We start from the raw sequence: 65,830 nt of genomic DNA, 5'->3' as shown, positions 1-65,830 counted from the left end.
AAATAAATAAATAAATAAATAAATAAATATTTCTAGGGGTGCAACAGATTTTGGGAGGAGTAGCTTTATAGAAGGTCTGCTTTTAGATATATTCAATATTCATTTATAAAAGCATTTATTATATTTTCAAATATCTCATAATCATCAGATAAAGAACAGTTACATGTTGTAGGAAATACAAGGATAGGAGAAGGCCCTCCTGTCCCATTGACTTATAGCTCTGGAAACATTTCACTGTTGGTACCTAGCCATGGTGTAGCAGTCAGATTCATGAGCTATGTACTGAGGATTCCAAGGTGCAAATCTAATGTTACAAGAAGTCTCCAATGAGTTAAAGCAGTTTGGGTTGAAGAAAGAGAAGGAAAAATATCAGGTTGGAATAAGGTTAAGCTTTCCTTACTGCATTGCTTTGGGCTCTAAATTATTCCCCTCCCCCATGTTGCTTAAAGCAGTAGACTATTTATAAGAGGGTGTGTGCAGTGGTGGGATTCAGCAGGTTCACACCACTTCAGCAGAACTGGTTGTTAAAATGGTGCTTGTAAACAAGCAGTTTATTTGAATCCCAGCACCGGAACCGGTTATTAAATTATTTGAATCCCACCACTGGTGTGTGTGTGTGTGTGTGTGTGTGTGTGTGTGTGTGTGTGTGTGTGTGTGTGTGTGTACACACACTAACACACACACATACATGTAACAGGAGAGAGAAGGAGACAGAGACAGAACATAAATACTGTTAACTGTAGTTTGTGGATAGAGATACGTGAATAAAACACACACACTCACCATTACAGTATCGCTTCTGCATCTCTCATGCATTTCTGTCTCCTTCTCCAATCATGGTACTTTGCTAGAGTCAAATAGAAACCAATGTCAATTGAAGTCAAATGAGCAGCAATGTCTACTAGTTGTGTCTACTAAGACTGAAGCTGTGTAATCCAAATGATACTTACTTGGGACTAAGCTGCATTAAATAGAATGGGCCACTTCTGAGTAAACCTGTTTAAGAGGTCTCTCTTTAGGCCATGTGTGTCATATTTGACTTTCTTCAGTTCTAGGACCTTCTTCTTGGTCAGTTACATTTGGTATGTTCCAAAGTATACCAAGATCACTGAGGATGAGTTCCTGAGCAGTGCAAATATAGCTAGAAATTTCATTGACAAGGAATCACTGGAGATTTTAAAACTCACATACTGAAAAAAACCCCTCTTTAGAAAGAAAGGATGCTAGTACAAGTTGATCAATAGTATATTTCAGTGTTTCTTTAAAACTGTTTGTCTTTAGAAACATTGAAGTTTGAATAAAATTATTTTTTTCTTAAAGAACATAGATGTAGACAGCTGGAAAAATGAATTTGTGCTTAGTATTTTGGCTTGATATAGAATAAATATTTTAAATCTGCATTTGCATCCCTTAGCAAAAAATATTTGTAATAATAAACTGACCAGCATCATTTCCATTTTGTAAAATATTTTGTCTAGTTACAGTACCAGAGGTCTTTGTTGGAGAATTTGGCTCAATGGCAAGACACTGTTGCATAGCCCAATTCATAAAACTGTAACTAATCTAGCCAGACATACAATATTGACAAAGTTAAAGGTGTCTCCTTTGGTCCTTGCCAATTTTCCCCAAATTGAATGCAGATGTGTTTAGGAGAAAACTGTTGACAATAGGTTAGATATTAAAATAAATGGGGGAAAATACTACCAACTTCTTAGTGAAAGCATTTTGAATCCAGGTGATACAAATAGCAGAATCTCTCTTGAAAGAAACCATCCAGGAAGAACTGTAATAAAGCAAAAATTAACTGCAGCCATTACCAAATGCATCTCCTATGAGTTTATTCTTAGGATGACTATTTGCTGTCCACTATTTTAACTAAAAAAACCCCCAAAATATCTTATATATTTTCATGTATCCTTTATATCGTATGCAATGTTCTAGATTCACACCATCCTGGATAAATGAGTACATCTCACATATTGTTTCCTCAAAAGAAATTGCTGGTCATATTAGCTGCTTTGGATCAGATCTACAAAATTGAGAATGACTCATTAGCCTTGTAAGGCCCATTTGCTTTGTCACCATGTGAAATATTTTCTGCAAATCCCTCTTCAATACATGTGTGTTACCTTGGACATGATTTGGGAATTGCTTTTGGATATGCAGGATGGGATCCTATAACTCTCTTCCAGTGTGGTGTAGTGGTTAGGAGCAGTGGATTCTAACCTGAAGAATTGGATTTGATTCCTTATTCCTACACATTAGTGGCATTCGCTAATCTGGTGAACTGGATTTGATTCTTCATTTCTCCACATGAAGCCTTTTAGGTGACCTTTGGCTAGTCACCATTCTTCCCAACTCTCAGCCTCACCTACCTCACAAGGTGTCTGTTGTGGTGAGAGTAAAGAAAAAGTGTTTGTAAGCCGCTTTGAGACTACTTATGGTTGAGAAATAATTGAGAAATCCAAACTCCTCTTCCTCCTTCTCCTCAGCTGGATCTTATTACTCCCTTCCACTAAGTTTTCTCCAGTAGAGAAATACTTCCTTCAACAAAGAAAATATTTTCTCCATCAGAGGAAGCCCTTCTCCAGCAGGAAAATCCATTCTCCAGTTGTCTTTGTCCTTTATTCCTAAAGAAATCTGAGCAGAAAGAGTTACATGATCCAACCCATATAATCTTGTTCTGCTCAAGGCTGAGGTCCAAGAATCAAGGCTGGAGTGAGGCTATTAGAACTAGAACCAATAGTACTGTAGCATAGTTGTTATTTCAGCTTAGGCTGAGCTTAAACTGAAGCCTTAAATATTCATAAACGTCAAAGGGGTTCCTGGAGGTGTTTTAACTGCTGCCTTCTGTGGTGGTGTCAGGTGATCAGTCCTCTCCTGGTCTGAAACTTTGGTCTCTTTGCCTGATGGGGGGGGGGGGGGGGGGTGGGTCAGAATTCTTATGTATGACAGAACCTTCTTTTTTCCAGCTGCATCTTTTTCTGTCTCTTAATAGATGACCAGGCATTCAGCTAAACCTCACAGAACTGAATAAGATTTTGGCAACCTATGGGTAGATATAAAATAAATACCAATGCTTTAGGACAAGAGCAGTTAAGTTGAAATCAAAGAAGTCCTGTGTAAAGTAGCTGCCATGAGGTTATGAAAAATATTCAACAATAATCATTGATTAATAAGCTCTGTTCCCATAACAGTTTTGTATGCAGAGATTTTCTATTTGTGTGCATCTATAATCATGTATTTGTGCACTTACCAAAAAACCCAATTCATATTTTTTATGAGTTCCAGTAATCACAGGCCTTTTATGCACTTGCGGTCTACTGCCCAGTGAGTGTATACTCCTTTCAGGTCAGATTCTCAGTTGCATATACATTTCCTCCCTCCCAAACTCACCATGCCACAGATCAGATAATTCTCACAGTTTCAAAAGTCTGCTTAGAAAAAGCAAAGTATACCAAGTGTTTTGCTTGCTTCACTTCTCCCTGACCTCCCCCCCCCCACCCCCACAGAAGCAGTTCCACTCACTCCTTCTGGTATTTCCAGATGATTGGTGGGATTTCTTTTTTCATTTTAACACTTTAGGAATATTGCAGGAGCATTGAACATTGAAATGCCCCCACCCCCCAGGTGGTATGCAAGCTCCTGAAATGGAGGTTGCAGCTATGACATGGATGCAGGGGGCAGGCAAAATGCCAGTTAGGCTCGGAGGAATCAGCAGGGCACTGCCTCATGTGTAAACTAAGAAACCTCAATGCAGTGACCCACTGTGGAGCAAACAGGCCCAAGGTAGGTGCTGCATGCTTATGTGGCAAGAGAAGATTTTAAATTCTCTTCATAAGAACATAAGAACAAGCCAGCTGGATCAGACCAAAGTCCATCTAGTCCAGCTCTCTGCTACTCGCAGTGGCCCACCAGGTGCCTTTGGGAGCTCACCTGTAGCCTGATCAAATTCTGAACCAAGGAGGCTGTTACAAGCCCAGTGAACCCAGGTGACCATCTCTGCCCTGAACATCCTGATGCTGTTGCTAATGCGCCTGTTAAAATATGTAGCTCTATTGCTAGCCTAGGGAAATAGATGATACTGTACACCGGCAAGTGGCCAATAGAAAATGAGGGAGGCTTATAATATGGAGCAAAAGTAAGATTGGAGAAGCTGGGATGAAGTAATCAGAGTGAAGTATATAACATTTTGCTTTGCCTCATAGCAAGAACTTGGGAATTATTTTATTTCTTTAGGACATTGTCCAAGTTGGCACCAGGTGCATGCCCACCATGCTTGTAAGGTGTGGCAAAGAGGTGTTCAAGGGGGGTCGCTTGGCGGGGGGCATTCCTGGGAGTTTATGGCAGGGGGTGTTCGGGCTTTGGCAGGGGGGGGGGCATTCCAGGGTGGGATGGGGCGGAGAATGCACCAGGGCAGAGGATGCACCGGGCAACTCGACTGAAATTTCTGTGAGTGAAGCCAGGGTGGCAGAGTAACCCACAGTCTGCTCAGTAAAAAAAAAAATCTACTGAATATTTACTGTATCCTAAGCAATCAATCAAGATGAATGTACGGTATTCTTTGATCACAAGTTAACCTAATTCTTCCCATCTTCCCATATTTTCCTTCTGAGATAATATTTGCATCCAAAGTATGCTATGGCATTATGGTATGAAGTTTCCAACAGAGGTGTGGATCTGGATTTATAATTGAATTATGAATTATTGGCATCAATTAATTTAACTAGGGAGGCAAAATGCTAAGCATTTGAACAGGGCAATACTGAAGAATTTGGATGACTTGCCATTGCTTCAGTCTAGTACTCTCTTCCAAGATGGCTCCTAGCAGCAATGTTGCTACTTTCTAGCTACAATACTGCATTAGACCTCTGCTGGGGTAAACATCTGTGCACATAATAGTAACCAGGACTCCTGTGATTAACCTTGTCCCATGCTGTGACATCACAAAATAATTTTGCCACAGTTTTAAGGAGCCTTGGTCTGAAAGATTTCCTCAGGTCTTCCAGTCCAGGCACTGAGTCCTCTTGATATTGAAGGAACTCCATTCTGTAACCCCCATAGTAGGGGATTATTGGCACTGGGTCATTGGCTACCCTTCCTGCTGCTGTTGCATTCTTTACAGACCTGGTGTTGTGCCCTCAGCATTTGGAGTATAAGTGGATGAACTATTCACACTGCCTAAATAATTCCAACTACATTCTACTAAATCTGAACCAGATGTTCCGCTGACCCCCTTTTGCTCTCTAGTGAAGCTGCTTCTGTTGTTTTCCATAGACAGACAGATATTCAGGTGACCAGCATATTTCTCTGCCCATCAGTTTATTCATTCCTGCTTCAGATTGCCTGAACCAAAATAAACTGTCGGTAGTAGTTCAAGGGTCTGCTTCACTCAGTAGTGTCTGATCCATTAAATGTTTTTTTCCCTGTTGCTACTGATTGCACATGCTCCAATCCTGTGATAAAAAGAGTTGAAAAACTCAATCTATCTGTCTGTTGCATATTGTTAACATTCGGGAGCTGCATAGAATATCAAGGGATGTGAAAGAAACACTGGTTTGAAAAAAGAAGCAGGCAATTTTGAAGGAAAGAAGGCTTGATTTGTGCTTCTTTGTAGTTAGAGAGAAGGGGGTGTGAAACAATATCCTAATACCCTGCACTAAAAAACAGATGGCACCCAATCACTGTATTTTCTGTGCAAAACTCCACCCCTCTAGGTTTGGCTGCAGAACAGACCCTTGGAAAGGGCTGCGTTTTCTGGATCACACAGACTGTAACATATAAAAGCTGTTAGCAGCTCCTGTGGCCAGCAGCTAGAAAGCTTGCAGAGTCTTTCTCCCTCTTTCTCTTTGTGGGTTTGTAATAAGACACACTCCTGTTTCCAAGGGTTCACACTAGAGCACAGAAAAGAGCTGTTTAACTTGGAAGAACAATACACTAGGCTTTTGGTTCTGCACAGAGGTAAGCCATTGAGCTCAGTCAGTTTGCTTTGCATGCAATTTTATTAACACACATCCTATTTTGCTGGACTCAATTTAACAGTGCAAATAAGACATTCTGTTTCCATGTTTTCTTATGGTTCTTGCCTATCACTTTGCTTATAAATCTTTATAAATTATCAGGATGGATGTATCATTTTATCTTCAGCACAGCAGATGCTTTTTTCACTCTCTCTAGTTGCAATAAGATTGGCCTGTGTGAACAAATCTTGCTTTATGTTGCAGTCCAATTTGTGTGTACAGTTGCTAAGTTACCTGAAATAATGTGAAGCTCTTTTTGACTCCCTGGAAATATCATATTTTGGGTTTTCTTGCCTACATTAATCAATTTGTGGGACAAGCCTATCTGAGATCAAATGAGATACACTTTGATACCAGCCACTGTCTCTAAATCCTTTTCCTTTGCAGATTGTCTCTGTGTGTCCTGACTTAAAGTGGACATTCCCCCAGTCCCAAAATGACAGTAATTTCTGCAATCAGTGCTGCTCTTTTAATTTTAATTCTCTATGAAACAAGTGCAGTAGAGTTATCCAATTCCACTGATGCATTCCTGTCAACCAATAATTACACTGATGTTGGAGCAGCTTCGGCAGCTCATCTGGATTCTGCAAGCCTGCCCAAAGCCAGGAGGAAACGATACATTTCACAGAATGACATGATTACCATCCTGGATTATCACAATCAAGTCAGAGGCAAAGTCTTCCCACCTGCTTCCAACATGGAATACATGGTAAAAAGACCTTTATGTACTTCTTTACTGCACATGTACTTTATGAACTAAACTCACCTTACCCAACTCCATCCCCCAAATCTACAGGAATTTCCCAGCCTAGAGCTGGCAACCTAGTTTCTTGGTCCTTTTAACAGAAGTGCATATTATGAATATAGGAAATCTGCACAACAATTTTACAGCTATCACAGATCATAATAAAATAGAGCAGAGCATAATAGTATTTACTGTTCTGGTGCAAACACAATATAAAAAGTTCCTTTATAACTTCTGAATATGCACTTTGGCCTTAAGGACCACTTTAATGCAGAAGGAAATCCACCACAACTTGCAGGATGATTTCTCCTGACGTCTCATTCCTATTGAAATGGGGACTGATTTTTTACTGTTTTCCTCTTTGGCTTCTGTTGATATGATTTTGTAAGCTCTTGTGGATTGGGCCATGGCTCAGATGCAGAACATCCGCTGGGTATGCAAAAGGTCTGCGGTCCAGTCCATGGAATTCCCAGTTTAGTAGGGATGTGAAAGACCTCTGCCTGAGATCCTGGAGAGGTGCTGCCAATCTGAGCAGACAGTGCTAACTCTGATGGACCAAAGGTCTGGTTCAATATAAGGCAGCTTCATGCATTCTTTGAGGGAGGGGCTTCTCACTTTATATCGGTCTGAAAAGCTCCTCTCACACTGATAATTCTGTATAAATAAATAATATATAAACAATAGGGAAAAATACAGAAACAAGGTTCTTTTTAATCTGCTTGTGTACTATATATACAAATTCAGGATTGCTATACAAAAAAAAGGAAGAAAAATCCAAGGATAGTCAGAATGGCTGCTCCATTGCAGGACTGGAATTAATTAAGAATTTTGATAAAATCCATCAGGATTTAAGTGAAGATTATAAGTGGCTTGAAGGAGCTGCATGGTGTAGTAGTTAGGTGCATGCGCTGCCACTCACGTGGCCAGGAGTTCAATCCCCCTGCGGGTCAGATATCCTGGCAGTTGGCTCATGGTCAACTCAGCCATCCATCCATTTTTTGGTTGGTAAATGAGTATCTAGCACTTAGCTAGGGGGTAAAGAATAGCCAGGGAAAGCAATGACAAACTACCCCATTAGCGGCTTGACTATAAAACCACTGCTCGCAGTGGTACCCCAGGGTTGGATACGACTGAAAGGGAAACTTTATCTTATAAGTGGCTTGTTTAATACAACAACAGACTACTATACTCAGATTTTTTTCATGCTCTAGCAGATTTTTGGCTGTATTTTCTTCAAAATGAACGTTTTGCATGCATACTTTCATTAGTTTTGCATGCATACTTTCATTAGTTCTCTCTGTGGATCATATCTGCAGAGTATTTTAGCTGTCATTCCATTTTCCCAGGGATATCTGGGAACTGTAGTTCTGTGAAAAGGTTATGGCTCTGTAATAGACAGTATCTTTAGCAAACTACAAAGCTCGAGGTTCTTTTGAGGGATTGGAAAAGTCATTTCAATTGAAGTTGTCTAATGTCTACATAAGTTTGTAAAACTGGATCTTATATTAACATGCCCTATCTGTACTCCATGTTATGCATTTAGTGAAATAGCCATGAAAACCAAACAAGTAACAATGAAAATCAAACAAGTAACAATTTAAAATAGCAATAATCATGTTTAGTGTTTCCCATGCAATTTTCCCAAGAGAACTTTTCCTCTAATTTTTCTCCAAAGATGTTATTTCAGTATATAATACTGTTACATGCCACAGCCATTTGGTAACATCTGTTCAACTTTGTAGAAGTAGTTCCAATTCATATGGTGTCTCCAGAGCACAGTTTCTTTATATTTAATCATGTTGTGTTTTGAAGGCTCTAGGCAGCTAGTAATTCAGGACTGTACAGATATGGATCATTGGTTTAAAAGTCAATAGAAATGAACACCCAAAACTCCACATAAAATTGATTATCTTTGTCTGCTTGCTTCTTGTGGTTTTCTCTCACAAGCCTGTATGTATGTATGTATGTGTGTGTGTGTGTGTGTGTGTGTGTGTGTGTATACATATATACATATACATATATACATATACATACACATACACATATACATATACACACATACATATATACATACGTGTGTGTGTGTATATACATATATACATATACATATATACATGTGTGTATACATATATACATATACATACACACACACACACACACACACACACACACACACACACACACACACACACACACACACACAGAGCTTTATTGGAATCAAGGATCATATATTTTTCCACACAATCAGCAGGCTCTTTTCTTTAGGCAACATGGGAAATTGTTTGGCTCAAACTATTGGTCTGTTCTGCACAGCCTAAATAATACATTCTGGGGATGTTAAAAAAGGTGTCCCAGGAAGATAATCCACACAGCTTTCTTCCCAAGACGTCCTCAGAATGTCTTATTTCAGCTCAAGGCATCTTTTTTAAAAAATGCTTCAAAGTACACCTTTTTTCTTTAAGGCCCCTGCAAGAGGTCCCCTGCCTGGCTGTGTGGAATGCAGAGCTCAGGAGGCATCCTACCCCTCCCCCCACACCCGGTTCATTTTGCTCTCTGCTCAGTTTCACCCTTGGCTTGCACCAGACATTTTGGGGGCTGGTGAAGGGATTCTGATGGAATTTCTTTCCTGAAAGAAAACTTAAGTTCCCACCCACATAGATTGTGAGGAATTTAGAAGAAGTGAAGTCAACCTCAGGAAGCTTGCCCCAGGACGTTTCCTCTGCAAGCTCTGGCCGTTTCCGCACGGCCTCCCTGTCGCCTCCCGCGCCCGTGAGGGCTAGCCAGCGTGGAGGCTACCTCGCGCGTGGAGGCGAAGGCAACATGGACGACGCCAGCAAGGCCGCCTCTTCCCCCATGCGGAGCCACCTCTTCCCCCTGCCCCGTCCCTCTCACCGTCTCCCGTGCGTGTTAGCCTGCTGGCGTTGAAGCCCATGCGCTGCCTCCGACCTCCAGGGTCGGAGGACAAGCGTGGGCGGGGCCAGCAGGCGGCGGCGGGGACAAGGTGAGTGGGGCGGGGCGAGGGCAAGCGTGTTCGGCCCGGCGTGGTTAGCGCAGCATGCCCCGAGGAAGGCCTTCTAACAACAACCCTTTAAAGAGTTGTTGTTTAGAGTAAAACCCTGGCCTTGCGCCCTGGGGAGAGGGAGGAGCAGTCAGATGCGGCGTTGCAGCAGCGCCGCCTGTGGCAATGACCTGGTGGCGTTTTACCTGCCAGGCGTCGTTTGGCCCTGCGGAAGGGCCTCTGATTCTGCACATCTTTTCAGTCAAAAAAGTACATAGTTGTACTCAGTTCTTCCTACTGATTCTGGCAATATATAGTTTCCCTATATTTTCTAATTTTTTTAATTATGGAGGAGCTATTTTCAAAGATACACAGACACACATAAGAGAATCTTAGGCATTCTAAGGACTCCCACTGAAAAGCATTGAGACCACAGAAGACAGGTCTCCTGCCCATTGAGAAGTTCTTCATGGTCCCAATGTTTTTCAGTAGGAGTTCTTCGAGCAGCTAAGAGATTGAAACGGTTGGGTTGGAGAAAGCCTCTTTTCTCCTCTGACACCTTTGTTGTCTGGAACCAAACCAGCAGCTGCCTCTTTCTAAAATTATTTTAATGGGTATAATTAAAAATAACATAAAACACACAAGAAGCAAGACTAATAATCTTTTAGAACTTTTTTCATCCTCCCATTACAAAAAATAACCATACCTTTTCTAGCATGTACAACGTCCATTTAATAATATTAAGGCCATTGACGCACATGTGGTCTCCTCTGCATTGAGTGTCCTTCAGGTTTGATTGTTTCCCCCCCTCTTTGGTAGTCACCCCACCATTTCTTCCTCTTTAGCAGTTACCCTGTTGTCAATCAGAGAATCCCTATGGTTTTTGAAAGCTCAGAAAGTGCAACTTTTCCTCTCCCTCATCAGGGAAAATGAAGAAGATCAACATGCCTTTAGCTTTCTTCATGAACTCACTCCTCTCCACCTTTCGCCAACCTCCTCCCACATTTTGACAACCTTTCAGATGGATCAGAAGAGCTTTCTTTTTAAAATTATTTTCACATGGAAGGGTTAGAATTGTAGACCCAGTGAAAGTCACTAGCAAACTAATGCTAGACCAAAGACTGGAGGGAGTGGGAAGTAGCAGACAACTTCCCCAAATGGAGATTGCACAGAAACAACAAGGAAGTGGTGGCAGGGGGAGGGGGGATGGCTCCCTGTGCAAATAAAAAACTGCGGGAAAATCCCATTGCGAAGCAAACAGCCATGGGGTAAGTAGTGGTGTATGCATAAATAGTCTATCTGGGTTGGATCCAGTCAACTTTCTTAGTCACTCCCACTTAATTCCCTTTCTCCAGCTGCTGTTGTACATGCCTTTTACACATGCAGGTTCCATGATCTCCAACATTGCCCCCTTTTCTCTTAACCACCAGGGAAAAGTTGCTTGGAACCAACACTCTACATATTCAGTTTATTCATCTTTAGTTGACTCTTCTTAATGAAGAGTCTTTGGCATTACTCTCACACATTTTTGAAAAGGCAGGGGACTCACATAAACACACCTAAAATATGCACAGAGAAAAAGGGAACCATACTGAGCAAAAGGGAATCCTGGTGACTATGCTCGTTTACTAGGAAACAAGTTTTTAATCAATGTATTCTAAAAATGGATTCCAGATTTTTTTCCCCTGAGATTGTAAAATGTGTCTTCTTTTGTAACTACAGTACCTCTCAGAAGCCAAAGATACCATTTCCACCAGCCAGGTTTGGATTTCCTTATGGTAATTAATTTGTTTAGCTGCTGTTGATGAAGAAGTTTCCAGGGAATCTGCAGGACTATTACACATTAGCAAAACAATCCTCATTTCTGCCACATCTCCTGAAATTGTGTTAGCTTCACAAGATCCTAAAGAGACAAAGGCTGATTATGCACTTCTGCTATCCTGTGCAGCAAGGGAATGTTTAATTTGCAGCAGAGATTTCTTTACAGAAATATGCTTACACTTCTGTGTCAGAAGATCCTGGCCCGTGGTTGAGTGAGAATGGAAATCACAGTGTTTTCCCCTCACTTGCTGGGGTTTCTGCTCCTTCTGATCTTCCCCCTCCACTCCCTGCTACCTGCTCTGTGAGGGAGGGACAGAGAGAGAACTGTCGGAGGAACAGAGGGAGAAAAACGGGAGGGGGAGGTGGGGGCAGCAAGCAGTAGCAGAGAGTGGAGAGCTGGAGGAGACCTGAGAGAAGGATCCCATGGGGCGCACAACTAACCCATCACTTTCCACCAAGACATCCGCCTCCTCCCTCAGACAACAGCTGACTCTGCTTTTCATTTCAAAAACACAGCAATAATAAACAACAGCAACAACAGTACTGATCTAGCAGCAATTTAAGGGGCTTTAATAAAGCCAGCAATCTTGCGACTACCAGGAGAAATTTAAAAGTCAGGGCAGGCATGCCACACACCTGGCAGCGAGATGCCTTCTCACATGTAAACAGAGAAATGTGAGGAAATCTCACTGCCCCACTGTGTGGAGAAGAGCCCCAAGAAAGGGGATCCTTTTATAATGACCCCTTGAGATATGAAAGAGAATTGTTATTGCTGTATCAAATACAAATCAGATCATGATTGAGATATTTCCCTCCATGGATAGTTCCAGTGTAAATGCTCAGTTTTTCAATAGATTCTGAACTCCACTTTCAACTAGGGTATTCACAAATGTGTAATCAACCATATCTCATAACAGGACTAGGCAACCCCCAGTATACATGCTGAACAGCAGTAGCACGCCAGACCATTTTGCTTGGCAGGCAAAATCATTTTTCTGTCCAAGGGACTGACAGTGCTTCTGGAGCTCAGCTGGCTGTCAGTGTTCGGGACAAGAATGGGCCTTGGCTTCCCCATCCTTTTTGTTGACCAGCATGCCGACATTTTCACAGGTCTCCAGAAAGGAGACATATACATTCTCTAAATTAGGAGCAGCAGTGGCGTAGTAGGTTAAAGAGCCGTCGTATCTAATCTGGGAGGAACGGGTTTGATTCCCAGCTCTGTCAGCCTGAACTCGTGGAGGCTTATCTGGGGAATTCAGATTAGCCTGTACACTCCCACACACGCCAGCTGGGTGACCTTGGAGCTAGTCACGCTTCGGAGCTCTCTCAGCCCCACCCACCTCACAGGGTGTTGTTTGTTGTGAGGGGGAAAGGGCAAGGAGATTGTAAGCCCCTTTGAGTCTCCGGCAGGAGAGAAAGGGGGGATATAAATCCAAACTCTTCTTCTTCTAAATAAAAAAAATCCGGGTATACTTTTCTCTCCAGTAGGGATCAAAACAGCTTACATCATTCTCTATTCCTCCAAATAATCCTCACAACAACATGTGAGTTAGCTTAAGTTGAAAGTATGTGACTGGTCCAGGGTTGCCTGGCAAGCTTCCATCACTGAATGGGAATCTGAACTTGGCTGGGTCTCCCAAGTCCTGGTCCTACATTCTAACTATACACCACACTTCCTGACACTTGAGTGATAAAGGTTGCCTACCCTGTCCTTTGGGTTATTCCCTGTCCGCCAGTTTCGTTGACGTGGTCTGGTTATTTTAAGTGGCAGAACAATCTAAGAACTGTTTTTCAATACTTAACTTCTGGCAAGGCTTCACGAGCATTAGGTTCAGAATCTGTTTCAGATATGGAATCCTGACTCACTGAAAAGCTAGGACTAGTTTCCACTATTCCACAAAGGACTTAGCAACTGTAGTACTATCCTCTTCAGAACAATGTTATGGCAAATGCAACAGGTTCATCGCAAACTTCTATTGCAGCATTAATATTCTGTTAGTAGGGACAAACCCCGATTAAGCCATAGGGGTATTCATTCTGTCACTATGAAATTCTCTCTCCTCCTATAATCGCAGGGATGACTCCTTTCTTCTTCCTTCATCCCATCTTCTTGGAGAACTCCCACAGTTAGCTCCACTTGATCTGTTTTCCATACCACATATATACCTCAGAGTACAGAATGAAGAGAAGCCAGAATACTTATACGTCATTACGTTAATATGAAGATATCCTCAAATCTTCTGTTCTTGCTCCTGGATCCTGCCACTTTGATATCATGGTCATGTTTCCTCCTTCCTGCAGTGACTTGGAGAAAAACGTAATGGGCCAAAGAGCAAGTAGAGAGGGGAGGGATAAAAAGATAACAGTTCTACACTCTGTTGTAGGATCAGCTTAGGATTTTAAAAAATTATATGGCATAGTAAATTTTTGACATATATGGAACTTAAGCATTGAGAGTTTTTATAAAAACATTTTACAGATTATGACCAACATTTTCATTAAAAAACAAACAAACTCTGAAGCACCTGCTAGGAAAGTGATCTTGCCAGTCCAATCTCCTGGAGATGTATGATTGTATTCCATAGCAGCTACATATAAAATTTCATATCACTGTAATGTTCAGCGAGTGCATTTCAATGTTATAAATAAGCTGAATAAGCAGAAATCCTGTTACCTACTGAGTAAAGAATTCACATGGTTCTGAAAGAGCCATTGTTTCATTACACTATGCTTATATTAAAGTCACAGAAGCATCTTGGGGCGTTTTCGCACACACTGTTTGTTGCAGATCTGGCATGTGAGGTCGTCGCAGTATCACACATCTGTTTACGCACACGCCAAGCGAAAATGTGTGCCCGACCCCTTTTTTGTACCACATTCCAGCCGTTGTTCCACATTTTCCGCAATAAACCGATACTTGTGCAACTTTTTTGGGAAGCGCAGGTTCCCCACAATTTGGTGCTAGTTGAAACAAAAGTGGAGGCGAAAGTGGATCGAAGCGACATGAGGGTTACGCTCTTCAGCGTGTGGCGAGATTTGATCCATCCAATGGGAGTCGCGACGAGCGTTCTGGCTGTAGCGGGCACATTCCTTTGTTCCTTTTGCATCTCACTTTCGACTTCCTCGTCCCCGTTAGGGTCATGTAAGCCTTACAGTGCTCGATCCAACAAGAGACACTGCGCCACGAGTGAGGGTTGGGGGGGGACAGGGGTGGGAGCCTTTAGTTTCTTCCAGCCTTGTAAGATAGTTCGACCACCTGGCTCAACATGCAGCCTCCAGGGAACCGCACACAAGCACAACCTTTGGACAATCAATCCAATGAGGGGTGTCGCGGAAGAAGCCGAACGAAAGTAGCCTGGTGGAATAAAAGTAAGCGGCCGGACTCGTCCCTGCAAGCGGCCAGGAAGGAAGTGACAGGAGGCGAAGGGGAAAGAGAACAGCCTCACAGGCTTTGTAACATCGCGGATCGTGAGGGAGGAAGGGGAAGAGAGGCAGGGGAGAGGAGGCTTCAAACTCTGATCGCCCGAAGCTGCTCTTCCTTCTTGTCCTCCCTCCTCCCTCCTCCTCTCCTTCTTTCTCTCTCTCTCCCTCCCACAATCCCAAAGCGAATGACTCTCTCCTGCCGAGAGCTGGAGAGAAATGACTGCCAGTTTCACTCTGCAAAGAGGCGCGGATCACATCCCTAAAGCGTTTTAATAAAACAAACAGAGAGCCCAGCTGAACGGAGCAGAAGAGCAAGGAAGAAGTGACGCGCAACTCATCTTCCCTTGCCCTCTGCAGGCTAAAAGCGAGATTGATAAATTACTCCACTCCCGACTTTAATTATGTGTATGGTATGCCCAGGAATAAATCCGCCCAACATCAGAGCACCTCAATCAAAGCACTTTTAAAATGGATAATTGCATCTTGGCTGAATCAAATCTTGCCATACCTGACATTTTGCTAATTTTAGTTTTTACCGGGGGGAGGGTAGGAGGGATTGGAGGATGACATATGCCACTTGGAGCGGCCCTTTATTCTACTGAAGCCAAAAGATCGTGGGCGCTTAAAATAAGAATGTGGTTACCGCACTCTCCCTTCTCCCCGCTGCAGAGATGTGCATCGAGCGAATGCGGCGGCCAATCAGGTTTTCGCACTCGCCTTAACGGCCACGCGTCCGTTCTCATGTGACAACGAGGCCACGCATGCGAATGGTGATGCAAGGAACGTTTAGCCCACCTCCGGGACGCCCAGGACTGCTTGGCGCTACCAGCCCTATCAGATTAAAACGTTTTCGTTTGCACCGCGTTCCTGAGGGATCGCGAAAACGCGGGAGTTGAAGCAAGCGGAAGATCATTAACTACAGGGCCGTAATGCGGAGTGTGCATCCCGAGCGTGAATTTACGCTACATTAAAAAGGTAAGGAATCAATGCGGTTCTCTTTTATTCTGGAATAAAAAGTGTGTGCGAAAACGCCCTTGGATAGCCTCAGATTGCTAACAAGCATACGAAAAGGATGCCTGTCAGCATGACCAGATAGAAAGGGCAAGATACTAACTTCTCCCTGCCAGAAATGTCTTAACTTTGACAGCTCTTTTACACAGAGCTCACTGAATTCCTACTTAGATCATGCAGTATATATGCACTCGGCACCTCTTAACATTTCTGGAAAAAATGAGGACATGATGTTCTTTTTCTAGGATAGGAAGTCCCTTACATGTAACAATTCTGTATTTTGAATGGAAAACTCAGAGACATAAAATATGCATTTAAACTTTATTGTTTCATAATCAGTCTTTTGTGTTCTTTAAATAAACTAAACATTCCCTTGATGAGTGCAGGATGGCTGTTCAGTATCAAGTATACTTGTGATTCATGCTATGGTACCATTCATTACAAATGGAACTAAGAAAGGCATTTCAAAATTGAATATATGCCTCCCAGGGTTCAATTAATGAATCTTAAAAAAATATACCTCTATGCCAATAAAGGCTTGTATAAAAAATATTCCCATGAATAAGATGAACAGAACCATAATGATGTCTGTTTAGTTCACACTGTGAGGGAAATCTGATTCCATTAAATATTCCTACAATTTGCTCTTCAATACCATTGGAGCTTCTAAGCTGGAACCCTCATCTTTCCCTGTCCACATAGTATGGTTTAAATAAAAAGTCATCTCTGCCCATTAGGTAATGGGCTTCTTTGCTTGTGTCCTGGATCTGTGGTGACCACTCATACATGTGAATAGTGTTTATTTAGTCATATCTATTAAAGAATATTGCTGAGAAATGCATCACATTCCATGCAGTCCTAAGCACTGTAACTACCTTTCTAAGTCCATAGAAATCAATGTGCTTAGAAGGGTACAAGCAAAAACTACCAGACCATGATAACACAGTCTGGAAAGCCAACAGCACCCGGTATAATATTCATTCATTCATTCATTCATTCATTCATTCATTCATTCATTCATTCATTCATTCATTCATTTATTTATTTATTTTCTAACTTCTTCCCGTATGGAGATCCACAGTGGCTTACGTTGCTCTTCTCTTCTCCATTTTACCCTCACAATAACCCTGTGAATTAGGCTAGGTAGAGAATGCAACTGGCTCAAGGTCACCCAGTGACCTTCCATGGCATGAGTTGGAATTCGAACGTGAGTCTCCAGATACTAATCTGATGCTCTTAACCACTGTACCACACTGCCTCACCAAATTGCTTAGGACTGCATCAACTGTAGCAGTTAATAGGATCTAGAAGATGTTTAGTAGTTTCAAACTTTCCCACATTAACTGTTCAATTCTAAAAACAGTTTTCTGGGAGTAAGTCCCATTGAACAGACCTAAGCAAAATTCTGCTGAGGATTGTTAAGTGCCACATTCATTCTATTCAATATTAAAATATTAAGCTATATTATGCTGAGCATAAGATTGTCTTCATAGCACTTTTGACAATGTCTTCACAGAGACGATAAAAGAAAGAACGAATTGTAACTCTTACTTACTTTATTATAATCAAAAGTCCAATAAAATATGTACCAATAAAAATGATGTGATCCTGATTTTACAGTGATGTTCCATTGGCATCAGAAGCAGATGCTGTTAGAGCCAACGTGTTCTGTCAATTAATTTAAATCTAAATAATCCAGACTGAATGTTGGTGATTTAGTAAGCTGGGTGAAAACCAACATGCTGTTTTGGAAACAAGGACAAAATTCCTAACATCTGAAGTCTGTATTTATTTATTTTTCTCTTTCCAGGAATTTCTAGAAGATATGTTCAACTTTTTTGGAAGACATTATTTTATTTATAAAACTTTATCATATCACTGAGACCTTCCAATGGGCTCACTCTGCTTAACAAAAATTAGATACATAAAGATACAAAAATTAGATACATAAAGCACTCAGTCAAAGCATGGATAATCAACAATAGCAGCAATAGTGCTTATTGTTAAAAACAGCAGTAGAGGAATCTCATGCAAAAACATAACATACTGGATCAAACTGTACAACAATATAAAACAGAGTTTATCATGCTCAACCAACTACTCCTGTGGTTGGAAAAATAATTTGTTTCTCTCCACACAAGCACTGTCCAATTAAGTTCTTATTTTATTCATCAAAATTCCATGTCTTCCTTTTCATTATGGACTCTATTTTCTCTCTGACCTATTCTCAGCCATCAAAGTCTTGGATCCATTAGAAGGTTTCAGCATGTGCAAGCATCCTTGCAGAAGTGTGAACAGAACCCTCAGGCTGGGCCCTTGAACTAAGTTAAATATCTTGTACCATTTTTCTGCTTGCATAAGATGCTGCACAAGCAATTCATAGGCAATACTGAAAGCACTATCCGTTTCACAATGTCTTGCACAAAGAGGACTGTGCTACTTCATTTTTGTTCCCACTTGTGCATTGCATAATCCAATCCACTATAAAATCAAATAACACAGGCACCTGTTCATCTCCTATTTTACAAAAGATGTTTGATATATTTCGTTAGCATCAGCATCACACTCTCTTCCTTTTTCATATCCTCCTAATAGTTTAGTCTGTTCCTCTTCCTTGTGGAAGCCACATGTCCTGTAGCCCCACCACTGCAAAACCCAGGAGTTTGGCTGTGGCCACATAAAAAAACCCAGAAGTTTGTGCTGCATTAGCATCCTGGTTGGATGCTAGATTGGGGGTGGGTGGACTCGGGCATTTTCTGGAACCCAAGAACCAACTAGATCTGCTAGCTCCCGACTGGGTTTCAGGATCAGTGAAGCAGCTCTGCATTGGCACTGCGGCCTGCCAGGGACGCTTAGGTTGATTGAGTTCAGCAATTAATTGCTTTGGCACCGCATAGATACACAGTCTTGAAGATAGTTGCTTAGTGGGTTTCAATGTAATTAATCCAGCACTGATAGTAGATAACATGTGTTTGCTACCGGTAGGTCAGGATAAGTCTCTAGAGCAGGGGTAGGGAACCTGCGGCTCTCCAGATGTTCAGGAACTACAATTCCCATCAGCCTCTGTCAGCATGGCCAATTGGCCATGCTGGTAAGTAGGCCGATAGGAAGTGTAAATCCTGAGCTGCTGAGAGCTTGGAGGTTCTCACCCCTGCTCTAGAGGATCTGGAAGAGTTCTCATGGTCATACTGAAGGATAGCAATATTGATCTGCCAGAATCCAAACTCAAATGGATATTATTTCTCCAAGCAGATGATGAGCACCAAAGACCTGCTCATCAAAAGCTGCATAGAATATAAAATACTACATTCTGGCTTGAACTCCTATGCTGTGGAACCGTGGAATGTTTTTGGTTGATGTGTTTTGCTTTTTCTAGAAGCAATACATACAGAACTCATAATACCGGTGGTGACAATTCTCATATTTTCCCAGAAACAAAAAGTGTTTAAAGAGTGAAAAGAGTGCTTTAAAGAGTGCTTACATAAACAAACTTGCAAAAAAAATTTCAGAGTTGGGCTGCCCCACTTTCTTATTTTGGATAGCATATCACCTATGATGAGGCAAGATCTAAAGAAAAGAGTCTGTCTGAGAAACAGATGTGCAGCCAAAGATATCTGAATTTCTTTTCACAGCATGGATGTTAAGTGAACTCCCTGGCAGAGGTACTTCAGTCTAAGCTGCATAGGTTTGCACTAGTTGTCAGTTGTTCAGTTTAAAAAGTGATTCAGCAGTGGGAACTCCTGTGTGACAGATAGAGCAATTGATACATATGTGTGTTTTGCTTTTGGCTTTGGCTGACCCAGTGAATTAATGACCTCCAAAATGTTCTGTCATTGACAGCTTTGATCAGGTCTTACAAGCTCCAGGACCTTAATCAAGGAGTCTTCAAGCTGAAATACCAGTATCAAAAGGGGTTTAATTATATTTCTTTATTTGTAATTTGAAAAAAAAGTGCTTTATTACTAAGACATGAGTTTTATTAGAATGGGCAGATGTAAATATCAGAAATATAGTTAGGCAACATTCTGAATTTTTCTCTTAGTCATGGATCTTACATTCATATGAGACTATTCTGCCTGTGACTTGGCACTTCACATTACAAGAAGTACCGGTAATTGTAGCACTCTACTCTACATTGGTCAGACCTCACCTAGAGTATCATGTTCAGTTCTGGGTACTGCAATTTAAGAAGGATATTGACAAGCTGGAATGCATTCAGAGGAGGGTCACCAAAATGGTAAAAAGTCTGGAGTCCATGCCCTATGAAGACAGAGTTAGGGAACTGGGGATGTTTAGGTTGCAAAAGGGAAGGTTAAGGAGATACATAATGGCTATGTTTAAATATTTGAAGAGGGAGCCAGCTTGTTTTTTGCTGCCTCAGAGCCTGAGACATGGAGCAATGGATTCAAGGTGCAGGAAAAAAGATTCCACCTAAACATTTTAGGTAAAGAACTTTCTTGGTTCCTTTGCCTGTCAGGGCTGTTTGACAGTGGAATTCACTGCCTCGGAGAGTGGTGGAGCCTCCTTCTTTGGAGGTTTTAAAAAGAAGCTGGATAATCATATGTCAGGAGTGCTTTGATTGTGTGTTCCTGCATGGCAGGGGGCTCGACTTGATGGCCCTTGTGGTCTCTTCCAACTCTACGAGTCTATGATTCTAAGATTAAAATCTAAAAATAGGTTAAAAGGTTCAGATTCTTTAATAATATCAACTATGATGTTCTTCACATGACGGGCTTTCTCTGCAGCAACTGGCCAGACTAGGCCAGACTGTTAAAATTATTACTTAACAATGTAAAAAGAAAAAAAAAAGTCGAGCCAGGAAATGTGTTAATAATGAAAGATCACAGACTAGTTTGAAAGACAAATAGACTTTGGAAAGGATTTCTTCTTAGTACAAAGAGCTTCCTGAGCCATTAAAAAAGGAATGGCCCATTTTCAATGGCTTTGGCATAAGTGGTTCTTTCCAGTTCTCTGAAAGTGGTTCGACCAGATGAATATGTACCATATGCAGATTTAATATGAGTGGAAATTCTTTTAAGAGATCAGTCTTCCCAAAATAAATCCAGCCAGGTTCCTTTTGAAAGGAAGTCGTTGGGGAATTAGACATCTGTTAATGTTTTAGTGCACCCAATATCTTCCTTAGGCCCCTTGTGCAGGCCCTGCTTACCCCGACACAGTTTGCTTCACAATGGTGTTTCCTTGCGTTTCTTTGTTAACATGCAAGGAGATCCCATCGATTGCTCAATGCCGCCATTTTGCCTACCCCTGCTTCCAGGTCACTCTCAGGTCAACTGATTGAATGATGGCTTTTCCCCCAACCTTTTTAATTGGGTGGGGCTGTTTTAATGTTCTATTGCTCCTGCGATAGAATGTTAGTGTCATTTTTAAAGGGCCATTGTTCTCCCAGAAATGCCTGCGAAGGAGTGGGTAGTACTGCTCCTTTCTAGGTAGGAAAAGGCAGAGTGGAGCAGAAAATCTGAAGCAGGGCAACCAGATGCTGCTTTGTTTTGCTTTCCCTGCACAGATGGGGGTGGGTGGTGGTGGCACTTCTGGAAATTGCAGAGATTATCATATCTGCCATGTGGTGAATTCAGGAGCGGTAACCTGCATGCAGCAGAAAATCTGTCCTGAAGGGAATGTATGCCCACTGCAGGGTAGACCACAACTGCTAATAGTTGCTTTATAATTGGTTTATATAGTGGAAAAACATTGTTGTATGAGATTCAATATTTGAATGTATAGTGGTTTAATCATTATATGAACATTTCAAATGCAGTCAATGCATTTTAATTGATTTCAGTTAAACAAAACAAAAGATTATAGTTTAAATCAATAATTTGGCTCATGAGGACTGTACCTAAATGTGTTCCTCAGAAATGCTATGAGACTTGATGACATAACCCAGAAGATCCCTGGCTACATATATTCCTATTGGAAAATTGAGGGAGGGATTCAGAATCAATAATATGATTGTAGCACCTCTTGTGGTTATTGGCAAACAAAATGTGAAAATTAGCTTCTCAAACAGGAAAACAATATTCACGATAACAAACATTTAATGTAAATTCAACAACTTTACAACCCGAAGTAAAACTAAATTATAATAGCGACGAACAGAGCACAACTGAAGGAGATGGCATCTTCAGTGTCCTTAAGGAGGGGCACGCAGAACTGCATAATGGCAAATAACAATCAGTGCCCAGTAATATAAAGAAGAAAAAAACAAAGTCCAAAATGTTAAGGCTGCTGCTTCTCCATCATCTCTTCTATGGCTCCTGCTGCCGCAGCAGCAGCAGCAGCAGCAGCAGCAGCAGATCTTTTGCCAGATGCGCCGATAAGGAAATTATCAATTCCCTTTAAGGAAATTATCAGTTTCCTTAGTCAGTCACTGGGCTGTTGTGCTCCTGCTGCAGGCCAGACTGACTGAGGGTTTGGGGCTCTTACAGTTGGCAACATATGAATAAACTTACCAATCACCTATGCTCAGTGAACTCCTGCTTCCTAGGCCATAAAGTCCAAACTTTCAAATGCAAATAAAATGAAAACATGAAAATGGCATGGATTACAACATTAAGAGAGCAATCTGAAGTAAGTCTACTCAAACCGCTCTTCAGGTCTATTTAATGGGGTTTACTCCCAGTGCTGCAATTCAAAGCTATATCATTCTAAATTTATTCAAGTAAGTGAGCTTAAAAGTGTGTAAGTCTGCTCAGGATATCTAAGAAATATTGTAAGTGGTGAAAAGAAAACATCTACACAATTCAGTGAGAGAGAAATGAAAAATCCATTTAATGGGGGAAGGGGTCTTGTTTATAGTCTTTGTTGACAGACCTCATATCTCCATTTAAAAAGCTGCATGGAAAAGGTGGGGCTTGCCTTACTACATAGTTTTGCAGCTGAGAAGGGTATCTTTATGTATGATATTTGTCTACTAGCTCAAACAATGACACATTTTAAAATTTAAATTTGGCTGCAGGCCTGTAATATGGTGCACACTTTTTGATTGTAAAAATGAGCTTAAGGATTCAGATATGTACTGCTTGTAAATAGGAAGAGGTTACTTAGCTAATTGCTTCACAGTAATTGGAATTTTACACACCTGATTGTTGATTGAACACCTAATTGGATGTGTTATTTGAAACGAAGAACTACTCTTGATCCAAAAAGGGACCTCTTAGAATCCAGGTTATCTCAAACCCAAATAAACATAATATGTCTGCCAAATATATCTGTGAGCTCATATGTTTTCATCACATAGTATGTATGGAAAAGAAGAGGGGAGTCAGTTTCCATGGATAAAAAGCATGCAGATGGAGACATGTCTTTTGTATTAAATGTTTGGTCAAATATGGTGGGTCTTGAGTGGGCTGTACAACAACCAACTTGAAGAAAGCAAGTACCTTTAATCAACTTTTTCCTCTGGCAACTAAAGAATGTCCCATGTTTTTTTGAATCTCAAATTGCAGAAGAGAACTAAAATAAGTGTGTTTTTAATGAGTTGCAAATAATTATTTGAATTTAGACATAGACATATTTGAATGTAGAGATATACAAATAATTATTTGAATGTAGACATATACTGCAAATAATTATTTGAATCTATACAATTATTTGAATCTAGACATACAATACAAACTGTGGATTGGATGACTGTCTTAATAAAATGGCAGAATGAAATGAGAAAATTGGCAAGCAAGTACATTGACTTATAGCAACAAAATATAGAGTTTATACAACTGTCACAAACCCTTGCAACCAGAAAACAACAGTTGTTAATATACCATTGCAGTTCATAAATTAAGAAGTTGTCACAAAAATATAAAAGTTAAAAAAGCCCATCTTGCTTTGCATAATGATTTCTAATGTTTCTGGCTCTGCACTCAGTACTATTTGATACAAAATTCAGTGAGGTTCCAAGCAATGATGACATATTTGGATGTGTTATTTGCAACATGTTAACTGGTAAGTGCAGTCCAGAGATTGCTTATGAGCTCCATACATGCTTTCCCACTCAGAAAAACTTCCCATGCTTTTCAATGGATGGTCCTGATCTATGGATCCAGTTATGTGCCTTGAAACTGGATCTCTTCTGATTCTGAATTTGTGCATGGAAGATCTATGGATCTTTTTATTATGAGTCATTGGCAGGGAATGGCTTTTGCTTTATTTTTGTATTGCCCTTAGATTTTATGCAGTCTTTGTAACAATCCAAGTTTCTTTGGAACTCTGGATGGTTCTGATTATGAGTTTCTTGACCTTTTTTCTGCAGAACCCATAGCAAACCATTAGCAATGAAACTGCATGTTTTCTGTAAAGAATACAACACACACACACACACACACACACACACATCCACCTGGTTCCACCTAGCAAAACTGTACATGGGATTGGATTTAGACTAAATTTTCTACTAATAGAAGGGTAGGATAATTTTCACCCACTCCCACTTCCTGCTGCATAGCCCCATTTGCCTCTAATAGTGTTCCTGAGGGCCCCATGAGCAGCATTTTGGGAAGGTGTGGGCTACTGAGGGAGGCAAGGAAAGAACATTTTTACATGAGCATAACATTTGGTCTGAACCCAACCCATTGCCTCTAACACTGGTCATACAGAATATATTGCACACACTGAATGAATGTAAAATGAGCCTCATTCAATGAAGTTTGTTCCAAGAACTTGCTTAAAACACTTCCATTCTATGCATTTACTCTGGCTTTAATGCTGATATATTTATGGCTCAGAACAGCATGCTAAATATTCAGATTTGTCATGTTCCCCTTAGGTCAAAAGAAACATATTTTTAGGAACTCATATAATTGCTCACTGAATGCTGGTCCTTTTTCTTGAACCGGGGCAAGAGTGAGGAACTCATAGACTATATTTGGCAATCAAATTAGCAATCATCATGAAGACTTTGGGTTGGCTAAGTGTGGTATAAATTCTTCCTCCATTATTTGGTCAACAGAATAGTACCATCTGTACTTCAGGTTCCAGCTCCATTACCAGTGAGCTGGAGCACATATCCTCTAGGTCTAAATGTGAGTTCATCTGATCACAACCCAATAGTGAATTGTTAAAATCATTGCATCTGTGCCTTTTAATCCTACCTACCTACCCCCTTTTAATCCTACCTCTGCTCCAAGGAACCTCAAGAGAGAATATATAAAGTTCCCTTCCTTATTTTTTCATCATGACAATTTTCTGAGATAGGCTAGGCTGAGAGTGCCTGGCCTAAGGTCACTAAGTGAGTATCATGACTGAGCAGGGATTTCAATTCTGGTTCATTATCCAACACTCTAACCACTATACAATACTATTTCTCTAAAACTGAATGAATAACTTTTGTAACAGCCCCACAACACTACATATCCTTTGAGTGCTGTGTGGTTTTCGGGCTGTATGGCCGTGTTCTAGCAGCATCCTCTGAAGATGCCAGCCAAAGATGCAGGCGAAAAGTCAGGAGAGAATGCTGCTAGAACACGGCCATACAGCCCGAAAACCACACAGCACTCAAGTGATTCCGGCCATGAAAGCCTTCGACAATACACTACATATCCTCCTCTCAATAGTTTTTTAGGATAATTCTTTATTAGAAAGGGATTCTACATAAAGGGTAAAAAGAAGTTCTGAGAGTCAGGAACCATATACCATTTACTTGGAGGAAGGACTGCATAAAGGAAGACAAACAGATAACGGGTGAATCCCCACTTGGAAAATAACCTTTCCCCTCCCCCACCCCAGTTCCATAAGATACAGTACCTTTTCATCCCGGTCTCTGCCTCCCTACCGCAGTGTGCATTTGTTGAGGGGGTTAAAGTTAATCCCAGAATCAAAAACAGTAACTATTTCCACAAGCCTGCGATCTGCTCTGCGGCTCTTTCCGATTGGCAGGAACACGACCCAGCGGCCCATCCCCTCTACTTGAGGAAGTTTTTTAAAAATATTTCTGGCTGCAAAGCTTTGTAGGAACATAGGAAGTTCTATTTTTTAACTTTTTGGCTGTGCAGCTTCATTGGTAAACACACTCAGTGCTAGCTCTCCTTCTATTTGTAGGTTCATGCCTACTAAGCCATGACCAGCACAAAAAACCCTAACCCTTTGCACGCTCTGTGCCCAGCCCACTGTGCTCTGATTGGTGCGTGCCTCCTAGGGCAGGGAAAATGAACCGTATTGTTTTTTTTGCTGCCTCCCCACTGATGCAGCCTCCGCCTGGGTTTTTCAAAAAGATGTACCTTTTTACTGTTTTTTTAAAAAACATGGGGTGAGGGGGAGAACACTTGCCAGGGCCGGGATGGAACCTAGTTGGGCACTGAAGCTATGGGGACTATTCACCCAAACCAGGACTTTCACTGTGCGTATCACAAGCTTTTTTGACCATGGGGAATCAGAAATCACTTTTTTTTGCTAAGACCATTATGAATAAATAAACCTAAATGACATTTTTGTCTGCTTTCACCAGATCATAAGTCACTGTGGCTAAGGCCCACAGATACTATGAGTATAGATATGGGAACCTAAGTGCAAACTATGTTCAATATGAAAGCCTTGGGCAAAGAATCTTACAGAGGGGAAGAGTACATTGCTCCTCCAAGAACGTCAAAGAAAGTGTGGGATGTAAATACAATATATTATCTATTAATCCATCATGCTTAGAAGATCAAATATGACCAGAGAGAACCAACAGAAGAGGAGTGGTGCAGATGGCATACAACTACAACATGTTTTTTCTTTCTCATGCTTAATTCAGTGAAATTATCATTTCTGAACTCTTTCCAGGTCAGTATTCAGTGTAGCTAAAGAATTTTTCTTTTTCCAGATTTGGGATGAAAATCTAGCCAAATCTGCAGAAGCATGGGCAGCAACCTGCATTTGGGACCATGGCCCTTCCTTTTTATTGAGATACCTAGGACAAAATCTGTCTGTAAGAACTGGAAGGTAGGAAGATAATTTGATGAAATTTGAAGATGACTGTGCTGATACATAATTTCGTGTGGGAAATAAGTACTTTGGGTGCAATTGTGTCTTTCATTTACATGATTATCCAAAGATGTCTTCCATTTACATGATTATCCATCATTATACACACAGAATTTAGTCACACAGAAACCAGTGAAATACAGGTGTGCTAGAGTTCTGTTTGTACATGGGAAAACATGTTAGGTTCTGAATGAGCAGTGTTTGATGCAGCATAGTTCCTATTTTGGTAAAGAAGGTCCTTGGTATGGTCCATTAAATTTAAAATAAGCAGGGAGATACATGTTCTGGACATAAACTTCAACATAAACGCAATCACCAGACAAATCTTCCTTGATCAAACACACAAAGCCAGCCCCATCTTGAAACACCATAATGTTTCCTGCTGAAGTTTTTCTCGACCACAGCTCTATGTCAAGCAACTTTGCACCTGTGCAGTGTCTACTTGGGTTGCAGAGTGTTGATAAATAAGTAACTGCTTTTGCACAGTCAGCAAACTAAATTTACCAGAGAAGAAGCATGTGTTCCTTGACTGTGATTAAACTGATTTAATTAGAAAGCATAGAACGGATTGCAATTTGTTCTTCTCAATGCCAGTCAGATGCATTCCATGACTGAATGACATTGGATACGTTGCATTGCCTGCTTTTTCATTTGTGCAGTCAGCAGCATTTATCTGTGAAGTGAACTGCTCACAAAACTGGCTTGGCTTATGAGCAAATACCGAAGGAACACAGCAATACCTAAGTAGTATGTCTCAACTCAAAATCTCGGATTTTATTTTTTACATTATGCCTTTTAAAAATTGAAGGCAGTGGTGCTAATGGGTGGGGGAATAGGATGACAACTGCAAGAAAACAGTATCATGTTGCAAATGGACATCCATTTTACTTTGGAAGCAACCAAAATCATTCAGCTTCATGATTGTGAGCGGAAAACAGGCTGTGACCTGAAACTTCATATAATCAAGCATAGCTACCTGGATTGTCTTTAGTTGGTATAATTATATTAAAGTGTTCAAATTAAGCAAAGCTATTAATTAGACAGGGCAAAAATATATCTAACTTTTGGATAAAACATTTAGACATTTAACTTAATATTTCATATATCCATCTTAATTTCACAAGCTACTTAGTTCACATTTTTAAATTCAGACAGATTATGCATTTCATTCAGGTCTCATCAAGATCACAAAAAAGTACCTCAGTTTTTCCCAATGCCATGATCATACAAATGACTATGTTTGTCTCCTTTGGGTTAATCAGCTTGCACTTGTACACTCACAAGTATATGACTGCATGAAAATTTAATCACATCATAGTATTGATATGTACACATATATAGTTCACAGTGTTTTAAGCCATATATATATACACACATATAGTTAGCTTGCACAAAGGGTGGAGTACGTTACATAAAATCATTTTAGCTAACGAAACTGATGGAGTCTGGTACTGAGCTTACTGAAAGCCTGATTAACACACAAAGGCGAGGAAGCTTGAGGAAACTAAACCTCAGAGTGAGCCTGACACTGGCCTTGAGTTTGAAAGAAACAGGGCCCCACCAAGGGAATAAGAAATTAGCAGAAAACTTGATTGCTAGTAGAGAACCAGTAGTTGTTATAGAGAATTTTATACATGAGGTGTTTTAGACTCCAGAAGTTACATTTTAGGGAAATATGGGATGGAAAGGTGTGGTAAAAGGTGGGATAAGATGAAGCCAGGTCTGTACGTTTATTTGACTCAAACCAATGAGCAAGAAGACAAAGAGGGATGTTTGTAAGAGGGTATAAATTATGTTACACAAGCAACAGCCCCTTTGAACCTCCTCCTTTGGCAACACAGGCTTGGAGAGGAGAGTCTCCCTCTTCTGCATGAAATTAGAAACAAATAAATCTCTGAACACTGAAGAAGCTTGTAGGTAGTTATTTTAGTAACCGGACAGAGCCTTAGTTCTGAGGACAGGGCTTCTGCCCTGTGCCTAACAGTATCTACCTTATGCAGATCAATTATGTAGAACATTAAAAATGTTCCCTTCTTTCTTATTTTTATTATACCTAGATATCGATCAATTCTCCAACTAATAAAACCATGGTATGATGAGGTGAAAGACTATGCCTTTCCATATCCTCAGGACTGCAATCCAAGGTGTCCTCTGAGATGCTATGGGCCCATGTGCACACATTACACACAGGTTATATAAGTTCCACTGTTCTTATATTGTGCTTTAAATCAAGGCTTGTCTATGTATGGTAGATCTATTGCTTTTTAATTTGGATTTTAAACAAATAATAATACCTTCTCTTTAGATGGTTTGGGCTACTTCCAATCGAATAGGCTGTGCAATCAACACATGTTACAACATGAATGTGTGGGGATCAGTTTGGAGACGAGCTGTTTACTTGGTATGCAACTATGCTCCAAAGTAAGTAGCTCTCTTTTCATTCCTCTTGCTTCTGTTATATTCAGTCAGGCCACAGAGGTCAAATAACTTCCACAAAGTTTAACTTCCCAACTTGCCACTCATGATCATAACTTCCACACAGACTTCTTTTCCTTACTTGCCACTTATGCTAATACCTTCCATACAGAACACAGACTTCTTTCACAGTATTCTACAGCACCTCATTCAAGCTTCTTCCACATACTACACTCTGCTCAGCACTAATTCTCATACAAAGCCTCTCTCTCAACCAACCAGTCAACTCAGCTTACTGAGATACAGCTACCATTCAATTCACCCTCCCTTCTAGTTCCCCTCTTTCCTACCCCATAGGCCTACTTTTTAGATCACAGCAACATACATTTAAAACTCCACATTAAAACATAGAAATAAAACACACGCACAATATTTACATAGCAAAACACCATATTTACATGGCAAAACACAAAACCTTGCCACCCAATATAAAATTCTGTACTTTTTCTATTCTTAAACAGAATATGTGAGCCCTGTCCAGAAGCTAGGGCCTATGGTGCAGCATGCATCAGCTAGGCTGTTAGCTGGTACATCTTGTTACCAGATCATAGTGTGTTGGAGGAACCCTGCTTTTAAGAGAACAGTGCTTCTACCCATCCTGCTTACCCTTGGGGTGCCTAGCAGTACTTTGTCAAAGTAGGGAGCCCGTTCTCTGCATTGGCTAGTGCAGGGGTAGGGAACCTGCGGCTCTCCAGATGTTCAGGAACTACAATTCCCATCAGCCTCTGTCAGGTATGGGCCAATGGTGGCCATGCTGGTAGGGAGCTGGGATAATGAATGTGGATCCCTGAGCACCTGCCCGCCGCAGGTTCTACCCTGGAGCTTAAATGTTATCCCACAAGGACAGTAAAAGCTTGTCTAGACCAGGGGTAGGGAACCTGCGGCTCTCCAGATGTTCAGGAACTACAATTCCCATCAGCCTCTGTCAGAATGGCCAATTGGCCATGCTGGTAGGGCTGATGGGAATTGTAGTTCCTGAACATCTGGAGAGCCACAGGTTCCCTACCCCTGGTCTAGACTGACTCTAATCCATATCTATCATGCAAAATACCTTCCTCATGCCCTTCCTAAAAGGATTAAAAGGAAACAATACCCCTGCATTGGAGAGCATTCCCATATCCAGCCCTGAACTATCTGCCCTGTGAAGACAAAGGACTTGTTAATGTGTTTGCCTCAAGTGTTCTTGCCAGTGTTGTATTAGCCCATACTTCCTCCTCTGACTAATCTCTTTCTAATGACTACCTAATTTACATTGCCAATGTTTTATAGTTATAATTACATCGCCAATGTTTGACAGCTCCCAAATTAGTCCATCAGGCTAATTAGTCTGGGCACTCCCAGACTGGGCACTCCCAAATTAGTCTATCAGGCTAAGCACTCAAACCATTAGCTTAATAATTCAACACTTAAGATTGATGTCCCCCTCTTGTCTTTCCCCAGAAAGGCAAGATTCCCATTTGTTCCGGGAGATTTGTTCCTCACCTCTTTGGTGGAGGGGTCTACAAATTCTCAATTGGCAATTGGCTGTGAGGCATTTCAGAGCTTTTTTGTAGATAAAGTCGCATCCCTCCGCCGGGACCTTCCGGCCACGCTTGATACAGTAACAGAACTCGAGGCTCCCTCGCCGGCTTCAGGTCCTAGGCTGGACCGGTTTTCCCTACTCCGTGAGTCCGATGTTGACAGGGCCCTAGCTGCTGTTAGACCTACTACCCTGTCCCTCTGGATCCGTGCCTCCTCCTGGCTGATTAAAGCTTGCCGGGAGGAGTTACGACCCCCACCTGTTGAATATAGTTAACTGCTCCCTTGAGGCAAGGAGTATTATTTCGGGATTGGGTTGAAGGAGGCAGATGAGTCGCCCACTCTTAAAAGACCATCCTTAGATCCTGGGAGATCTGGCCAGAATTACCGTCCGTGCTTGAACTTGTCGTTCCTCGGGAAGGTAATTGAGAAGAGTGCAGTGTTGGAGCAGCCTTCAGGGGCTTTCTGGAGGACACATCGGCACTTGATCCCTTCCAGTCCGGCTTCCGTGCGGCTGGGCATGGGAGATGAGGAAGGAAGACCGTTCCTCATCGCCATCACCAGATATGCTCCATACGCAGCTAGACCGAGAAGCGGATCGGCTCGCTGGTATTGCTTCGATCTTACAGCAGGCGCTTTGATGTGGCTTACGATCACTTTATGCCTTTTGATCCACCATACCTGGCGTACCTCCTGGAGTCGCGAGGCACAGTCCTTCAATGGATTACCTCGTTTCTCCAGGGTCGGGGCCAGCACCCAGGTATGGAGTCGGCGAGGGATGAGGCCTCCCACAGAAGCCCCACTTAATTGTGTAGGGTTCCTCCAGGGCCTTGCTTTCCCCGCTCTTCCATTTAACATCTACATCGCGGCCCCTCGCTCAGCTGAATTGTGGAGGCCTTTTGGGCTGAACAGTCTGTCACCAATATCGCGGATGACACCCAGCTCATTCTGTTGATGGAGGGGGGAGCGACACTCGCCCCTGCAGCCTCTGGCCAGCACTGTCTGGAGCTAGAGCTTGGCTGGATTGGTTTCGAGACAGGCCGTAGGTTCAAAGCTTTAACCCAACGTAAGACCGAGGAGTCGCCTTTGGCTGGGCCGGGGGGGAGAGACGGCGAGGGAATTTCTAGCCGCCAAATCTGGAGGGGGGTCATGTTGGCCCCAACATCTCCTGGCTCGCGAGCCTGGGGGTCCGCCTGGACTCTTTCATTATCTATGGAGAACCAGGTGGCCCATGTTACCCAGGAATTGAGTTCTTCCACTCCTTTACGCCAGGCGAACTGCGGCGGCTGGCTCCCTATCTCTCCCAGTCCACGACCTGGCCACTGTGATCCATCGCGGCCCGGTCACCCTCGAGGCTTGATTATTGTAACTTCAGACTCTCACAGCGGGCTCTTCCTTTGGCTAGAGCTGATCCGGGCTGAAGCTGGTCCAGGAATGTGACAGCGGCCACGGCTGGGCTAACAGGTGTGGTGGATTATTCAGATCATATCTTTACCCAACTGTGCCTGTGCCGTCTGCACTGGCTTCCGGTGGAGTTCGGATCGCTTTTCAAGGTGCTGGTTTTAACCTTTCAAAGGCCTTCACAGCGGCATGGGGCCCACATACCCGTGCAGGACCGCATCACCATATTCTTGTCCCACTTAAGGTCGCCATGCGCTTTCGGCAACGAGCAGAGTCTACTTCTGGTGACCCTGGTCCTGCAATGATGCGTGACTGGCCTCGCAACCCGGCAGACCCAGAGCGCTTACGGCTCTGGCCCCCCGCCTCGATGGAATGCCTTACCTCTCCGGCTGTGCAAAGGGACCCCCTCTTGGGGATAACCTTAATGAGTTCCGCCAGGGCCTGCGTAAAGGAACGGAGACTTTTCCACCGGGCTTTCGGGGAGGCCGGCGCGTGGATCTACTGCCCCTATCGACACTGAAATTGAAATCAAAACTGAGGACTGCTCGTTCCATCTCTATTAAAGAAGCTGGAAGCCTGTCTTTACTTATAAATTCCATCCCAGAGCCCTACTTTTACTCCTCCCTCTTTTTCTTCTTTTTAATGGCCTTCAAGGGGTAGCCTGTCTTAATTAATTTATGAACTGGGTTGCTTAACCTATAGTTCTGTAGTAAACTGCTGCTTAGTTCTTAGGTTTTAATGATTTTAGTATTTTATGTTGTTGATTGCTGTCTATGTAACAGCCATGTTGGAAGCCGCCTTGAGCCCTTCGGGGATAGGCGGCCTATAAGTTTAATAAAAAAAATAAAAAAAAATTAAAGACCTTGATCTGCATAACCTTGAAGGTCTCTTTTTCCCTATAAAAGCCCCCTCTCCCAGTAGCCAGTATTCAATATCTCAGTCTCCTCTCTGTCCATTGATATTGCCCCCAGTGCATTGATCTTTCTTCTACCAGAGCTAAGCGCCAGTTGCTCAGCTCTGTTCATCAAACCTTTTAACTCCAAGATCAGGTGACTGTGACCCTTACTCCCCAAATTCCCTTCATCTATTCCAAACCTATCCTGTCAACTCTGCTTATATCCTAGGACTGTGTGTGAGTTCTGCTGCTTTGATTATTGTGAGCCTGTAGATCCCTATTATCCCTAAATAAATTTGTTAAACTTTATTTTGCTCTCCGGCAAATTTCTTGCAAAACCTGATCTTTATATACTTAGGCAACAAAGATCTTGATCTTGTCTGACCTTTTGCTAAAGCCACAAGTCTGCTCTTGCTAATTTCCCCATTCTAAAAGGGACAGACTCCCTCCATTTTGGCTAACCATTTGTCTGGAAGCACATTAAAGAACTGCACTGACTTCCAGTTCACTCCTGTGCCCAATTCAAGGTGCTGATATAAATGTACAAAGCTCTAAATGGATTAGGCCCTGCCTACCTACTACACACTTGATCTTAGCCAAAAGGCCGAGAAGCCCTGCCTACCTGAAGGAATGTCTGAGTCTGTATGTAGTGCCTGGGCACTGAGGTCGCAAGAGAAAGCACTCCTGCTGGTGCCTCTCCCCATCAAAATATGGAGGTGGGGGCACGTGGGAGGGCTTTGGAACAACCTCCCCCTCAGAGACTTGCCTGGGGTCTACACTTTATGGGTTTAGGCACATGATGAAGACTTTCCTCCTCATCTAGGCATTTGGTTAGTCTCCCTGGAAGCCTCTTGACAGCTGCTTGTCTGGGGGTTGGGGAGTGGGTGTTTGTTTAATTTTATGATTTTTTTATTGTCATGCTTTACTTTTGTTTTTATTGGTATGTTTTATTATTCTGATTTTATTGTGAGCTACCTACAGATGTTTGTATGAGATGAGTAATAATACAGAGAACTCTGTACATACAAATGAAAAATCAAGCTTTGCTGATAAGATCAAATGGTAGTAAAAGTGTTCCTCTAAATTATTTCTAAATTACTTGTTTTTTTTCTTAGAGGGAACTGGATTGGAGAAGCACCATATAAAGTAGGGGTGCCATGTTCTGCTTGCCCTCCCAGCTATGGAGGATCTTGCACTAACAATCTGTGTTTTCCAGGGGTAACATCAAACTACTTATATTGGTTCAAGTAAGGTGGTGGAATATTTCAGTAACTGTTATAATAGAATGATTGTGTAACAAAATCTTGTCTATTGAATTTTGCACATAGTGTATGTATGTATATATAATATTAAAATGATAATGTACATTGTGTGTTTAAGATCTAGCTACCCCTGTGAACCGATAAAGACATCAATATACACTATAAATATACAGAGTTGGATAAATATGCTTTGAAAGAAAGGAAGAGGAAGAAAGAAACACTTTGTAACAGGCTAATCCACAAACAGGCTAAATTGGGGAACGTCCTATTTACTAATAGAAATTAAGTTGCTTTCTAAAACAGAGTTGGGCACCCGTTGAAAAGTTAAGGCTTACTTTGAAGGAGTCCGTTTGTACATAGTATTTTGAACTTCATCAGTATTGTCTATCAACACTGCGAAAGCTTAAGGACATAAAAAGCTATAGGCTATACAAATGGTCTCCACTAATAGACATTGGTCAGGTAAAAAAATCATCTGTGGGTTGTATGTGTGTGTGTGTGCGTGCGTGCAGTTCTTTGAATGAGGCAATAACATTCTAACAAAAAATCTAAAACTTAATATTTTTTAAAATCAATTAACCATTTTTAAGACAAATTGTTCTCAAATTGTAATAATATACTTTTGCATTGGCTTATTGCCAATAATCTAGATAGGAAGAGTCCCAAGGTTCTTTGCTCAAAAACATGTGCACTATTACAATTGGAGCCCAGTGCTATTAAATGACATTAAGGCAAATAATTGGATACATAGCTGCTGCTAAAGTGACATCCATTGCAAAAGCAGAAGCACTGCTGCATTCTTGTCACACTGCTCCAGCTTTGAAAAACTGTAATTACTAATGACCACAGGTATCCTTAAGATACTGCATGGCAGGACACTAGCTCCGACTGATACCATGAATGCAGATGCCTTTGCATCTGTTCTTCCAGCTGCTGAAGCAGAGCTTCAACGTGAGTATTATTGATGGCCAATATCATGGTAGTATACATTCTAGGATCATGTCTAGGCTTGTTGATTCAGTAATGCCAGCTCAGCAAAAAACCCAAAAAGTCTACTTTTTGGTTTTTTTCAGGGCTGAATACTGAAACAAGGTGTAAAAGAAACTCAATAACCAAAATAGGTATTCAGGTTACTGGATTTTAGCGATTTAAACTTTTAAAGTACCTGTTTCCACATAGGTTCTCCCATTTGAATTGACTGAGCTCCATTGTAGCCATGGGGAATTTCTGGGGGTGTCTAGCAGGGAACTTTTTTTGGGGGGGGTCTGTCTGTAGAGAGGGATTTCTCATCCAATTTGTAGGAGGCTTCAGGAGACTCTCCTGGTAGTAGTAGCCAAGTTTGGTGGAGTTTGGTTCAAGGGATTCAGCTCTATGGGTCCCCAAAGGGATTGCACCCATCCCCCATTATAAACAACTGGAGATGGGGGAAACACCTTTGGGGACCCAAAGAATTGAACACCTAAACCAAACTTCATCAAACTTGGGTGGTCTCATTAGGAGAGTCTCCTGAAGCCACCTTGCAAATTTGGTGACCCTTCCTTGAAAAATGCCCTCCTACAGACACCCCCCAACATTTCCCATAGGCTACAACGGAACCCAGTCAATTCAAATGGAAGGGGGGCATTTTTCAAGGTGGCACAAAACTGGCAGTATGGTTTTGGGAGACTCTTCTAATAAGAGCATCCTAATTTGGTGAAATTTGGTTTAGGGGATCCAATTCTATGGCTCCCCAAAAAGACTGCTCGCATCTCCCATAGTTTCCAGTTGTTTCTACTCCCAAAGCCACTCTGCAAGTCTTGTGCCTGTACCTTGAAAAATGCCTTCCCTACAGATAGAAACCCCCCAAAATCTCCATAGGTTCAAATTGAGTCCTTTTTTTGAGGAAACATGAATATAAAGGTATTTGGGTGTTTTTTTACTTTAATGAAAATTTAAAAACCAAAGTAACCTGAACCAAAATTTTACCAATTTTATTGTTTTTGCTCAAGCCCAATAGTGTCTAGATGTGCAGTGCCATTAGGAATAGCTGCTGGAATCTTTTATCCTGTGATCACTTCTAAATAAGGTGCCTTATTTAGAATTGCTCCCTCTTTGGCTTAAATTGCCGAAGCTTCAAGATGAATTTATCTTGAACTGACCTTAACTAGCTTTCTTATGCTTCAGTTAAATGAAGTAACAGATTTGTTACATGTGAGTAATAACTGGAAATGAACCATGTGTAGGAATTAAGCATCAGAATAGCTGAGGGTCAAACAATCATTGGTTTATGGTCAGGTTATCTAAAGATCACATGTAGTATACTCATTGACTACAGAAGAGCATTGGTTGTTCTCAGTAAAGTAAAAAAGTAAAGTGTGCTCAGCTAAGATCCACTAAAATAGTATTTTGCCTGAGGCATGAACTATGTTAACATATGATATAGACGGATCAACTATATGTTACATTATATTTGCATCCCTCCCTGCTCTACCACAAGGACTTTCAGTTTTTGGAAATTTTATTCTCAGAAAGTAATTCTGAGAGATAGAGAGGTATGATTCAGATTGTAACCATGGCATGTAAGAAAGGCAGTGAGCCTTCCCCACTACTGTTTTCCTGATCTAAAATGATGTCAGGGAGTTACTGTTTGCCCTGTACAGCCATTAGTACTGCCTAAGTGAGGAAGATAATGGTCCCCTGGAGCTGTTTCAAGAGGGGATAACAACATGGAACAGAGTCTTTCTGCATGCAGTACAGTCCCAATGCAAATTGTATCACCATGTGCATGGGATTTGGATTTCAAGCATGAAAGCTGAGAAGCACATCTGATCAAAAGTCCCCCTGGTAGACAAGAGGCAGGTATGAGAATAACATTTATAATTTAGCACAGATATTATTTCACAGTTGTTAAGAGAGAGTATTTGATGTTTAAGTTCTGACTTACAAAACGTGACCATCAGAGACATGCACTCTAAATCACTTTTTCAAAATCAAAGAACAAGTCTTATGACTGACTTCAATAATTATGGAGGTTCAAAAACAGGTTAATCTGTTATCAGAACAGCGTAATATCAAGTTCAGCTGGATAGCAAAGGCTTAGACTTTGAATCTCAGTGAAGCACAGATTCTTTTGGGGTCTTTGGATGGGTCAGTGACCCCAAATAAAAACTTTCACATGACTGAAATTGTTCTTGAGAACCAAAATGGGGGATTTAACTCAGGCTAATGTCTGTGCATGTTTCACAGTGTTTTGCCTAGCATTTTTCATTCCCAAGTGGCAGATGCTAATTAAACAATAGAGCGGTAAAAGTACAGAGCATTGTAACCCCTCATCTACCTTGTCAATGTCTTGACAGTGATCTGAGCACTGGGAAGAAGGAATATCAAAATGCTGACCCAACATTCATTGTTAATATTTGAAAAAAAAATATAAAAACTTTAATGACTTCCATGAGCGATATGGTATGTTTGCTAAACAAATAATAATGGTCAACCTATGATTCTGTAATGCAGCAAAATATTACAACGGATATATATTTATATACATGTTATTATAGTATTACTCTTCTAAGTTAATATGAATAACATAATTCTGTGGAATAGTTTATTTTATTAATGCAAGTAATGTGGAACTTTGCTTCCTCAAAACAGGTGCATAAATCTTTTCACAATATACAACAGTGGTGCTAACAGTGGGTGAAGCCTCGGCTCTTTTGAAATCGGCTGGCAATATTGTTATGTTGTTTCAGTGAAGCCAGGATTTAGCTCACATATCTATCATATGCATACTTTGAATGGACAGTAGCAGGAAACAAGTGTAAAATAAGCTATTTCACAAGAGCAGCTTCTTTTAAAACAGGCAGCAGATATTGGAGAGTCCTACAGAACATTTTTCACATGCAGGGAGGATTTTCAATAAATCAAAATTTTAACGTATAACTAAAGGCAGAGTTCCCATTTTAATCATATAGAAGGCCATTGTACAACTTTCTGCTCTGTTTACTTGAAATCCTATAATAATTATTATCATTTTTCTATGTCAATTTTTCTTTAAAAACCCCACAGTATTCCAAGGAACACAATTTAAAGGAAGAGCTGTAGGAAGGTGCTATAGTTCAGAAACAAAGTACATACTTCACTTGCAGAGGGTCCCGGGTTTACTTGCTAGCATTTCCAGTCAAAGGATAGCAGGTGCTGGGAAATATATTTCTCTGCCTGAAATCTCCCAGCCAAAATATACAATATTGTAACATATTGTAAGTTTCATACATTGTAGAAGAGTAGAAAGGATGGTAGCTAGTTCCTTGGATCTCTCACTGATTCCCATAGAATTGCTGTTTCTCTCAATGTTTTCATTATAAGGTGGATGTGCATTAACTGAAATGGTTTAGGGTATTAACTGGCCAATCAATTCACAAGCTTTCGGATTAAAACAGATACCTCATTTGAAAATACTTCTTCTGGGTGTAACTTCTTTTCTCCATGTATAAAGCAAACATTTTCAAAGAAACTAAAATACATTAATTGTTGAACTGATCTTCAAACTGTTTGCTAAAATGAGAATAGACATAAGAATTAAAACCTGAAAGGATGTCCAAAATGTATTTAGCCGACCAGCTAGCTTTTAATAACATAATAATTACCTAGGTTGGGGGGGGGGGCTGACCTCCTCACCAAACAATTTGGTGCTATTTCATGTTTGCAGTGTTAAGTATACACAAAGGTGTTAGATGTGTTTTCTTGCAGCTGAAATTTTATTTTTTTATATTACTAGATATGATTTGGTAACTGCCACCTTCCTGATACAGAAAAACATTGAATTCCATAAGATGTTAATAATTTTCCTTTAAAAACTCATCAGAAGATGTGAATTATACATATGGGAACAGGTGGGAACTATATGTATATCTGAGGCAAAAAAATAAAGGATTTGCTGAAACAACCCACAACCACTCACATCAACATTAGGCAATTCTCATGGTCGCCGAATGACAGTCAAAGAATGAGAAAAGAGCACGTACCATATAAATATTTATTTAGAATTTTAAAAGTATTAAATTTGTCCAGTTGTTCTTCTGGGAGATATACAGTAGTACACAAAATGTTTAAAAATAATGTGTGAAAATCTCACCCTCTTGTTGGAATAAGTAAGGTTTCTTGAGTCAATCACAAACTTCCTAACTGGCTTTTTCCAACCAGTGAAATAATATCCAACATTGCAACTGTAAATAGAATTATATTCTCCTAAATCTATTGAAGCAAATGGACTTAGGAGGACAGAATTCTTTTTAGGATTAATCTAGTAATGTGGTAGTATGCACAATGTATGATAAACCAAGACAGACACTGCATATTTTAGGTGCTCTATTATTAATCCAGCAGACTACAATAACAATAAAACAATCCAGGCAACATTAAGCACTTTAAGAAGCATTGATTTCCATATTATTGACTTAAAAGGCATATCTATGGATCATGACCATAGTTTATAATCTAAGGTCATCATCAAAAGAATGAATTTATACTTTAACTTTAAGTCCAGGAACTATTTAACAGTGCAATCCTGAATAGAATTACTACTTTTCTAAATGCCATTGAGGTAAATGGGCTTAGAATTTTTTTTGTGTGTGTTTGTTTTGCTGTCAAGTCACATCTGACTTAATGCCAACCCCGGTGGGGTTTCAAGGCAAGAAACATTCAGAGGTGGTTTGCCATTGCTTGCCTCCCCATCACAACCCTGGTATTCCAGGTTAGGGAGTTTAGAAGCATATAATTTTGTTTAGGACTAATAGTAAATGCCCAAGCTTAATTATATGTGTCAAAACACAAAAAAACAAAGAAACAGTTGTTGGAGTTAATGCCAGTATTGAAGTCATGGTTTCTTAACAGTTCTTGTTGATTGCAGTTCTGTAACAATATAAGCAAATGGCTTGAAGATTGTGGATAGTATGAGGAACTGTTTTTCAGATGCTGTGTAACCATTTAGTCAAAATGACCCTGTCCAACTATTCCAGTTTTGGGCCCATTTTAACCAAAATGGCAACAGTTTGTGCTCTGTGTGAAAAATGCCTCTAGATACTGTTCATAGTACTCAAATCATTACTTCACATGAATATGTGAATTCTGTGCCTCTGGCCCTTTCTGCACGGGCTGGAAACAGCGCCCTCGGGATGGCAAAAACGCCGTCCCCAGGGAACTGTTCGCACGGGGGGCACAGCTGCTATGCAACTGCGCCGCCCTTGCACCTTCCCCAGTGAGGTTTTTGGGAAATGGTGGCTTCGAGCCGCTGCCGTGTGAACGGCAGCAGCTCGAAGGCGCCCTCCCCCCTTTTCACTGTCCACCTACCGTTTCTGTGGCTGTCCGGTGCATTTCCGAGGCCTGGGGACACGGCCCCCTGCCCAGCGACACCGGAGCAGTCGCGCAGGGCAGGGGGGGCATGTACCCAGGCCTTGGCGATGCGCCAGACGGCCACAGAAACGGCAGGTCGACCGGGCGACGGCGCTCTGTGGCGCCAACTTCCCGGTTGTTTCTGGGACAATTCGTGCAAATGGTTCCAGGGGGGTTGGGTCGGCGTCATGTACGTCGACCCAACCCCCATCGTGGCTGTGCAGAAATGGCCTCTGAGTTCAGAATATAATTCAGTGAGATCTAACTCCAAGCTGTTTCTCAAGGGTGATGTCTGAAAAAATTCATAAGAGAAACCACTGATAGAATTTCACACGATTAAGCTCTAAGGAACTGATGAAAATAACTCTCTCAAATGCCTTTGTTACTCTGCAACAACCTGAGTTGTATATACCAAAGACAATTTGTGGATCCTTTACACCCTGCATTTTTAGGTACAAATCAAAAATGTTTAACAGCCCCATCCAAAGGGTGCAAATCCACTTCTGGGAGTGGCGTGCCAGCCACAGTGGTGGATTTACCCTCCCTGGGGCACTTACTTCATTGGAGAGAGGATTCCACTGGCATGCAGTTGCTGTGGTCCCACCTGGCACTGGAACGTGGTGCCAAACACAGCACCAGCATCCTCGTGCCCCTACCTCCACCACCAGCATAGTGAGGGTGGGCCTGGGGAGGAGCTGACATTAGTCAGTTCCCTCCAAGTCTTTCTCAGTGATACACCAGTCTGGACTTAATCCAGTCTTTTGGCTGATGTAAGTCCATTGCAGCCCATTGAGGCTTCTCAGTGGTAGATAGGCTGTTGCACTATGCAAGCCTCCCCTCACCACTGGAAAGGCTCTTTGGGCCTGGTGCCACAGCCCACTGCCTCCAGTGTGAATGGGGCTGTCCATGTTACAAATATATATTTGCAAACAATGTTATCATACAGATAACCTACTCAAGGGGAAGCGGAGATTGGCTGAACCAACACTGGTTGTCAGTCACATAAACATTCCTGACAAGCTGAACCAACAGAAGATGTATATGCACATTCAGATTGTAAATTAATGAATTTAGTTTTGTTTTCAAAATGTTCACTCTGTTTATACAGTGTTCGGATGATTTTAAGAAACCAATTATCACATCTGTAACAGAAGATACACTTCTTGTGATCTCAAACACGTTTGTTTTTGTATGTATTTATATAACAAAAAAATTCATATTTCTCTTTATATTCCATCCTCTTTTGTTATGGCAGATCCTAAGAATCAACTTAATTGTTTGACATAGATGTTGCAATGAATAAACTTATTTTTCCATGTTGTTTTGGTTATGCTATAAATTGTGATAACTAATATCCACTCAACTCTTTACCTTGTGCAAAGATTAAAGTAGGTTATGTTGAATAAATGTATAAGACTGTGTACATAAATAAAAACTAAAGAAGTCATTGTTTCAAAAGTTCTCTTGCTCGTGTGCATAACTCTAGGAAAAAATATGGAATCAAGGCAGCATAACTGACATAATTTTGAATATCAGAATGTAGGCAGCTGTTGTACTTAATATTCTGTATAAAACAATATATTAAACCAATTCCTATAGTGCCATGATAATTAGCAATAGGGCTTGCATTTGTTTAGATGTACCTGTTTGTACTCCAGTGCTGATCAAGCCAAACTACATTCAATATAGCATCTGAAAACACGATCTCATTGTTTCAAACTCTTCTCAAGGAAATGAAAGGGGTATAGGCAGGATTTGCAGGTCTTAATAGTGACTAGATCCAGTACAGGACCTATGGCTTTGCTAATTCATACAAAATAAAATATAGATAAATGAAGCTGAGGCTGACATTCTAATCAAATTTGCTAACACATGCTAAGCTTTCTGCTATAAATACAAATATAGGAACACTTCCTTGTACTTGTAGTAGATATATTTTTGTATCAAAGATTATTTCTGAGTTCTTTCTACCTTCATGGCAGGCAGTCAAAAATTTTTCAACTATTCACATCAATCCAACTATTCACATCAATCCATAGTAATATCTATGACATGTCATAACTTGATTTAATTGATAGTGATACATTCTTACAGTTAAAAATCTTTTCTAGCTTTTTCATGGCTTCCTTTCCTAGCCTCAATCACCTTTTGATTTCATGATCAGAGTCTCCCTTTTGGTTGATAATAGAACCAAAAATAGAAGAATTTCAACAATTTCAGTTTCTTCATTGTGCACCCTGAAGCTGAGTAATTCTTCCTGATGTTCAGTTGTAGTCTTCCTTTCTCCTTTAACCTTCAGCCCTACAGAACAATGTCAAACCGGAGAATACCAGCAGGATTCTTAAGAATAGAACCAAGGCAATCCACAGAAGCTCAGCAGAACCAGTTTAAGAACAGTGGTCTAGTTTTGCAAGCCCAGCAGAACCAAGAACAATATACAAAAGCCCAGTAGAGCTATCTTAAGTGCAATTGGCCATTTTTGCAAGCTCATCAGGACCAAGAACAATACACTGAAGCCCAGCAGACAGAATCCAGTGCCACTGTAGCAATGCGTGCTCAACAGTGCTATTGTCAAACCAGAGAATCTCTGCATTAGAACACGGGGAACATTTGCAAGCAATTTTGGCAAAAGAAAAAAACCTTGTGAAACTGACAAAGACACTTGAAATTGACACAAGCTGCCTGGCAAGCCCTCTTAACCCCAGCTAGACCTGGGTGAGTCATGGAAGTCACATGGTAGAGAGTTGCCTGATGGTTGCTGCCAGGTTTGGTCTCAATGAGTCTTTCTTCAAAAGCCAAAAATGGCACTGGAAAAGGCTCTGGCTATTTCCCACATTTTGTTCTCAAAAAGGCAGGTTTGAAGGCTAGTAATACTGTTCTGGTTGCATTCTTTTATTAAAACAACAGGCACTTCTATAATTTTGGCACTTTTAAAGTTTTTGTTTTTGAAAACCTGGGATCTTTTTTAAGGTTTGTAGAAAGATCTGTCTTAACTGTTCACGAGTCCAGTTTCTGAATTTAAATAGCTGCAGTTTTGGCAGTTTTGACAATTTGGTATATTGATGGGAGGGGAGAGAGGGAGGGGTGGCATGCAAGGGAGGGGAGGGAGGGGCCAGCCAGCCTAGATTCCCTGAATACTGAGGTTACAGTTCAGAAAACCAGGTTGCCGCTGAGGCACGTGTTACTCAGGAGTAAGCTCAGTAAAGCAACCGTGACATACTTTGAATGGCTGAGTCATGCCCCTCAGAGGATTTACTCAGAAGCAACACCCATTGCCACCGACAAACATACTCCCAGGTAAAGGATCGTGACCACTCAGCCTAGATGTGTGGGAGGGGAGCCTTTCCATTCCCCCTCCCCAAGAAATATGGTCACACACATCAATGACATCACACGGTATCAGGCTGTGCATTTCCATGAGCATATACTGCTGGCCTCTGCAATTGATTTGCTGCTACTGTTCCTTTCCCATTTCACCAAAATAACCCACAGCAACACATGGCCGGGTACCGCTAGTTTTGAATATAGAACACCTCCAGATAATTGGGTGGATAGGTTACAGTTTGTTATGTCCTCAAAAACTCTTTCCCAGTGACTCTTGCCTTCTCATTAGGAGAAGTGAACTTCTGGATACAACACAGGAGGGTCAGAGCGGTATATACGGTAGGAGTGGGAGAGCCTTACCCCACCTCTTCCTGAAACGAATTTATTTTGAAGTGGAAAGAGGAGGTTAAGATCCAAGCCAATGCATCTTGGATGTACTATGATAATCACCTAAACTTTAACTCACACATAATGTATTCGGGAATAATTCAAGGAAATCCTATAGCGTTACCCCAGTTTGAATTGCTTATTGACTGTATTTGAAGTGAGAAACTACCCAACCAAGATACAGTTACCTTCCTCACAAATGACAAGGTTTGGCAAACTCTAGCATTGCTAACACTAACAAGAAACTGAATTAATCCACAGTTCTTTCGTCAGCTCTTCCTTTCATGCTTCTCAGCCAAGCCACACTACAAGTGCATTAGGAACCACTGACAAAAGCCAGCTGAACACTGACATACTGGGAATTTGAACTTTCCCCTCAAAGGAATAAATCTAACTGTTTTAGTTTTTTTAAAGGGCTGATGTTTTTATCAGCTGCTCTGATGGAATACAATTCTTGTTTGGATCACTAGTGCGATATTAGAATTTGTTTTGATATGGATTAGATTATTTTGGAATAAGTCAAAACAATAATTATCACATATACATTATGTGTGGTACTGACCACAGTGTGACAAGCATTAATTGAGCAGCTTTTGGATGAAGCAAGCCAGGTCCCTCTTCAGCCCCTAGGTACACAGCTACAAGCAACTGCAACCTCTAATTTGTTTCATGGTATCTGGAAATTTCCCTGTGTACTCCAACAGTCTTCATGTGGTTTACCAAGATGGAAACAAATATAACGCTGTACCATGCTGCTTACTATGCAGCTTGTAGTTAAGTACGCTGCAGATGATATGCCAAAAACAAATGTGGTAAATCTACCAAAAAAGTTGGCCCAAGCAGTAAATAATGCTTAGTGCTGTAGACCTTGGCTTGCAGTCACATTCTTTTTCTGCTAGTGTTTTAGACTTTTCTGTTGTGGCAACGAGTATGCAGCTGATTAAAAAAACCTGTATATTATCTAGCGAGTGCTATATGCATGTAGGTTGCTGGCTGGGTTGGTATCCTAAGCAACTCCTGAGCAACAAGAGCAATTCAAACAATTTTTGCTACAGAGGTAGACGGGTCACCAAGAGCCTAGAAATGTTGGCAGAAATCCTCCGGAACCAAATTATGAGCCAGGTAGTGATGTAATCACCAAGAGTAAGGGGGAAGCTAGTTCAGTGGGTATCACTAGAGAAGTGGAAAAAAAGCAGCTTTAGAACTATGGAAGGAAGCTCCAAAGGGCAAGGAGAAGACCTTTCCCACATAGGTTATATGCTGTTTGGAAGTAGGTTTTTTTCTTGCTTTCCCACTGCACTATGGAACATTTGTGGTATATTTGGTTTTTCCTGGCTTTTCTCCAATCTTTCCCACACCAGCTTTGCTGCAGGTTTTAGGAAAGATCACAGCCAAGCCTGGATGGCTACTATGTCAGCTAGAATGTCCAGATGTTCCTAGTCCCATTCACATAATGTCCAGTCACAGTGGAAGCCCTTTCCACCCCTGCAACTCCTCTATCCTACACAACAAAATTGATAGAGACTTACTATTTACAACAAATCAAAGCTGGCAATTTATGTCTTGTATAATGATATAGTGATATTCAATTGTCAATTATGAAAAAAACCTGCAAATACTTTGGTGATTCATGGATGGGGAAGTCTGCCATGTGAAAGCCCCATTGCCACTACTGCTGCCAGACCAACCTATGGTGGACTAAAGGGACCCTGTTCAGAAGACAATGACATCTCTACTAACCTCAGCCAACCCTTGGGTGCCTAGCAGTACAGTGCCAAAATGGGAAGTCCATTCCCTGCATTGCCTCAGTGCATCCTAAGAGAAAGGACTATATCTGGATTTGTCTCCCTCTAAATCAGCTTGCACAATGCTTCACTCACACTCTTCCAGGCAGGATTAAGTGCACACAAAGACCTTGCCCTGAAGAGAGTTCCCATCTCCAGCCCTAAACCATACATCCTGGTGAAGACAATGGATGTGTTAATGTGCCCAGTGTTGTACTAACCAACACTTCTTTCTCTGACTAAGTCCTTTAACAACCACCTCATTGTTTTACAGCTGTACTTCATCAGCTAACTTTCCCCTTGGAGACACTCCCAAGCCTGGAACAACAGGCTGATGCTGCAAACCATTAGATCAATGACCCAACATGTAAGATTGATGTCTATTTCTTGTTTTTCCAGGAAAGGCAGGAAATCTCTTTGTTCCAGGAGATTCAGGACCACTCTGTATAACCCTAAGGGTCCATTTTAGCTATAAGCCCACTTTCACAATAACCAGTGTTCATATCTCTGATATGTTCAACTCTCTGTCTGCAATATTGTTCCACAGCCCTGTTCCTCCAGAACTAAGCACAGGTTGCTCATTTCAGTCCTTGGACTATTTCACTCCAAGATCAGGTGACTATAACTTTTATTGCCCCTTCCCATACATTCTTCATTTAATTCAGAACTATCCCTCAAAACCGTTTATATCTTAGGACTCTCTGTGTGTTCTGCTACTCTTATTGTGTGCTTGTGTGCCCCCATTATCCCTTAATAAAAATGGTTAAACTTTATTTGCTCTCCTGTGAGTTTCTTGCGAAAGCTGACTCTTGTATACATAGGCAGTCAAGATTCTGAGCTTGCCCGACTTCTATCTAAAGTCAAGTGTCTGCTCCTGCTGCCCACGCTAAAAGGTAGAGACTTCCCACCATTGTGGGTAACACTACGCTATATCAGAAACTGCAGCAGAAAAGGGAAACCACACAAGCCTGTCCCCAAATAGAGAACACCAACATGCTTGGAGTTCCATTTGTCAAACTTTGGTAGGATTATACTCGTCCTTTATGTGTCAGTGTGTCTGTTACACAGTGTGTAACAGACTTCCCTCTGTGATACATCTCTGAAGATGCCAGCAACAGATGCAGGTAAAACGTTAGGAATAAGATCCACCAGACCATGGTCACACAGCCTGGAAAACCCACCACAACTAGTATTTTAACACAGTTTCACATAGGAACTAAATTATTTGAATTGAATTTTTATAATGATAGAAAGGGCAAATACCGTTTAGATTTTGCAGATTTAGTTGCCATTAAACTTATATATTCACATACAATTACAAGAAAGAAACAACTTTCAGAACTTTTAGAAAAGGAAGTTCAAAAAGCATGCAAGAAATTATTTTGACCACCAGAGAGCACCACAACATTATGATGAATCTGGAAACTTATATTACCAATGGTTAATTTAAAATCAAGATTGGTGAATGATCATGAAAAATCCAGTGGATTTCTAGCCTTCATGTTATGGTTCCAAAATGATTGAATGGAAGAAACAACTAGACATCAACACTCATTAATTAATATACTATCTCCAGCAAGCTGACCTTGGTTGTAATTTATTGGTTTTCTCCAGGCATTTCTAACAAGCTGACCCTACAGTTCCCAAGACACTATTAAACACCATTAAACCCCCTGCCCCCCTAACCTGGACTGTATGTTTACAGCAGTGGCTTGATGTCAAGAGCAACCTCAATTCACTGTTGCAAGCATGCCAAAAAGCATCTGCTAATGTCTACTGGTCAAGGTGCTTTTGAACTCTGGCTAAAATGGAGCCCAATAAAAAGGCAGTAGTTTCATGCAATTTTTCAGAAGAAATCCTAAAAACAAAGGCTTGGTTTGACTAAGCTAAGTCAGCTCTATGCACTATATGTACAAAGCAAGAGAAAACAAGAATATAACTTTCTGAAAAAATTGATACAAACCACAACAGTATTGTTGGAAAGAAGCTATAGACTCTGCTTCATGTAAAAATAAATAAATAACAAGACACCCACTCTGCTGTTAGCTTTTGGTGCTATTGGGTTTAAAAAATCACAACAGTGTATCAGATAAAGATTTGTATGCAGTAAGGTAAAGTCTTTACTTTAGCATTCTAATTAAGGCCTTCATGGAAGGTGCTTGCTATTACTGGCTCTGCTGCCTCTGTAATTGACAGGGTAAGAGATGGAGAAAGGCTATGTTGATATAGTGTATGGCTGTTTGTGGCTTTCCCGTTTCAAAGGATATATTAAGGCTGGATCCAGATTACAAATGTTTAATCTGGCAGAGAGATGTGGTGGCTGGTAAAACAAATATTGTGTCATTAATATAGCTGTATCCACAAATGGGACTGGCGACATAATGCTATGTCTGTGGATATATTCAAATTGTATGGTAGATCCTTAACTAACCCCACTCTGCCTAGGTACACTCATCTTTTGGATACCTAAACACAACAGAATGAGTTAAGATGGTATTTTTAGTCTTAACTGTAAATTAGGTGGAATTTGTGGTTTCAACTAATATTCTTAATTCCACGTGGATTGTGGTTCAGTGGGAAGTGCATGCTTCTTAATTTCAGCTTTTTCAATTGTTCTTTTTGGGGTTGTTTTGTAATGCTTCTCTTTAAAATAGTAGCACATTTCAAACATATTTAAATTGATACAATCAACCATAACCACAGAGTTCAACATAGCTGATTACATAGATCCAAGCATTTTAGAATGAATTTTGATCCCAACAATCTTTTCTGACTGCTACTTACATTCTTATGCCATGAGATAATACATTATCTTTTAAAAATTCCTAAACTAGTGCAATAAGAGGCATATAAGAAATCTGAATGTTGAACAGTGGGATGGGGGATAAAAGGAAACTCTTAACCACTACACTACACTGGTGTAAGGAGACAGGAGCAAGCAAAAGGGAGCAGGAAATAAAAAAGCTGCATTTCATCATTACAGGGTTTGAAAGCAGAGGCTGACCCAAGCTTCTGGGATAGGCAGAAGTTCACATCCAAGAATGTCCCAGCAGCCAAACCCTGTAAGGTGTGAGAGCAAATACCTACATAGCGTTGTGCAGAAAGAGACTTGGCTTAGTTTTCGCACAAAGGACTTTGTCTGCATGTGTCAAGATACAGGATTTAGGTTTCTACATAGTGGACCCACTCAAGGTCAAAACCACCACCAAGTGGGGTTCACTGAGACTTCTGCTCACCCTTAATCTACTAAGCAAATTTCATCTCCCCACAAGACCATTCTTGGAACAGACATACCGTCAATTTAATAAGAGGTCAGATTTAATCTATTTTGAATGACCTTGACCAGTGGAATGTCTCAGTCATTTTAATTGGGAGTGCTGTAAATTTGTGGCCAAGCTTTTCACCAAGTATGCTGCAACTCAAAGGCTTGTCTAGTGAGTACAGTGTTGTAAACATGCTTTTGTGGGTGGGAATGTTATATCAAGTGGATTTGGAATATGTCTTGTAAAGCAGGATCCAAATGATGATAAATACAGATCAGTTCCATCTGTCTATGTGAGAGCTTCATTTTCTATAGTGGGTCTTCCCTAAGAGATCAGTGTTGTGACTCTGGCAGAGCAAAATACAATAACTATGGAACAAGTAAGCCAACAGACAATGCTTCACTGCCATCTATTGGATATAAAAGGGGGGAAAATCACACACAAGCACATTATTGCTCAATTAGTTTTCAAATAGTTGAAGGAAAGGGATTGACAATGGGGAGAAGATCATCCTTTCTTTGGGGCCAGTATTGCAAAGTTTTTACTAGTGACGATGCAAACATCAAGGTATTTGATAGGCGAATATTCTGTGACTGACTGTAGCTATAGCCTATGAGCTGTCTCAGATGTGTTCTGTTAATTGCTGTCATAGGTGAACAGCTACCAAAAAACTTTGTAGCCATGCAGTAAATTTGGTAGTTGTGTTTCATTTTCATTCTTTGCAGACACTTTAAAATATGTACAGTAAGAGAAACTGATTCTTCCTCAGATTCTGGATGATGAGTTCAGGTAAATAAATGACATGGGTGGGGAACTATGCCTCCCATATGGCTGTGTGAAAATGTGAGTACATGAGATAACACAGTCCAGAATGAAGACCAAAGTTTACTGCATTGGTTTATAATCACTGGCTGACTCATTTGCTCACTCTTTATTTGCCCACCACCTAGCAGTAATGAGACAGAGCTGTAGGAGAGAAGGGAAATCAGAACTTTCATTGGGCTGTGTCAGAATGTGTTGAACTTCTGTTGAGGGCACTGTACTCTAATGTTTGAGTACCAAAAACTAACCCGAAGAACAGACTTGAACTGCTCACAAACTGCCAAATGATCACCAAAAATGTGGACCCCTGTTTGCAGCCTGTGAGCAGAATGTGAGTTGTTCATCTTTACAATTTTTTTTGTTTTTTTCCTCAAGGCAAATATGGCAGGTTTTGAATGTCTGCTTATTCTTAACCACTAAAATCTTAGCCCAGTTAATCTGCTTAACTTTCTTTTTTGGGTATACATTTCTTCATTATATTTTTGAAATAGAATTTCAGGTCAATGCCTACCCATGCCTTCTATCTGGTTTGGTTCCCTTCCCTTGTCTGCTCACAAGCCATTCTGCTAACCATGCACAGCTGCTTGCAATCCTTTCTCCAATGGAACTTTGCAATGTGTGTAGGAGGGAACATGGGTGGTGAAGCACTAGCAAGTGAGTGGGCAGGGGTTGCGAACAGTAGTGGGCCCTTCCAGAAACCTTTGGCCCTGGCAGCTGTTTCACTCAAGTACTGTCACAAGTTCTTGGGGATGGTACACCGCTGCAGGGCCATCTTCACCTCCATAGGCACAATGATGGATTTGTCCTTGTTGTGTACATGATATCTGTCTGGAAAGATTGGAGCAGATGTTGTAATGTAAATGAGCCCATTGTATGGCATCCGTGGTGGCCATTGGAGTTCCCAAAAGCTTGACCAGTTGCATGATGAACAAATGCCTGCTCCTTATCACTGTGGAGGTGATGTTAACTGTTGTCTTCACCTTGAAGTCTGGCAGATAGAGTGTGCTTGGAGCCCAGATGCTATGATGAGGGCCAGATGCTCCAACTGCTGGGTCAGTAGTAGAGAGCTCTTTGGCAACTTGATTAGGAGACTCTGCTTTTGGAGATAAAAAATGATCTGCTGGGTGTTTGTCACTGCCTGCTGTCTGGACTCTCACGGGCAGCCTTAAAGAGGGCTGGGTAGAGGGTTGTGGTGACTGCTTTAGGTCAGTATCCCAGCAAGGAATGGCTGCTGCTGCCTGGCATTCAAACTGGTTCTCTCCTAATTCTCTCCTAAAAGGTGCTCAGCACTATGTTGCAACAGAAGGAAAACAGCACAGACTGACCCTTCCAAGCTCATCAAACTCAGGATTGGGGAGCTGCCTGGCCCACTCTCTCTGCTAGGGCAAGGGTTTGCTGGGCTGAGCAGGTGTGGCTCTTGACTGAGCTGTCCCCTCAGGCTGCAGGAGCCTTGGTAGTACCTGGCACCCCGGCAGTGCCTGGCACCCTAGGGAAAGGCCACGTTTTTGGCCCGCCACCCTTTGGTCCACCGCCTGGCTGGAGTGCCATGCTGCTGGTCACTGCACTGCTGGCCCCGTTGGCCAGTGTGGCCCTGGTGCTGCTGACCATGCTGGGGTGGCCGTGGGGGCGCTGGTGGAGGCCCTGGGTGCCCCCCACCTGCCCAGCAGAAAAAACATCTATTTCCAGAGGTGATTTGAAATCTAGGGAAAATGGAGCTGGGGGGTGGGGTGCAGAAAACTCAGATTTTGCCCGGGCTCCATTTTCCCTAGATACACCTCTAGTGTTAGTAGTATTTATATTCCTGCTCATAGCATTTTTCCATCTGTGGTGGGGTAAATGCTCTCCTCATTGTTTGAGCCAACAGTGTGATGCTTGCTTGCATTATTTTTCATATGCAAAAAAAATGGAACTTTTTTTACCCCAATATTACATTGGCTAAGGTAAAAACCACCCTAATGCCAAAATCATTAGACTTCTAGGACTGCTTTATGCCCAGGATGCTTTTTTGTTTACAGAAAGAAAACTGTGACTGGCAAGTGGTTGTACTTTGGGATATTATTTACTAATGTGTAGGTGACCAAGTCCTAAAAGAAGTAGATTGCCAAAAAAAAGTGCAACCAGAGTGGAAATTCCCCTAGAATATTTCCAAAGGGATTTAAGTATGGCAAATAATAACAGTTCAGCTCCAACTCAAAAGCTTATTGAAATATCTTTTTTGGGGAAAAATACTAGATGATCGCAGCTGATTAACAGGCAGATCTGTGGGTGTCTTTTTCCTGTTGAATTGTGTGTTACATTCTGAGCTCCTGGCAATATTTAACCTGGATTAGCACTGGCACTGCTTCTATTTTGAAACATATCCCCAGAATTTCAGGAGAAAAAAATTACTTATCCTGGCAGCCCTATTTCTAATCCTTTGTATGTACCCAGTGAAGGCTAGCTTTCCATTCTTGCCATGATTTTGTGCAGATGCATTAGGCCAGAATGCACTATGGGCAACAGAAAACACTGTATAACTCAATTTGCTTTGTAGCTTGAGTAATTTAGAACCCAAACTTTGTGACTTAAAGGTAGAATATGATACTGTCCAAATGGCAGTATGGGTCAGAAACATTTTGCTATCCTTCTCCATGCAATCTTGTGTGTCAGCAAACCCAGTTTGCATCCTTTTGTTCTTCCCTTAATATCATATTGTAACCATATCATCAAAAAGATTAGAAATCACAGTTGGGTTAGAGATTTCAATTAACGTGATCAAAATCAGCACTGATCTCACACAGGGAAGCATTTATTTGACCACAGTTATCTGTTACATTGCCAGTTCCTTTCAACTGCATGGAGATGGAAGTAAATTATTTCTTCACACCTCACCATAGTCTGATATTATGGCACAAACCAGATAACTATGACCTCATCAGTGGTGGGATTCAAAGGATTTAACAACCGGTTCTAGTGGTGAGATTCAAATAATTTAACAACTGGTTGTATAGAAACACAATTTTAACAACCAGTTCTGCTGAAGTAATGTGAACCTGCTGAATCCCACCACTGACCTTACTATGCTATGTGGTTAGTAGTAACATGAATTAAACTTTGTATGTAACAAGGACTGGTGTTTAATCTGATGAAATGGACCTTGGTATGTCATTGAGTTGAATCCAATTTTTAAAAAGACTAATAAATTATCAGACTTCTTGCATAGAACAAGAAGCACGTGTAGCTGGATTATCTTTCCTGCCCAAGGTAGCATAAGCATTTGGGTGCTGTGTGGTTTCCGGGCTGTATGGCCGTGTTCTAGCAGCATTCTCTCCTGACGTTTCGCCTGCATCTGTGGCTGGCATCTTCAGAGGATCTGAAGCATAAGCATGGCTGGCATCTTCAGCGAATCTGAAGCATAAGCATTTATTCTCTGCATATACTTGTTTGAACATGAGTTCCTGCCCCCTCACTCTGTCACTCGACTGTGTCAAATGTTCTCCAACAGAAATACAAATGTATCATATATACAAAGATACACCTACAAAGCTAAACAAAACATAGCTTGAGAATAAATGTTGGCTTTGGAAGAAGGTACATCCAAGATATCCAATGAATACTTTAAAAATATATCACTCACACAACGTTTTGTGGCTTGGGAGGAAAAAAAAATAGTTCTTTTAACTATTTACATTTTTCATCCAAAACAGAAGCAAGCTGTCTAAGATAATAGAGAAATGAAATCTGTCCCACATCCCCCATCTAAAATTACCAGGTTTAGTACCCAACGAGGAAACCGTTTCTAACATTCTGTTAGCTACACCTTGGCTCATGTTAAATGGTTTATTCAAAAGGGATTAAACATTACAGTTTGTATTGCCTACATCTCCCTAGCAGCAAGGCCATGCCTATTTACCTCTTCTGACTTCTGGAACACATTCAATATAGTTCTTTCAAAGGTTACACTTTTTTCCCAGTTCATGCACACTGTCTGCTATGCTCATTTTGTCTTGTCAGACCAGGGTTCCAATCAGTATGAAGGACATGATTCCAGCAAAATTAAGAATTTCTAAGCACCATTGATTGCAAAGCCAATGTCAGCCTGTTGCAGAAAAGCTAAGAAGTACTCCGGTGATGCCTTAAAAACGAACATATTTGCAATTCACTCCTATGCCACATTACTCCAGTCATAGAAATATAGAGGTGGAAGGGGCCATAAAGATCATCTAGTACAACCCCCTAATCAGTGCAGGATCAGTCTAGAACACCCCTAACGAGCGTTTGTCCAGCCGCTGATTAAAAACTGCCAGTGAGTGGGAGCTCTCTACCTCCCTATGCAGCTGATTTCTCTGCTAAACTACTCTTACTGTAATACACACACACCCTTGCCAGTATCCAGCCAGTACCTTTTGGTCTGTAATTTAAACCTGTTATTGCAAGTTCTATCCTCTGCTGGGATTAGTAGTGGGAGTAGATCAGAGTAATTCTGCATGGGATTACACTATTAGTGTAGCAGAAGCTGGCCTACTTTGCTTTGACCATCCTATGGACATATTAGCCTTTATGGTCCCACAACACTCTGTTGCTTTTGTGCAACAATCTTTAATGTTTGGGTTAATATTGCGTGAAGACTCCACTTGGACTCCACTTGGACTCCACTTCCCTCACAAACCAAACACACACTTAAAATTCGTTGGAAAGAAATGGCCGCAGCCTGGTTTATTAACAAATAATGCATAACTCTTTTGGAAGCTGGGCAGGCATATCGGGGCACATCCTGGCCACCAGGCAGTGAACCGCTGAACCTGGTCACTGTCAGCACCACAGCTGACCCCTGGCCCTTCGGACAGCACACTGCTGAACCCGGCACCATCCCCCAATGGGGACCGGGACAGGAGGTTACTAGATGTCACTTGGGCACCTACCCATTTGTGACACCCCCCTCCTGCCAGGGGTAGCGAGCTTGAAACAGGGCTTCCAGGCCTGCATCCTCAAGCCCAGCCCTACCCCCAGACCTCTTATTGAGGCCCCCGCCTAGGGAGGTCTGGCATGCAAGCCTGCCTCCCCCAAAGGATGTGCCCCTATGCCCTGAATCTGCCCAGACTGCAACAAATGTCTAACATACACAACCTACAACATACACAACAGCCCAAAAACTCAGGGTGGGCAGGTGGGTTCCACTCGCCGGCAGCCTTGTAAGGAGGCTGGGCTGAGCCGGGCATTGGCTTAAATAGCCTGCCTGGATCCCTTGTCATGTGACGGTTCCCACCCCGTCACGTGACCCGTCGATCTGATGACAGGGAGGCGAGCCGATCGCTCCTTCCTCCCCTGCCGCAACGGCGACCCAGATAAGTCCTGGTGCACTTTTTCTCAGTAGAAACACAGGCCAGAGTCCAGTCAAAAGTAACCACTTTTAAATACCACTTCTGCCAGTAGACAGGCACATGATTGTAGTCACTCTACATAGGAGTAGAACATTATCTGCCCTGACTGCCAGAAAAGTAGACATTAGGTATAAATAATGTTAATAAAGAAATAAAAAAATAAAATAAACATGTTAGTCTGTAAGGCATCAGCAGACTCTTTAGTTTTGTTGCCACAGACTGAAATGGGATTTACAATCCTGAATGCATGCATAATAAAGATAAGGCTGGACTTTGAAGGCAACAGCCTTGCTACAGGGAAGAAAACCCTGCTTGATACTGTCAATAGTATTTTAAAATGAAGATGATGCTAGCTCTAGAGTTGAAAAGAGGAACTGAAATTCATTTACCAAAATAATAATAATAAAAAACAACCCCTCCCCTGCCTTTTGTAGTTAATTTGTAATTTGTAATTAATTGGTCTAATTTGTAGTTAAGTGGTTGGAACATCTCCTGGGAATTAGGGTTTTTGGATAGAGGTTGGTATGTTGGGTCTCCCATGTTAATTTAGGGGAAGAACTGCTGATTCATGCCTTACTTTGCAAACAATTTTATCTTTGCGAAGGACAAGGAGAATGGGAGGAGAAGAAAGGATGTCACTCAGTGTTTTTCATGCTAAGGTCTAGTCACTTAAAAGATCTGAGACAGCAGATGTTGATGTTCTTATCTGAAATACTGAAGAGCTAGCCATTGCCAGTCACAGTAGACAATATTTTCACTGTACTGTTCTCATGTGTGTGTGTGTGTGTGGGGGGGGGGATGTGAAAACATATTACTGAACACTATGTGGGAAAAGCCAGTCTTGGCTTTTCCAAACTGTCCTCCAGATCTTGAATAAACCTCTGTTCTTTACATGGAGTTTGTTTCAGTTTTTGAGGATCTGACAATAAGCTTCCAAGAGTCAATGTGTCCTTTGTCAGATATCTGATGAAGGGAGCTTTGAATCTGGAAAAGTTGTATCCTGAAACTCTACATGGTCTCTAAACATGATAATGGACTTGAACTTAGCTCTTCTACTGTAGACTCACTTGGCTACTTTCCTGAAACAGTACACAATATTGAATGGTATGGACCAGTAATATTACATTGTACAAGGTTGCATGATGCTATTTGAATTTTCTTTATCTTATTTTATTGAAAACATTTTATATGGCCAATGCATGCCATGTCATATATATATAAAATGCATGCCATATATATAAATCTAACAGTGTGTTTGTCCCTGATGGTCTCCCACAGAAGCTGCTGAATGGATTGCCCCCAAATTTTCACAGGACATCCCGCCCTGTTGTGGGCAGGTAATCAGACCTTCAAATCACCAAAAGTCCATACCTGAGCCACGTAAAATGTCTTTTTCCTGGCGCACCAGGCCATGAAGCTGGCTGTGTTTAACTGTCACCCTTAGAATGTTCATGCAGCCTGTCTGTCTGTGGCCTGAGGGCTTGGTATGAGGGCTTCGAATGTTCACACAGATGGGCAGAAATGAGCAGTGAAAACAGTAAATAGGTAATACTGGTAGGTAATACGAGTGGAAGTGAAACACATACACACTTTGCCGTGTGAGATGTCAGGTAACTTTCACTCTCTGTGCCTCACCCACTGCTACCACACAATACATATCCAGCTCATCCTCACACACCTCACTCTGCCCTCCCTCACATCCAACCACCACTTACCCACTTCCTCACCCATATTCGCCACAGCTCTCTTTTACTAAAAGTGAGCCAAAGTTTGCCTTTTTCTTCTAAGAAAATCCGCGGGGTGCGGGCGAACCAACACTACTGGCTCCACTTCTTTTGCACGTGGCCCTTTAAGAATCCAGGAAGTTGGCCTCGATCTGAGCGCCTCACCACCCTGCCTCTGCTGCCTGACTGGGATAGCCTCCTTGCCCCAGTTCTGCCTTACCCAAGCCAGGACTGTGCATGTCAACCAGCCTCATGGACAGCGGGATTCCCACTCTGGACAGTTCCATTGTGGAATGGAAAGGGTTACCTTATACTAAAAAAACAAGACAGCACCATATAACAATGTGCATTGGAAAGGGAAAGAGGGATTCCATTTGAAGGCTATGCTGGGGATCATTGGACCTGCATGGACATCTGTGTGGGTTGTGGACTGTGATGAGAAGGACAATTGCCACAGCAACGTGTGGCCGGGCCTGCTAGTACACACACACACACACACACACACACACACACACACACACACACACACACACACACACACACACACACACAATTAAATTAAACATTATATAAACATATAAAACACAAAAACATATACACAGGGAAGAAGGCTAATAAAGAGTTAATGGGAAAATGCTAAACCATCCTCCCTCCCACTCCCCCCCAAAATATTCACCTGCTGCCCGAAGACAACAATTGAAGAAGTTAGACAAATCTTCCTGGGGAGAACAGCCCAAAGTTTTGATGCCACAACAGAGAAGTCCTTTTCACCCATCCAGTATTATTTGTTGGGAGGACCTGGAGTGGAGTCTTCAAAGATGACCAGAATGCCAGCTGTGTATGCATGCTATTGAAACTCAGGTCTTTTCCACTGGCAGATGTAATGTCTTTATTTGCCATAATCATGGAATGCAGGAGTCAGAAGAACATATTACACATGGAAGATTCTTCCTGGTTTCAGAACTATATGTGCCATCAAAATGAACAAACGCTCTAAACTGAGGAATACATGGATTCCTAAAACATGGGTTCCAGAAATTAATACTGTGTTCAGCTTCTACAAGTTGAAAATAATAATATATTAAACAAGTAAAGTAAATGTTAAAGCCACACCCTCATTCTTTTAGGACAACAAGATTCTAATCATTTTCCAGTTCTGTGAATCTACGACCACAGATTCACAGAGCTATCTGCTATTCTATGTATCTCCTGTCTGCAGAAGAAAAAACATAAAAGAAAAATCCACAGAGTAAAGCAACTGCCCTGGAGTCCATAGAAACTTGGCTGCAACCCATCAAACATGGTGCGGCATGTCAATGATGCCCATGTGACAAGCAGAGATGCACAGATAGCATCATTCAACCAGCAGTCCCTGATCCAAGCCTGGCCTGGTATCAGTTTATCACTACTAATGTGAAGAATACAACAAATAAAGGACACAAGGACCTCCTTCCACTTTAAGGGAGACTGTAGTGTGACCAGTAGGAGTCCTGGACCTGCTTCAAGAAACTCCATAAAAGTGACTTTCTGTTCATACCTGTATCCATGTTCCCTTTTATCAGTTGGACTTATAGAGAAGGGACCATGGCCTCTCAAACCATATGACTCACATGCCTGTGCAGCTCACTTGGAAGAAAGAGCCTTAACTGAAATCCAATACCTTTGTGATGCAAAGATTCAGGTCTTAGTGGCGTGCTAAGGAATGCCACTCTACCATGTCATCAACAGTTTGATGGGGGGAAAGCAGCTATGCTGTTAACAGAAGGCATGGCACCAAAATGAATGCTAGTAAGAGGCAAAACTCAGTTTTTGGTGAGCAAACTAACTAAAGTTTAGTGAATTCTGTGGTAATTTTCCCAGGACCCAAGTTGAAGAGTTTTGGATACCAGCTAATCCCAACTCTTTCACTGACGCATCTCTGACACTTCCAATTCCATGTCATGTCAAGGTTACACTGGTGTGGGACCAGCATTTCTTTTGGTCAAACCAATGTATCCTGGTATCACATCAGCATAGGGCTTCATTAGTGTGCAAAAGCCATCCAGATGTATGGATTTCTGTTTCTCAGGCAACATTCGAGTACAGGAATATGACCACAATCTTTGGATACAGGTAGAATGCAAAGATGGACAGAATCAATCAGTTTTGCAGTAGATTTACTTTGGGAGAACAAGAGTATCCTTGTTCAACATCTTTAATCTGTGCCACTTACCATACATGGCCAACATAAGATAATGTAGGATACATTATGACAATGATTAGCATGTATGACTGAGAGTAGTTACTCTAGAATGATTTAGATCTAGAATGATTCTGGAAAGTTACTGCAGAATAATACCTTTGAGAATTCCCATCTAACCTTCTGAAATTCTGATAGTCTTTGGAAGGTTGAAGGATATTTCTCCATTCGTAATTTGTTACTTTGCAAGTAGATGACAGTTGTCTCATTTATCTAAGTTGTTTCATTTATCACTGATAGTTAAGATCAAGTTTCAATTATAATTTCCAAAGACATCATTTTATAAGACATAAAAAACCATTGCTATATGTTCATTTTCCAGGAGAGGGAGTGAGGCACCTACAGACTTGCCTTTCTTTAGCTAAGTCTCGCCTGGTGGCTCATATTCAATTGTCAACCTTTTGAAAGTAACAAAGAGACAACATTTCTGGGGCACCAAAATGCGTCTAATAGAGATTTCCCATTTTTGCACCACAGAATAATCTATCCATTTTAAATTGAACAATAGAAACATGTAGAAAGTTCTAAGAAAGAGCATTCTTAAAATAAGAATGTTTTGACACCATGTGACAGTACATTATGCAGCAGCGACATGCCTACAGAATGCATGAATATTTCTTATAGCACAATTTAATGAACATCAGTGGAAAACATTTTCAACTCTGGTCTGAGGGCATTTATTAAATACTTTAGTTGTCTTAGCAGTCTCAAAATTATTCTAATTTTAAACATATTGTGTTTTACAACAGAGTCCTGAGACTTGTCAATGTTTTGGATTCTGCTCACCAGTCATCCTCTTTTTGACCTTTTCTGCATGCAGAGCTTACCACAGATTTTCCCAGTGGTCAAACGTTATGTCTTGGAAATGTTTTCTGTGAAATCATTCTGAACACTTCCATTCCCTACATCATCCCACCCGCACCCCACCTCCCGTCTCTTCAGTTGCATTTATTCCCCATGCCACTGGCAAAAATGTATTATTCCTCATGCTGGTAAGATGTCATCTGTGACATAGAAGAACACCCTTCCCCCTTTTTTTCTTTTGCACAGGTACTCTTTATGCAAGACATTTTCAGCAGTGGCACCTTATCTTTTTAATGTCCTCCAGCTCTGCCATACTGTCTCTTAGGCACTAGTCTAAAATATTTTTTAACCCAGTATTTCAGCTAGGGAACTTTTATCTTTGATGATGATTTATAGTTTATTTCTGGTCTGAAGTCCTTTGTATGGACTTTGTATTTTTTTAGAACACACAGTGGTTGTTTTATGCAGATGTTGGTTTTAATTACTTTTTATATTGGTAATTTGTAATGTTTTAATTATTTTATGGCATAGTTTTTACTTATAAGCCACCTCAAGGACAAATCTGGAAGATGTGCCATACAAACTAAGGCCCCTTCCGCACGGGCAGAATATGGCGCCCTGAGGATGGCAAAAACGCCGTCCCCAGGGAGCCATTTGCACAGGGGGTGCAGCTGCTGTGCCACCGCTCCGCCTTCGCTCCGCCCGACCAGTGCAAAGCCGCCGTTTTCCGACCTTGCTTGGGAAGTGAGGTTTTCGGAAAATGGTGGCTGCTGTGCGAATGGCAGTGGCTCCAAGGCGCCCTCCCTCCCCCCTCTCCACTGTTCACCTACCATGTCTGTGGCCGTCAGGCGCGTCGCTGAGGCCTGGGGACACGCCCCCCTGCCCTGCGACACCGGAGCAGTCGCGCAGGGCAGGGGGCGTGTCCCCAGGCCTCAGCAACGCGCCGGACGGCCATGGACACGGCAGGTCGGCTGGGCGACGGCGCTCAGCGGTGCCGTCTTCCCAGCTGTTTCTGGGACCGTTCATGCGAATGGTCCCAGGGGGGTTGGGTCAGTGTGGAATATGCCGACCCAAGCCCAATCGTTGCTGAGCAGAAACAGCCTAAGTAACCAAATAATCCTTTTTTCAGCACCAGAGCTGTGACCTAATACATCTCTGCCCTGCTCACCTAATAAGGATTTGAAAAAGCACACACTGAGAAAGATCCAGATCTGACTAGCAGCGTGTGTTAACAAGATCTAGGGTTATGGTTGAACTGAAAGCCCAACATGAGTAGCCAGTGTACTGCAGTGGCAAAAAAGGCTAATGTGATTTTGGAGTGTATCAACAGAGGCATAACATACAAATCATAAGATGTCATAGCCCAGATGTACACCACAATGGTTAAGCCACACCTGGAGTAGTTCGTGCAGTTCTGGAAGCCTCACTTCAATATGCAACTTATCCTTGAAATCAGGCTCCATCCCTGAAGACTGGAAGATGGCCAATGTCACACCAATCTTTAAGAAAGGAACTAGGGGGGACCCGGGAAATTACAGGCCAGTCAGTTTGACATCTGTTCCTGGTAAATTAGTAGAATCTGTCATTAAAGATAAAATTATAAAACATGTACAAAAGCAAGACCTGCTGAGAAAGAGTCAGCATGGCTTTTGCAGAGGCAAATCCTGTCTTACAAACTTACTAGAGTTCTTTGAGGATGTAAACAGGCATGTGGATAAGGGGGAACCAGTGGACATTGTCTACTTGGATTTCCAAAAGGCTTTTGACAAAGTTCCTCACCAGAGACTATTGAGAAAACTCAGCAATGAAGGAATAAGAGGGGAAGTCCTCCTATGGATTAAAAAATGGTTGAGAAACAGGAAGCAAAGAGTGGGTGTAAATGGGAAATTCTTACAATGGAGAGATGTAGGGAGTGGTGTCCCCCAAGGATCCGTATTGGGACCAGTGCTCTTTAACCTATTCATAAATGACCTGGAAGTAGGGGTGGGTAGCGTGGTGGCCAAGTTTGCAGATGATACCAAATTATGTAGGGTGGTGAGAACCACAAAGGATTGCGAGGAGCTCCAAGCGGACCTTGATAAATTAGGTGAGTGGGCTCAGAAATGGCAAATGCAGTTCAATGTAGCAAAATGCAAAGTGATGCACATAGGGGCAAAAAATCCAAACTTCACATACACACTACAGGGGTCAGTGCTATCAGTCACAGACCAGGAAAGGGATTTGGGCGTCTTAGTTGATAGTTCCATGGGAATGTCAACTCAATGAATGGCAGCTGTGAAAAAGGCAAACTCTATGCTGGGGATAATTAGGAAAGGAATTGAGAATAAAACTGCAAAGATTGTCATGCCCTTATATAAAGTGGTGCGACCGCGACTTGAGTACTGTGTTCAGTTCTGGTCAGCCACATCTCAAAAAAGGATATTGAAGAGATAGAAAAAGTGCAGAGAAGGGCAACGAGGATGATTGAGGGACTGGAGCACCTTCCTTATGAGGAGAGGCTGCAGCGTTTGGGACTCTTTAGTTTGGAGAGGAGACGTCTGAGGGGGGATATGATTGAAGTCTATAAAATTATGCATGGGGTAGAAAATGTTGACAGAGAGAAATTTTTATCTCTTTCTCACAATACTAGAACCAGGGGGCATTCATTGAAAATGCTGGGGGGAAGAATTAGAACTAATAAAAGGAAACACTTCTTCACGCAATGTGTGATTGGTGTTTGGAATATGCTGCCACAGGAGGTGGTGATGGCCACTAACCTGGATAGCTTTAAAAGGGGCTTGGACAGATTTATGGAGGAGAAGTCGATTTATGGCTACCAATCTTGATCCTCTTTGATCTGAGATTGCAAATGCCTTAACAGTCCAGGTGCTCGGGAGCAACAGCCGCAGAAGGCCATTGCTTTCACAACCTACATGTGAACTCCCAAAGGCACCTGGTGGGCCACTGCGAGTAGCAGAGAGCTGGACTAGATGGACTCTGGTCTGATCCAGCTGGCTTGTTCTTATGTTCTTAGGTTGTGGACAGAATGGAGTGGGTACAGAGGAGAGTGAAAAGGATGAACAGGGGCCTGAAGACCAAACCATATGAGGAAAGGCTGAGGGACTTTGGAATGTTCAGTCAAGAGAAAAGGAGATTGAGAAGGGACATGATTGATCTCTTTAAGTATTTGAAAGGCTTATGGCATTCCATAAGTAAGGTGCCAGTTCTGAAAAAGCTTTGTCTCTGGATGTAACTCACCTCACCTCTGAAACTAGGGGCAAAAAGTCCAGGGTTCGTGAAGCAGATCTTAACTAGCAGGTGTGTTCACAACAATCAACTAATACTACACAGCAAACAATACTGACATGAACTTGACAAACCATACATACATACACACAAATTAAGAGTTAGGACTTTACACATTATGAATATTTCAGAGAAGACATCAGGAAAAGGGTATTTGAAAAGTATCTATAGCTAGTACTGCTTCTTGGGGTTTTCTGCTTTTCTACCATTCTACCATTCAAAGCAGCTTTAAGATATTCTCACAAGTTTATTTATGAATCTGATCAGCAAAGTATACTCACCCTTACTTAAAGGTACTGCATTTAGTTTTTGAAGTAGTATATTTTTCAGCGTGGGAGTTCTCATGAGGTAAGCAAATGTTTTATGTATCTAGTTTTGTGGTTGTGCTACTGTGGGTTGGTAGTTTCAGTGGTGATTACTAGTTCTCTTCTCTGCCTAGCGTGCCTCTTTTACCACTAAAACAAGCGGGCTGATGTTGTGGTGGGGCAAGCAGCCAAAGGGTAACAAGTCAAGTCCAGTCAATATACAGAAAGCAATTTTGCACAACTCCTTCTTGCTTTTGCAAGCTATAATTAGTCAGTGAACTGGAGAAGGATTCAACTGTAAAGGATTCAATGGTGTTGATGAGCGGGTCAGCCGCCTGGCCTTGACTACATTCCACAGCCCGGGCGATGGGCCAGCTTCTCCGGCGGAGACCTTATCTCTGCGAGGGAGATGAGACCTCCGTTCCCATGGGAATCCGGGAGGGGGGATGGGATGGACAGGGTTATAACCTGTGCTTCATGGAGATCTTATTCCCAAGCTACTGCGCGCGGTAATGCGGGAGCTTTCTAGGATGTCTGAATAAACGGTCTTTTACACCCAAAAAGCCTTTTATTTCTGCTTCTATGGAATTCCTTACATTGTGGCAGGAATCTATTGTTCATCTATTTTCTTAGTGCAGTGGACCTCTGGTGTCTCGGCATGGAGAGGTTGAATGTTCCTGTGGAAGGTTCGGTAGCCCCCCAAAGAGGGCTCCTCGAAGCCTCCCTTCTGGATTTAGAGGGAACCGGGCTGGAGAGCTGGTCTCGCTGGTGACTCTTTCCCCGGGCCCTCAGATCAGCACGAAGTCTTCCCCTTACTCCGCTGGAACGAGGGATCGAGAAGATCGCACCATGGGGATCTCTTTACCTGAGGTCGCTTGGGGCGCTGTCTATGGATCGAAGCCTGTGGATCGGGTGGTATTCTACCCGCTGTCAGATGGATTACAAACCTCAGATGCAACCTGTCACGGAGGAGATCGGGCCTGACCACCTTCATGCGGCAACATAGGAGTCCATTGAATCGATTCCTGGACTCGTATTTTGGTGATGCTCCCCAAAGCATCCACCGTGGCATAGCACTGGGGCCTCGTCCGGCGACCACCGGGTGAAACTGGGACTATACCAGGGATTGGGAGGGTATCCGTATTCGGCTTCTTCGATCTGACCCTTGTGATCCCGGACCAGCGGGCTGCACCTGAGATGCCCTGCGCGGAGCCAATCACGGTGGGCACGCACGCCCCATGCGCTCAGATGAAGAGGGAGTCCGGAGAAAGCTCTGCACTCCCAGCCGGATCTACTTCCCTCTCCCATCGAAAGAGAGCTGGGATGAGGAAGTGGGCCTTCACCATGCGTAGATGCCTGCAAGAAGCATGGGCCCGTGGAACGCCAGCTATGGGAGAGAGTGTAGAACGAGAACAGCTGCAGCAAGAGCTGCGAAAACCTGCAAAGAGACCGAAACAGCGAGTTAAAGAAATCCAACTCGAATTGGACCGGTACAAAGACGCCGCTGCAACGGCAATATGTGCAGAACCTATCAGTCCACATGATAAAAGTCCTGGAACACTCCAAACTGGACTTACAGCCGCCAACGAAAAGCCGCTTCAGGCCTTTACGCACGCACGCA

The 65,830-nt window shown here is 41.8% G+C and overlaps 1 protein-coding gene across 1 annotated transcript; it reads left to right on the top strand.

The window, feature by feature from the left end:
- The first annotated feature begins 5,779 nt into the window (after positions 1 to 5,779).
- On the top strand, positions 5,780 to 40,955 carry PI15 (peptidase inhibitor 15). The gene is made up of 6 exons (XM_048508106.1): positions 5,780 to 5,961; positions 6,408 to 6,729; positions 26,835 to 26,953; positions 29,053 to 29,185; positions 29,301 to 29,416; positions 34,400 to 40,955. Exons 2-6 carry the CDS (start codon positions 6,457 to 6,459, stop codon positions 34,533 to 34,535), a joined length of 777 nt encoding a protein of 258 aa, XP_048364063.1. The 5' UTR covers positions 5,780 to 5,961; positions 6,408 to 6,456; the 3' UTR covers positions 34,536 to 40,955.
- The last annotated feature ends 24,875 nt before the right edge of the window (positions 40,956 to 65,830 follow it).

Source organism: Sphaerodactylus townsendi, linkage group LG09 (genome assembly GCF_021028975.2).
Source record: "Sphaerodactylus townsendi isolate TG3544 linkage group LG09, MPM_Stown_v2.3, whole genome shotgun sequence".
Lineage (NCBI taxonomy): Eukaryota > Metazoa > Chordata > Lepidosauria > Squamata > Sphaerodactylidae > Sphaerodactylus > Sphaerodactylus townsendi.
Note: the sequence above shows the minus strand (reverse complement) of the source record. Positions and strands in the feature narration are given on the sequence as shown.

Coding starts and splice junctions, on each gene's coding strand:
- PI15 (XM_048508106.1), top strand. CDS start 6,457: ATGACAGTAATTTCTGCAATCAGTGCTGCTCTTTTAATTTTAATTCTC. Junction 6,730..26,834: donor CTTCCAACATGGAATACATG/GTAAAAAGACCT, acceptor TTCTTTTTCCAG/ATTTGGGATGAAAATCTAGC. Junction 26,954..29,052: donor CTGTCTGTAAGAACTGGAAG/GTAGGAAGATAA, acceptor TATTATACCTAG/ATATCGATCAATTCTCCAAC.